General features: G+C 38.7%; 3 protein-coding genes across 6 annotated transcripts; 2 read left to right on the top strand and 1 right to left on the bottom strand.

Moving 5' to 3' along the window:
* Positions 1-5,454: 5,454 nt before the first annotated feature.
* COMTD1_4 (Catechol O-methyltransferase domain-containing protein 1) lies at positions 5,455-19,761 on the bottom strand. 2 transcript variants are annotated; one of them, XM_051215459.1, is made up of 7 exons: positions 16,478-17,541; positions 12,284-12,332; positions 10,950-11,087; positions 10,804-10,909; positions 9,637-9,813; positions 8,100-8,233; positions 5,455-5,722 (listed from the first exon to the last, which is right to left on the bottom strand). In XM_051215459.1, the coding sequence occupies exons 3-7, from the start codon at positions 11,073-11,075 to the stop codon at positions 5,570-5,572; spliced, it is 696 nt and encodes a 231-aa protein (XP_051065964.1). In that variant the 5' UTR covers positions 11,076-11,087; positions 12,284-12,332; positions 16,478-17,541; the 3' UTR covers positions 5,455-5,569. The 2 variants fall into 2 exon arrangements, with proteins under 2 accessions (XP_051065964.1, XP_051065963.1); XM_051215460.1 differs by lacking the exon at positions 16,478-17,541 and adding an exon at positions 19,698-19,761 and having other exon boundaries at positions 10,804-11,087.
* Positions 19,762-44,155: 24,394 nt separating this feature from the next.
* Positions 44,156-61,223, top strand: COMTD1_1 (Catechol O-methyltransferase domain-containing protein 1). 3 transcript variants are annotated; one of them, XM_051215457.1, is made up of 6 exons: positions 50,966-51,306; positions 55,775-55,927; positions 55,965-56,070; positions 57,286-57,462; positions 58,859-58,992; positions 60,449-61,223. In XM_051215457.1, the coding sequence occupies exons 2-6, from the start codon at positions 55,802-55,804 to the stop codon at positions 60,599-60,601; spliced, it is 696 nt and encodes a 231-aa protein (XP_051065961.1). In that variant the 5' UTR covers positions 50,966-51,306; positions 55,775-55,801; the 3' UTR covers positions 60,602-61,223. The 3 variants fall into 3 exon arrangements, with proteins under 3 accessions (XP_051065962.1, XP_051065961.1, XP_051065960.1); XM_051215456.1 differs by having other exon boundaries at positions 50,966-55,927; positions 55,965-57,253; positions 57,305-57,462; XM_051215458.1 differs by lacking the exons at positions 50,966-51,306; positions 55,775-55,927; positions 55,965-56,070; ... (1 more) ...; positions 58,859-58,992; positions 60,449-61,223 and adding exons at positions 44,156-44,196; positions 46,115-46,291; positions 47,688-47,821; positions 48,953-49,220.
* A 469-nt stretch (positions 61,224-61,692) lies between these two features.
* On the top strand, positions 61,693-71,596 carry SLC3A1_8 (Neutral and basic amino acid transport protein rBAT). Its single transcript, XM_051215455.1, has 9 exons — positions 61,693-62,185; positions 62,239-62,540; positions 62,593-62,712; positions 62,759-62,860; positions 62,946-63,067; positions 63,958-64,235; positions 65,326-65,567; positions 66,843-66,959; positions 70,984-71,596. Exons 1-9 carry the CDS (start codon positions 61,777-61,779, stop codon positions 71,230-71,232), a joined length of 1,941 nt encoding a protein of 646 aa, XP_051065959.1. The 5' UTR covers positions 61,693-61,776; the 3' UTR covers positions 71,233-71,596.
* Positions 71,597-72,089: the final 493 nt, after the last annotated feature.

Below are 72,089 nucleotides of genomic sequence, written 5' to 3'. Positions count from 1 at the left end.
CTGATAAAGATCTAACATGTAAAACCAATAAAACTCAGTGGATCCTGTTTCATTGATCTAGGAGTTAGGCGTCGGTGAATGCGAGTAAAGGTCCTGGGATCCATCCTCGTTATCTGGGTCCTGGATTCATACTGAGTACCAATTCCATACGAAATTGAAACGGCCATCCACTGCTTCCATGTTGTAAATGGTTATTTCAATAGAACTGTCAATCTGTCCGGTCAACTTTAATTGTTCGCTTGTTTCTCTTGTTTGTACTGAGTAGTAACTGTCATTTGTCGCTTGATCACTTCAAATATCAGTTTGAAAATCTGTCCTTTCAATTTCTCGGTGATGACAATTAAGTTCATGTTTATGGTCAACCAGATAAACGAAAGATATAGAGACTAAAGTGAGAGTTGTGAATCTGGCGATCGTGCAAGGACACACAATCAACGGAAGCATGTATGTTTTTAGTACAGTTAAATGAAGAAGTACTGTAAAACAACCACTGGCACAGTTGGTTATAATGCTAATTGTTTCCATTAAACCACTAGCGTTCTATCGATAAAAGTAGGTCACGACATGTTTATGGTCAACCAGATAAACGAAAGATATAGAGACTAAAGTGACAGTTGTAAATCTGACGATCGCACACATCAAACTAGTCAGTTTCCATCATCACCGGAATTTGTTCATAAGCATTGTCTGCATCAAATCAATAGGCAAACACCAGAATTCAGTTACGTCTTCAATATTCAGGTGTATGAGTTGTGCTTCTGATTCATAAATTTTGAAAGTCAAGTAATATTCGAAGAATCATTTCCTAGCTATCATCCTTCTAGATCACAGATTATCAAAAAGAGTTGATTTTGTGCACTGCATAATATTACGGATTGATAACTTCGATTTGTCTATTCTCATAAACATCGGGATTCATTAGTAGCAACAAGTGAGTAATATTCAATCTATCATGATCGCCTAATGTAGAAACCATTCTAGTCTATAACATATGCTGAGCAAAAGTTCCACAGAATTTGTACACTCATCTTTGTGATCATCTCATTTCACACAGATTGTGTACGAACATAGAACTATCCACTAACTGGAAACTGTGAAACTAACAACCATTAGTCAATAAAATCACAGAGACCATTAATTTTATCTGTAAGTACATAAACAATACTGAGATAAACATTGGGATACCTGAGGTTTATTTGAAGGAATTATTACTACGTTGTACTTGCAATGTACAGTTCACATTCAACGATGTAATTCATAGACAGAAGGAGGGTATAGAAATGGGATCCCCACTTGGTCCTTTACTAGCAGATTGCTTCATAGCCAATTTAGAAAACAACCAACTCAAAAGAATTATAGAAAACCTCCACTTGTATAAAAGATATGTGGATGATATCTTTATCATTTGTGACAACAAATGTAACTTAAGTGATCTCCTAAAGACATTTAATAATTGTCACCCATCAATAAAATTCACACTTGAAGTTGAAAGCAAACAAAATATTCACTTCCTTGATGTAGATATGAAAAGAAAACAAGATGGTACTTCAAAAGATCTATCTACAGGAAATCCATGTGGAATGGCCAACTATCAAATTTCCACAGTTGGGTTCCCATCAGCCGAAAAAGAAACTTAATAATAACTCTCGCCGCAAGAATACGAAGAATCTGTAGCCCCGAGGTCGTAGAGAAAGAATTGAGCCTTTTAAAAGAGATACTTATCAAAAACGGATATCCTTCTATATTCATTGATAAGAACATGAAGCCGAAAATGCCAAAACCACAAACAACTACAGTAGAAAAGAAAATTTTATACATGAACATCGACTTCAAAGGTGATAGAGCCGCTTATATCTTAAAGAGGAGAATTTCGGATTCTTTAAAAGAACATTCTTCGCAGCAACATTGCGAATGTTATTCTCCAGCCGATCACTGTTCACCAATAATCTGAAAGATAAATTATCGCATCTGACCAACTCAATGTGCATCTACCAATTTACCTGCTCTTGTGGAGCTAGGTATATAGGTCGTTCGATGCGTACTTTATCCAAAAGAATTCAAGAACATTGTCCGGCGTGGCTAAGAAGAGGAGGCAACGGCTCAATAAGTTCTATAATCGAACACCTTGTGAACACAGGTCACTCAATCAAGACAGACTCTGCGTTCAAAGTCATCTACAAGGTAAGTAGAAGCCTTCCTAAGACAATTAGACTGCATCTTCTTTGCATTGCGGAGGCAATAGCCATACATTTTGAAAAACTAGAATTATGTGTACAAAAGAGACTGGTACAACCTCTTCTTTTACCATGGTCTTAATGTATTAAAATTTTTTTCTCTTTCTTCATACTCTTGTTCCTTTACAGCCACCTGCTTCACCTTCTATCTTCCCTTCAAATCTTCTACCTCCAACCGGTTTGTTTTTATTTCCACGATCATTCCGATTACATTTCATCTCTGTTTCAACATTTTGTGTTATTTTATCATGCTGAGCCATCCTTACCAGATGAATACTTAATCCATTAACTATCAAACGATTATTTGCTTTACTTGTTTCAAAAGATTTTTCTAATACCTTTGTTTATTTAACCTCACTGTCACCATGTATAACAGAAGTTTATTATCAGTATTATTATCATCCTGTAAAAATAAGTATATATCTATTTGCGATTGTACAGCTTTGAAAATGAATTCGCCGAAAAGAGAACTCTTCGCTGAACTAATCTTTCTTTCTTATTTAAAATCATTATGTCACAATAAATCCATGCTCAGTGGTTCATGACCTACGGTAAGCACTATGAAGTTTTAAAGGTTTCAAATCGAACAATCATGTCAACAACATTAGATATTTCAGTGTTATCTTATATTTATAATCGAAATGAGCTACTTATTACATAAGATTAACATAGATTTTATTTACGAGATACGTGATTCAATCAAATTTCTACATTTTCATTGATAATACAACGTGATGAAGTGCGACTTATTCAGTGCGTGCTCCACACATTGACCTTGTAGTTGACCCCAATTAATCATATAAGATTCTTAAATGTTCTATTTGATTAACCCAGAATACGATGTACATCAAACGTCACTCGAACGTATAGAACCCCACGTTCTGAGTGGATGGAAACGTTTCGGCTCCTTGACGGCCTCTGGTGTTGTCGTAGTGCTTATCGAAAGCCGTCCCAACAAATATATTTATGGACATATCATATTCCACAACTGCATACATATCGAGATTATTTGTACTTCTTTCTAATTGACTTCAGTTGACATTATTCAATTAGCCTCCTTCAAACATGCACAAACAACAAACTGTGAATAGGGTTAGAGAAGAATGTATACAATTGAAGACATATGGTGATAGCCAACACCACAATCACAATCACAGATAATTACGCATTTTCGAATCTAAATGTTGTTTAACGGTTGTCAGAGGATTTCGTCGAAATTGAGATATGGTGAATTCGTAGGTCCTAATTAATTATAGCAAAACGTATTTCCATGTGTACAAAATGTGCCAATCGAGTTACATGTTGATCTTCAGTCCATTACAATACTTGACTACGTACTGATTGCATTACGGATTGAAAATGAGCAGAAACAATCGTCTTTCAAGAGAATCATCCACACATATCTTTGACATTTTGAAAATAAGTGTGTTTGGTTGTTTATGAGTTTAGGTATCCGCAAATTAATAAATCGATTGAATGTGTTTATGAGTGACAAAATGAATCTCGTTACTTTGCATTTAAAATCCTACATAATAACACGATGATACAACTTATGATCGAATTGGACGACCATTGATATGAATCAATGAAGTATCCATTTGATTGTGAAATCTTCAACCAAAGATGTTACTTTTCTAAAACAATGCCATCGGTAACCTGAAATTACCACTTCATTTGATGTATACGTGTGTACAACTATGTTGAATTTCCATACCAAATCAATTATCAGATCGTATGCGATATAGTTAATAATCAATATTTTCTATTCCTTCTGAAGGAGATCTGTCACATCACTTACTACTACTACTTATGCCTATTACTCCGAATGGAGCATAGGCCGTCAACCAGAGTTCTCCAACTCACTCAGTCATGGGCCTTATTTTCTACTACCATTCAATTCTTGTTCATTCTTCTCATATCTATCTCCGTTTCTCGGCGTAATGTGCTCTTTGGTCTTCCTCTCCTCCTCCTTTGGCCTTGAGGATTTCATATAATGGCTTGTCTTGTGACGCAGTTGGGTGCTTTCCTCAATGTGTGTGTATCCTATCCATTTCTAGCGCTTCTTCCTGATTTCTTCCTTCATTGAAATCTGGTTTGTCCTCTCCCACAGTAGGTTGTTGCTGATAGTGTCCGGCCGACGGATCGGAAGTATTTTGCGTAGGCAACTGTTAATAAACACCTGTATCTTCTGGATGATGGCTTTCGTCGTTCTCTAAGTTTCCGTCCCATACAGTAGAACTGCCATCACATTTGTATTGAAAATCCTATCATTGTGCTGGTGCCAATTGTTTTGATTTCCAGATGTTCTTCAGTTGTAAGCAACCTTGCCTGACACCGGTCTCTACTTCGAACGACTTTGTCAACTGTCCTCCCTGCACGATTTTTTATGAATACGTGTGTACGACTATGCTGGATTTCCATACCAAATCAATTATCAGATCGTATGCGATATAGTTAATAATCAATATTTTCTATTCCTTCTGAAGGAGATCTGCCACATTATTGTGCTCTTATTTCTGATAAGTTCCATGTTTCGGTTTAGTGGCAATTCCAAATAATTTGATCTGCGACAAGGAAAACATTACGATCATATGCTTTAACTGAAACAAATAATAAAACATATAGTCTACTGAAGATAAACGAAAACTCAGTATTTCTCATGTGGTTTGTGTATATCATCAACTATCGTCAGACTATCGTCAATCGGAATCTTTCTCATATTCATACTGACATCACATCTGTTCGTTGATTTTTAACTTAATACTTCAGACGAGTCTACCATGTGGTAAAATATTGTGATTGATTGATCTAGTTACCATTCTTGTGTCAAGTCTTCGTATTGAGTAATCTTGTAGTACATAAAGCTGAGAACAGCAAGCTTATTTCTTCCCATCGTAACAACCTAATCTTTCAACTTTGGTGGAAATATCATCAAATTTGAGAAAGTCAAATAAGAAATTTCGGCGATTTACTGTGGGGAAATGAGACTAAAATGCCCCAAGTTTCCACTGACCTGTAGATTTTCATTACATCCCTTCATGTTTCCTCAGACTATAAAGAGAATCCCAAAATCCTACAAATTTCCTCACATTTGAGAGATCCAGACATGTTTAGTGCCAATTACAAAATGATTGAAACGGTATGTAATATACAGAAACCCTTCAGAGAAGTGTTTTATTACAACAACATACATATGCAGTGATGATTGAAAATGACAACATAGTAATGGGAAATATTTATTTATGTGTGATAGCAATCAAAGCAATTCGGTTTATCAATCAAATGTATTTATGTCTGTATGGATGTAACCATTCTGAAAACAGTCATAACATGAATCAATTCTTCACAACAATTGTCGATCCATCTCCAGTTCTTAAGAGAGAAATTCGAACGGAGTTATCTCTAGCTATCAATGCATTCATTTCTCTTATACCGACAGTTTCAGAGCTGTTATTATCCGCATCGAGCACACGCTGCCTCCATAGAACCTGGGAAAGAGATGGTAAGAAAAAGGGTATAAAAGACAATCATTACGTGTGATTTAATGGCACTATAAGCATGTATCGTATTCATACACCAAAAAGTCTATTTTCAGTCAAATTAAGAATAACCTTCATCGAACAATAGAAGGTTCATTGATTTGGTAATCGGATTCTTCCAATATATCAAACCAATGTACGTAGCCCATGTTCTCCCAAGTCCTATCAAACCAGAGATGTAGGTTTTTGGGATAGACAACCTTAAACATGAAATCTAAAACTTGATTCTCAAGCTCTGAAGAGTTTTGAATGCAGTATGTGGTTTTAAATATGAAGTCAAAATCTCTCAGAAAGCTGATTTCCAACATATGAACTAAGAGATTTGGAAGAGCTACGGATAAGCATTGTGCATCTGAGTACAGTAGAATGGTGAAGAAACTGTGGTTAGACTACTTACTTACTTTCGCCTGTTACTCCTCGTGAAGGAGCATAGGTCGCTCACCAGCGTTCTCCATCCAACCCTGTCCTGGGCAATCCTTTCCAGCTCCTTCCAGTTCCTATTCATCGTTTTCATATCTGCTTCTATTATCCGACGTAATGTGTTCTTAAGCCTTCCTCTTTTCCGCTTCCTTTCAGGATTCCAAGTTAGGGCTTGTCTCGTGATGCAGTTTGACGATTTGCGTAATGTATGTCCTATCCATTTCCATCGTCTTTTCCTATTTTTTTTCTTCATCTGGAAGCTGATTTGTTCTCTCCCAGAGAAGGCTGTTGCTGATGGTATCCGGTCAATGGATGTTGAGTATCTTGCGAAGACAGCTATTTATAAATACTTGTACCTTCTTGATGGTGGTTGTCGTAGTTCTCCAAGTTTCAGCTCCATACAGTAGAACTGCCTTGACGTTCGTATTGAAGATTCTCACTTTGATATTGGTTGAAAGTTGTTTTGAGTTCCATATGTTCTTCAATCGTAGGAATGCGGCCCTTGCTTTGCCAATCCTCGCCTTTACGTCTGCATCTGAACCTCCATGTCTATCGACGATGCTTCCCAGATATGTGAAGGATTCTACATCTTCCAGAGTTTCGCCATCAAGGGTGATTGGATTGCTGTTCTCCGCTTTGAATTTGAGGACCTTGGTTTTCCCTTTGTGTATGCTGAGGCCTACTGATGCAGAGACTGCTGCTACATTGGCTGTCTTCATCTGCATCTGTTCATGTGTACGTGATAGGAGGGCTAGGTCATCTACGAAGTCCAAATCGTCTAATTGATTCTGAGCTGTCCATTGTCTTTCGTGTTTTCCTTCAGATGTCGAGGTCCTATAATCCAGTCGACCACCAGAGGAAAAAGGAAGGGAGAGAGTGGACAGGTTTGTCTGACTCCGGTCCTTACTTGGAATGCATCTGTCAGCTGTCCTCCATGCACTACTTTGCACTGTAGTCCGTCGTATGAGTTCCGGATAATATTGACAATCTTCTCAGAAACTCCGTAGTGTCGAAGAAGTTTCCATAACGTCCTCCTATCCACACTGTCAAATGCCTTTTCATAATCAATGAAGTTGATGTACAGTGACCAGTTCCACTCAATTGATTGTTCGACGATGATCCGTAGTGTCGCAATTTGGTCTGTGCACGATCGATCCTTACGGAATCCAGCTTGTTGATCTCGAAGTTGGGCGTCTACTGCATCTTTCATCCGGTTCAGCAACACTCTGTTGAAGACCTTCCCTGGTATTGACAGTAGTGTAATGCCTCTGTAGTTTTCACATTTGCTCAGATCTCCTTACTTTGGAATCTTGACGAGGTGCCTTTCTTTCCAGTCCATCGGCACTTGTTCCTCCTCCCAAATGTTTTTGAATAGAAGGTAAAGCATGTTTGTAGTTACTTCGCAGTCTGAATTCAGACTGTGGTTACAATCCATAAGATAATCAATATTCTACGTCAGATTATTATCAACAGTAAAACTGTTACCATTCAACTAACACAGATCATTTAAAGGCACCACTCAGTAATGTTTGCTTAGGATTATTAGAACAGACCAACTTATAATTCCCTCTACGCAATAACTTCCAATTAGTTGATCCAAGATAAATTATTCATACATATATGGGATAATCTTATTTTAAGCCGTTCAGTCGGAAATATAAGGCTATCATTCAGCAGAAGGTGTACAACTATAGTCATTTATTATTATTAACATTATACTTCATACTTCACTGAATATGTGGGATATTTCCTGGAGAATTTATGAAATGTGGAAGCATTTTTAAGGGCGAGATATTTCCAAACAGAAGGTTCATTAATAGTCATTAAAAGATCAATTCGTCATGAAAGTTGACTTCAAATGTATTGAGATACATAGAACATATGCTCGTAAATAAAACAAACTTACATTATCAATGGCGATTATTCCACGAGGTCGAACTAGTTTTAAACATAATTCGTAATATTTACTATAGTTTTCTTTTTCACCATCGATCAGGGCAAAATCGAATGTTTCACTCTCTCCATTATCAATCAAACTTTCTGTTGGCACAACAGTTCAATCAAAATATATAAAGTTCCGTTACCAAGTCAATAAATAGTTTACGACAAAACTGTTATCAAACTGATTGTACTTACATATACCCAACCGTTATCGAATACTAACCGAATAAATGTATTCGTTCAACGTCATCAGTAAAATTGTTTTCATTGACTAGAAGAACACCTATATCAGACATTGCACATGTACCACTCACCTACTCACAACATTGCAGTGTTCAAACCAACCTCCGAGCACACATCTAACTTGTCGAGATACATTTATATTTGGTGATGTAATGCTACATCTGTAGATAAAATATCACGACAACTGGATGTGAGGGTGAAGGAACACAAACTGCGCTTTAAGGACATACAGAAATCCTCAGATCATATACAAATGCTCACACAAAAATCAGTGGTAGCATTACACTCAATAGAGAGTTAATCCATATCATATAGAGACAGGCATCTACCTCAATACAATAGAAGATGTTGTTCTATTTCGTGGATTGGTTGAACTTAGACCTTAACACTGTTGAATGCCGGCTCAGTGGTCTATAAGTTAAGTGTTCGTGCACGAGATTGAAGGTACTGAGTTCGGGTCCTGCGTGCGGAAACGTGGGTGCGCACTGCTGTGGAATTTCATACACAGACGAAATGGTCGTCCAGTGATTATAGGTAGTCCAACATCCATCAACTCATGATCTCTTAAGGAAATTCTCAGTTTTCTAATGAGAGGCCTTGATCAGTGTGACTGATCCATGTCAGATAGAGACAAGTATCTACCTCAGTAAGATGGAACGTGGTAGCGCGATTTCGTTGGTAGGTTGAATTTAGACATTAACACTCTTGGATACCCGCCCAGTAGTCTAGTGATTAAGAGTTCGTGTAAGAGACAATAAGTTCTGGGTTCGATTCCCGCGTGTGGGGTCATGAATGCTCAATGCTGAGTCGTTCTATAGTACGACGAGACCGACGTCTAGTGGCTTCCATGTTCCCGGTGGTGATCTAACATCCATCGATTCATGATCTCAATCAAAATTGAATTTCTTCTCGCACTCCCGATCCACTTACACGCAACAGATACAATCTGTCTTCCTAACATACATTTCGTCACACAAGTTAAACTAATACTTCTTAGTGTCAAGCTTACTTGTAGATTCCGTCAACATCAACCAACATTTCGTTATTTTCAACTATCTTAAACAGAAATGTAGCATGAATTCCCCATATATTATCTTTTTCCTAAATCAATCAGATAGTATTGCTGACACCAGAGTACACATCAGTAACCTGATGACAAAATACTTATCTCCATGGATTTTACATGATTGAGCAGTGATTGTGTATTCACGTTTTGTTTTTCTTGACAGCATTAAAGCTTATCACATCGTTAAACTTACGTAGTATTTGAACATCTGAACCGTGTCGGAAGTCAATTTTCGATTCTACACCTGCCTTCTTCCATGCTGGCAAACAATAGTCTTTCAAATATTCATCCGTTTTATCCAAGGCAACTACACGTCCATCTGACGGCAATACTTCCGCGATAGACAATGCACTATATCCAGTATAAGTTCCTAAATTAATTTTAAAATAAATGGAAACATATCTGTTGATAATGACTGGTCGTCTAACTGATGTACAGTGGTTGGTAAAAAAACAGTAGAATTACCACAGTAACATCTTTCAGACTAGTTTAGATCACACTGTAGCTTGACAAAACAGTCGTCAGCTTAACAAATATATCTGAAACCAATTATTACTGAACAAAGCAACCCAAAAAGTAGTGAACGTCAGAAATTCCAGATATAACGTTGAACAATCTACTGACTATTTGAACTCAATACATCAGTAGATCATGTGTTGGTGCTCGAAATGAAAAGCAATAGCTTCGAATTTCCATGCGAATATTAATTACACCATGCAAATGCATCCAGCTGATGAGTCTCAAACGCAATGAAATCAGTGTTCCAGTCTTCACTTCCAGACCAATATACAAGTCAACTACGAATGTGTTGTTGATATATGGTATCAACATAGTCGTTTCAAGATAATTCGCTCAGTCATTCAACTCTATCCGAATAGACACTGATAACAAGTCAGTAATGGGTGACTCTATGTCTCTCCTCTTCAAACTTCTCTTCTTTCCATATCTGTCTCTCCATACATAATTTTTACATACACGAGTACCACAACCACTCTGAAATGTAATACTCACTGGAGAAAGACGAATGATGGAATAGAGCATCCAATCTCCCTAATCGTCTTCAAATCGTAGAGATAATGGACAATGTTCTTCAAATAACAGACGGATGATTTTAACGCTGACTCATTCAAAGTTACTGTAAACCATGAAACAAAAGTGGGCATGGTAGCCACATTCTGTCTGTTTTGTCGCCAATTACACATACCTATACAGGTTATTAAGATCATTATTTAAAGACGAGCTAGCAATACTTGTGTATTCTACTAACTTCATCAAAACTTAGAACTTGTTTGAGAAGCAATGGACTACATAGAATGGATATATATACTTGCAATCAGATCCTCATTTACCTCATACTTACCAATAGCAAGTGTCTTTCTAGCATTTATCGCATAACACAAATTCGATAGAAGTTGCATTTCTATACTGGAAATAAGCATTCTTGACAGTGGATGTTTACTGGTCTCCTACAATACACTTAAGGAGGACAATAGTCATGATGATTACTTGTAATAACCACTTTTGTGCTTCAGACAGACGCAGTGAATGATCGCATATATACTGATGAAGTTTGTCTGCGCTTTTGGTACAACCATATTCGGTTACTGACTTTAAATTGGTAAGGTCGGTCATTTTTTAAATGCTCTGCTGAAACAAATTGAACGTACATACATCAGTAATTTTCTAAGGTTAATAATGAATGTTCAGTGTATTGTTGGTTGTTTACAACCAAAACGTTTATTGTATTTCTTACTTTGAGTTAGAATAAAGGAATGTAATGCATTCAAATATAGAACGCATTTAATGAATAAATTGATTAATATTAAGTTATCGAATTATTAATAGTGACATATATTAAAATTCCTGGCAAGTATTCTGCCCTACTGCATGAATATACATTGTAATGTTGATATTCACGCTGAAATTGGAACACGGTGTTAATTACCACAAAAATCCACATCTACTGGGTTTCACTACCAGCCACCTTCCGAAAGTTGATCAAACTGTAGCTGAGAACAATATCAAGGCATCTCCTCAATGAGCCTGTACGTCGATAGTAAACAACCAATAAGAAAATACGAAAACCTTGAAAATACTGATAAATATTATGCTCATTCAATAAGCTCGTGGATCTCATGATTCAGTGGATGACAAGCTGATTATAGAGTGGTCGTTACTTGACTTTGATTTCAGTGTGAATATCGTTGACATGATACACTTATTTTCAGCTCAATTTTGATAACAAGAACGAAACCCTCCCGTGTAGCTACTAGTAATTTGTGATCTGATAATTCCTTCCGAGCTGTTGTATTATAGCCAAACACAGATAAAAGGGAAAATAATTCTAGATAATTCAGACTGATTTGTGGATTTAAGCTACCAATTAGACTATGCTGTGCTATTTGTAAACGTTGATAACTTTTGGTGGCACGGGATATGACTCTAAGTAGATCGTATGAATGTTTGTTATTGAATGATTGCTATCGAAATATATTTGTCGCCTATCCTCATATATCATCATTGACTTAAATTACGTTAGTCAGTAACGGAATTAAATAAGTCAAATAGCAGAATGAATTTCGAATACTTATATTTCATACAACCTTTGATCCAGACAAAATACCGAAGAAGTGAAGGGAACATAGCGAAGCAAATGACTCGCAGTGTAGAGGGCTCGTGAGCCAACTCATTTCGTCATGCTTTAATCGATATTTATATTCTCACAAAAATAAGTTATAGACATGTGATCAATAGGATAAGAAGTCTTCACACACATACGCTCATGTAAAAACAGTCATGGTTGATAAGCGAGTAATTAACAAGGTCAAAATGTGACTCACGTAGAATGGATCGATTGGCCTGTCCAAAAGCTAGAATAAGGTATATGTGCTAAACAAAATAACAGACACGACATATTAATAAATAAGTGACCAAGTTTCTCACAAAGTACTGTACTGGATTGATAAATTACGCATCTAATTTGTTTTCACTAACGTGAATAAGCAATGCACTCGATATGCCTATGGAGGAGGGTTTGGCAATCCGAAGTATTAAGTAAATTTACTCGATTGAATAACACGTTGACCTTAATTGAATCAGTCTATGTGTACACAACGGCAAAAACATAACATCTGTTCAGTAACTTAATTAACGGAAATAAATGTTCACACTTCATCTTAACGATCTTCCTCTCACATGATACAAACTAGTAAAGAGAGCATAATTTATATTGTTATTCGCTCGACATTTCAGATGCTTTCGTATGAACAACTAATCTACAATGTGTGAAACTGACAATCTAGTGTCAGTTGAACAAGATGACAAACTAACATGGAACAGCAATCCAAGTGCGAAGGCAATCAATACAGTCATTCAAATTTGATAAACGTTCCTTACATAATATAGAAAATTATAATCGTGGACACATTTTAGTCAGTGCATTTCAAGGCAGACTAAAAGTGAACCTTGTAAAATAAAAAATATTATGAAAGGTAATAGACGAGTAAACCAAGTAAACAGGGGGTAATCAGCATGACATATATGAACTAATTGAATTTACTTATTCCTGAGCACTAAACGTAACTCCGCCTGTAGCTCTTCTAGAGTTACTGCCGGTCCCAAGCCCGGGTAAAGGAGGAGGGTTGGGCATGGGGTTAGCGTCCCCATCCCGTAGAAAACTAACTCGCTAAAAAAACGCTTACCAGAAAAAATAATCCAAACCATTTTAACTCTGCCCTGGGAGTTAGAAGGTCTTCATTTAGAAGAATTATGACGCCTCATGGTGAAAGTCGAGTTCCTTCGGAAGCCACGAGGCCGATGCCCCTTCTAACAACCAGAGCAAAAATTTTTATAGGTACATGGAACGTTAGAACAATGTGGGAAACCGGGAAGACCAGCCAAATAGCAACGGAAATGAGGAGATACAACTTGGCAGTACTGGGAATCAGCGAAACCCACTGGACCCAAGCTGGACAGAAAAGGCTAGCTACGGGAGAGATGCTGCTATACTCCGGTCACGAAGAGGAAAATGCTCCACACACACAGGGAGTTGCTCTAATGCTGTCCAAAGTAGCACGAAATGCACTTGTAGGATGGGAATCCCACGGATCCAGAATCATCAAAGCATCATTCAAAACAAAGAAGGAGGGGATCACAATGAATATTATCCAATGTTATGCACCCACCAATGATACCAACGACGACATTTAAGATCAATTCTACGAGCGGCTGCAGTCAGTGATAGAGAAATGTCCAAGAAAGGACCTCACCATTCTAATGGGAGATCTGAATGCCAAGGTCGGAATAGACAACACTGGATATGAAGATATTATGGGACGACATGGACTGGGAGAAAGAAACGAAAATGGAGAAAGATTTGCAAATTTGTGTGCATTCAACAAATTAGTCATAGGAGGCACAATATTTCCACACAAACGTATACACAAGGCTACATGGATCTCACCGGACCACACTACAGAGAACCAGATAGACCATATTTGCATCAACAAGAAATTCCGAAGGACAATGGAAGATGTGAGAACCAGGAGAGGAGCTGACGTAGCTTCAGATCACCACCTAGTTGTAGCCAATTTGAAACTGAAGCTAAAAAAGAACTGGACAAGTGGACAAACAGCACTACAAAGGTTCAATACAGCCTTCCTTCGAGATACTGACAAACTCAATGAATTCAAGATAGCTCTCAACAACAGATTCCAAGCCTTTCAAGATCTACTGAAGGAAGAAGAAACTACCATGGAGGACAACTGGAAAGGCATCAAAGAAACATTGACTTCAACGTGTCAAGAGGTTCTGGGCCTAAAGAAACACCATCATAAGGAATGGATCTCTATAGAAACACTGGACAAGATCAAAGAAAGGAAGAACAAGAAGACAGCAATTAACAACAGCCGAACACGAGCAGAGAAAGTCCAAGCACAAGCTGAATACATAGAAGCAAACAAGCAAGTGAAGAGGAGCATTAGAGCCGACAGGAAGAAATACGTGGAAGAATTAGCAACGACGGCAGAAAAAGCTGCTAGAGAAGGAAATATGAAACAGCTCTACGATACAACGAAGAAACTATCAGGGAAATACAGTAAACCAGAGAGGCCGGTCAAAGACAAAGAAGGCAAGCCAATCACTGAAATTCAACAACAGCGAAACAGATGGGTAGAATACTTCGAGGAACTCCTGAATAGGCCGGCTCCAATGAATCCACCGAACATCGAAGCAGCACACACAGATCTTCCTATAGATGTCAACCCACCAACGACGGAAGAAATTAGAATGGCCGTCAGACAAATCAAGAACGGGAAAGCAGCAGGACCCGACAACATACCAGCTGAAGCACTGAAATCAGACATCGAAGCAACCACAAGCATGCTTTACCCTCTATTCAAGAAGATTTGGGAGGAGGAACAAGTGCCAATGGACTGGAAAGAAGGACACCTCGTCAAGATTCCAAAGAAAGGAGATCTGAGCAAATGTGAAAACTACAGAGGCATTACACTACTGTCAATACCAGGGAAAGTCTTCAACAGATTGTTGCTGAACCGGATGAAGGATGCAGTAGATGCCCAACTTCGAGATCAACAAGCTGGATTCCGAAAGGATCGGTCGTGCACAGACCAAATTGCAACACTACGGATCATCGTCGAACAATCAGTTGAGTGGAACTCGTCACTATACATCAACTTCATTGATTATGAAAAGGCATTCGACAGTGTAGATAGGAGGACATTATGGAAACTTCTTCGACACTACGGAGTTCCTGAGAAGATTGTCAATATTATCCGGAACTCATACGACGGACTACAGTGCAAAGTAGTGCATGGAGGACAGCTGACAGATGCATTCCAAGTAAGGAGCGGAGTCAGACAAGGCTGTTTACTCTCTCCCTTCCTCTTTCTTCTGGTGGTCGACTGGATTATGAAGACCTCGACATCTGAAGGAAAACACGGAATACAATGGACAGCTCAGAACCAATTAGACGATCTGGACTTCGTAGATGACCTAGCCCTCCTATCACGTACACATGAACAGATGCAGATGAAGACAGCCAATGTAGCAGCAGTCTCTGCATCAGTAGGCCTCAGCATACACAAAGGGAAAACCAAGGTCCTCAAATTCAAAGCGGAGAACAGCAATCCAATCACCCTTGATGGCGAAACTCTGGAAGATGTAGAATCCTTCACATATCTGGGAAGCATCGTCGATAGACATGGAGGTTCAGATGCAGACGTAAAGGCGAGGATTGGCAAAGCAAGGGCCGCATTCCTACGATTGAAGAACATATGGAACTCAAAACAACTTTCAACCAATATCAAAGTGAGAATCTTCAATACGAACGTCAAGGCAATTCTACTGTATGGAGCTGAAACTTGGAGAACTACAACAACCACAATCAAGAAAGTACAAGTATTTATAAATAGCTGTCTACGCAAGATACTCAACATCCATTGGCCGGATACCATCAGCAATAGCCTTCTGTGGGAGAGAACAAACCAACTTCCAGCTGAAGAGGAAATTAGGAAAAGACGATGGAAATGGATAGGACATACATTACGCAAATCGTCAAACTGCATCACGAGGCAAGCTCTAACTTGGAATCCTGAAGGGAAGCGGAAAAGAGGAAGGCCAAAGAACACATTACGTCGGATAATAGAAGCAGATATGAAAAGGATGAATTACAACTGGAAGGAGCTGGAAAGGATTGCCCAGGACAGGGTTGGATGGAGAACGCTGGCGAGCGACCTATGCTCCTTCACGAGGAGTAACAGGTGTAAGTAAGTAAGTAAGTAAGTAAGAGCACTAAACGTGGGTACATTTAGCCGTATTTTCATAAAGATGATTAATTTGGAATGAAGTATTCGGTGGTGGATTTGTCGTTCTGTAGTGCTTATTTAAATATTAGGACGCAAGTTCAGATATATCTGAGAAACGCTTTCGAAACGATCATGTTTGATACACTAGTCAGTCTAGACATATTATCTCAAAACAGGTTTTGTCTATATATGACCAGATGCATCAATCACCATAGACCGAATCCTCTGTTTCAGTTTCAGTTTGGGAAGGACAGGAGGCTCGATGGCCTATGTTAGTCCTGGCAATGGTGGTCTCTCAGTTGATCCAACTTTCTTTTGAAAGAGTCGACGGATGGAGCCTCAACCACGTGCTGAGGTAGTGAATTCCACTCGTTGATGATTCGATGGGAAAGTCGATAGTCAGCTGACAAGTAATTTGTTCTCGGCTTGTGAACTTTTTTGGAGTGTCCTCGTAAATTCTCTGTTTTGGAAGACAAGAAAAATGAGGGCATGTTAGGTGCAAATTTATCACTAAGCAATTTGTAGACTGTAATCAAGTCGCCTCTAGTTCTGCGATATGACAACGGGAAAAGGTTAAGCTTGGCCAGTCGAGATTCATACGGAAGCTTCGCTATTCCGGGAACCAGCTTAGTCGCCGTTCTCTGAACCTTTCCCAGAAGCTCACTGTCTTTTTTAAGCAGGGGCTAGCCGCTTGTATGCAGTACTCAAGTTTAGGACGTACGAACACTGTATATAAGGTCAAAAACGTCTTAGCGTCGACATGACTAAAAGCTCTACGTATTGACCATAACGTTCTAAAACTTTTGGCGGCTATTGCACGGCAGTGTGCAGTAGTCTTTAAGTCTTGACTAACGATAACTCCTAAGTCATTATATGTCTGGACGACAGGTAGCTCAGTGTTATTCATCGTGTATGCATCTGTACCTTGATGACCGATATGCATCACAACACACTTGGAAGTATTTATCGGCAACTGCCAGGCTTCAGACCATTCAGATAATCTCTTCAGGTCATTTTGAAGTTCTAAGCTATCACTCTTACATCGTATCGTTTTCCATATCTTGACATCGTCAGCATATAGCAAGACCGATGATGATAGGAGACAAGGAAGGTCATTTACATACAAGAGGAATAGCACTGGCCCCAAAACTGTACCCTGGGGCACTCCACTAAGCACAGTTTCCCAGCTAGATAACTTTGAGTTCACCCTTACTCTTTGTTGCCGCCCAACTAAGAAGTCTTTTATCCACATCAATAAATTGCCTCCAATCCCGACTTTTCTTAACTTATATAACAGCCGGTGGTGCGGAACTTTATCAAAAGCTTTACTGAAATCAATGAAGGCGACGTCTACAGGTAGCTTTTGGTCCTTAAGAGCGCACCAGCTTTCACGAGCCACTAATAAGTTAGTGAGACAAGAATAACCTATTCTGAAACCGTGCTGCTTCTCCGAGAGGATCCGGTTTTTATCGAGATACTTAAACAGCTCCTTCCGAATAATCTTTTCTAAGATTTTAACAACCACACTAGTTAGGCTAACGGGGCGGTAGTTCTCAGGTTTGTGTTTCGTGCCTGTTTTGAAGACAGGACTTACTATGGCGTTTTTCCAATCTTTCGGTAAGCGACCCTGCGTAACGGATAGGTTAAAGCATGTACTTAAAGGGCTTGCAACGAAGTTAGATAATTCTTTCAGTAGCCTAGGATGTAATTCATCGGGCCCCGTGGATTTACCTATGTCAAGCTTATTTAGCAGACCAAAGACATCGAGTTCTTTAATGGTCACGCTATCCAGTGTATGTATGGGGGGATCTGTATACGCTGACGAGAAGGGCGCTTCTATGGTATACACGTTGTTAAAGTAGTTTGAGAACGCTTGAGCCTTACCAAAGTCGTCCTCCACTAATGATGAAGCAGTACTGTCTCCCCATAGAGCAGGAATATTTCCTTTTCTCCTTGTCCTTTGGTTTATATAGGAATACAAGCGTTTGGGACATTCTACGGATTCCTTAACAAGTTTTTCTTCGTACAATTTTCTAGACTTACGGAGGGTCGAGGCACAAGTGTTCCGAGCCTTTCGATACTGAGATTTTGACTCATCAGTCCCCAGTAACCTAAATCTATCCCACATTTTCCTTTTCTTACGGAGAAGGATACGGACCTCCCTACTGAACCATGGTGGCGAGTTTTTCGGCCCTTTTTGGTATAGTCCAAGGGATGTGAGGTGTGGTAACTTTTAAGTATGAATTTCGAAATGCATCCCAGGCCGTTTCAATGGAGGACTCTGGGTCTATTGTCCAATCTATTAACGATGCTGAGTGCATGATGTCTGGTATGTTTGCTTTCCAGACGTTGGGTCTGGACTGGACTGACGCGTCCTCATGACTGGCAGTTATATGGAAGTCGAAAGTTAAAACTGCGTGGTCACTTTTACCTAAGGGTGGCATATGATGGAGGTTCACAACATCATCCTCATAGTGACTCAGTATAAGATCTAATAAGGATGATTCAGTGTCCGGATCGTACCTTGTCGCTTCTTTCACATGTTGCACTAGAGCACATGTGATAACCGCATCAACTAGTTCCTGCTCGAAAGAATTCTCCGACGATTTAGTTCGCAGATTTTCCCAGTCTACCGTAGGTGCATTAAAGTCCCCTAGGATTAGACATCGACCACTTTGGGACCAAGTATTGAGACTGCTTAACAGGATCTCATTTGCCTCACAGCTTGGACTGCGATAAACCAAACCAATCAGCAGCTCTTGTCCCTTGCATTTTAAGCGAAGACTAACTAATCCCCACGTCCCACTCTCATGGGATACACTATCGATAATGGCAAATGGGATAGCATTCCTAATGAATAGAGCTACTCCCCCTCCTTTGCGTTTTTGTGTTCTGTCGGCCCTTACTAACGTAAAGCCCTCGAAATCAAGTTCTATACTATCTATAGCCTGTGTCAGCCAGGTTTCTGTTACTGCAATTATATCTGGCTTTGTAGATTCAATCTGTACACCTAGTTCCGATCGCTTATTAAGTAAGCTTCGTGCATTGGTGTAACAGATCCGAAGCCTCTTTAAGTGCCTTCGTGCTTCACCCAGAGTGGCTTCGGCATCATTCTCTGTCGAAGTCTTACAACCCGAAAATTTACAATTTTCAGCTTGATGTTCCTTACAGAAGTGATGCAAATGTTACCAACACTTAAATCGAGACTCAGTTTCACAGAGACACAACTGTAAGCACATTTTGTGTTGCGTAATATTTCAGAATATTGTAGCTATTCAGCCAACGTTCCATATTTATCAAAGCAAGAGTTATTCCATACTCTGCGATAAAATGTCGACGTGTGTCGAGAATCTAGTCGTTGGACTTCTGTGAATGTCTCACATAGATAAACGCCATTTTCTACAATACAGTTTACGGATAGAACACTCACCAATCGTCAGCGGTATCAAGTGAACCAAACTGGTTCCTACAAAAATGTTCTTCCAAGGTCACTGAGAGGTTGACTTACACACTTCGATGCTGTAAAACAATACATTTTAGGATTTTTTTATAGCATAATAATCAGACTTGAAATTGACTGCCGATGGGCATAAAATCTTATGTTAACTACCCAAAATGTGATGTGATATTTTTCGTTGGCTATTTTTGTTTGTATAAGAGGTGTTGCAGACCACCGCTACTTTGGCCGTGCAAATCAACCCGCTCCACAAAGCCTTTGCTATTTCTTGAGCCATTTGAACTGCCAAACGTAGCTGTGATTTTTCTCTTATATAATCAGCCAACAACAAAAGAACAGCTGTCAGACTTCAAGGATGCATGGAGCGTTATCATGAGTCCAGCTTTAGATGTGAATGGAACCATAAGTGTGGACATGCATAACGTAATGTGTAATAGATCCACAGACGTAAGCACGGTTGTGAGAAAAATGAAAAAACGCGCTAAGATGGAACAAATTACGGGAATCTCTGAAATATATGGGTGAACGGTTTCAAATCTGGATTCTCATATCAACGCATGACGGACTGGGAAAGAGTAATGCCTCAGTTGTGCAGATGAATTCATCAAAATAAAGAAATTGGGGTAATGGTTGGCATACAATAAAATTTTATGGAGTTAAGGAAACAGAGTGAGACCTGTATGTCTGACGGCGACTCGGACTTCAGGGATGAGAGGAATTGAGAAAAACAAACTTCATAATTTGTCATGACAGATTTCACTAAGAGGTCAGTAAATTTTCACATTTGCAAATTTATCTAAACACATGAACATTGGTTAAAGGAGGCACAACTAGATATGCGCCACATAAATCATTCGATTTCTGTGGCGGCTGTGATATTGCACGGGTGTTCAAACCGAAGTTGGTGGATTTATTAGAGTACCACACCTGAAACCTTTGACCTAAATGTCTTATCCACGATGCAATGGAGCAACGTAAGGAGATGAAGTACCATGGTAGCCGATGACCATAAGTTTTTTCATGCCCCATTTGTGCCTCCAGGATAGTAAAGATGATGTGCACCATTGATTTGGAATCAGAGTTTTCTAACTCCCCTAGATGGACACTCTGTTTCCACCAACTCGGTTAAAGCGCCATATATTCGCTTTTTGTTCTCTCAGTTTCTTAAACGAATCTTCTGCAGCGCGAATACAGTTAGAAGGGCTTCCCTGGCAGTGGTTGTATTTTTCGTAACTTCAGAGTGTTTTCCGAGAACAAACCAAAGTCTAGATTTGAATATGCAAGCTACTCCGAGAAACGTTACCAGGAGTTACTGTTTATAAGCTTTACAGTATAAAACAAAACAGGGACTCTGAAAGAAATAAGGAAAACCGCCTTCTCAATTTCACTATCGCTACTGCCGAAGAAACATAAGATTGGAAGATTGATGCTTAATGACTAGGTATGAAAGATGTCCATGTGGAACTCAGGCTGTTTAGTAGTCTTCGAGCATTCTTATAGCGTACCATTAATACGGTGAGATGCTTTCTCGTACCACTCAGGAAGGATTTCGAGTACTTATGCTGCAAATGTTCGTTATAGAAAAACCTTTGATACTAGGTTATTTTCATCGTTCCGGAGGAGTTGATTTATTTCTGCCTGTGTCGACCATCTTTTAAAGCGATTTTAAAGCCTGAGATCCACACAAAACTTCTTCAGATTCAGTTAGTGAACAGGAATCTTCCAGAATTAGGTTCATTTCATCAGCAGAAACAAAAGCGAAATTTCGAAGACGTTTGAATGAATTATTTATGAATTCGTATTTTTTCCTATACAATAAAGGTATTGAATGTGACCTCACTTTCCAGTGGTAGAAACAGAGGTGCTTCCTCGCTTTTCCAAGTATAAATGACAAGTGACTCCGTCATAACAATCAATAGCGACCGGATACAACAAGTAGCGTGCAATTAGAAGACTTATCTTTGGAGACGGGGAAAACCACAATGTATTTCTCATTAAACCAACTAGAAGCTCATTTGGAACGTCAAGAAAAGCGGGTCGAACGGTCAAACACCACAATCATGAAAGCACTTATGCAGAAAATGTGCCTGACCCAGCAAAACCCCATTTCTGATGCATTTCAAATATCGCACACAGGTCCAGCTGTCAATGCAATCCACGAATTCAATTTTCATGGTTTTGCGGGTGTTAATTTCATCTCTTGGCTCAAGAAAGTTGAAGATCTGTTCCATACTGAACTCTGCGGAGTGGAAGACGCCTCAAAACTTGGAATATTTTAGAGAAGTGATTCTGATAATATTCAGCACATAAATCATTTTCCAACAACAGTTGTCAGTGCATCTAAAAAATTCAAGGAAGAAATTCGTGCAATTAGTGACAGTTGTGAATCTGGCGATCGCACCCATTCAACAAAACAGTCGTCATCATCACTGGGACTTGTTTATTAGCATTGTCAGCATCAAATCAATAGTAGACCATCGGAATTCAGTTACGTCTTTAATAGTTAGGTGTATGAATTGTGCTTTTTCTTCAAAAATTTTGAAAGCCGAGTAATATTCGCAGAATTCATCATTGTAATCACAAATGATTAAAATACAGTTGATTTTATATACTGCATAATATTAGGTATTGATAACATGAATTTGTCTGTCCTCGTAAACTATGAAAGTCAACTGACATTCGAAGATCCACTTCCGAACTCTGTGTTACGTTACTCAAAACGTCCAGGCTACCCAAATGAGATGCGTGCAAAACCGAAGATTGCAAAATAACGGCTCCTCTAAAATAACCGAACTCTATTGAACTTGGCAAAAAATTAGTTACAAACCTGTGGAGATAGGCTTGGCAAGCTTATTTTGTGAATAGTTTTTAATATTATTTGTATTTATTTTGTCATTCTTTCACTGTATGAATATTTATCATTAAATGATTGTACCTGTTGTTTTAGTAAATGACCTTGAACACTTTTTCCGTTGTGTACCCCACTTGACGTGACATACTTGTGATAGTTCGCAAATACACTGCTACACATACATCGAATATTATCCACATTTATAGACTTTCAGTTGGCACATATCACATCTAACAGTGGTTTACATTATTGGAGAGCTCAACAACCTGTACGGAATTATCGAACATTTATAATTGTGGATTTACAGCACCAAACCCAATCTGAACACGCAGCAACTTGGTGAGTTTAAGTAAAGTTCATATTTTTATGTTGTATTAATAACTATTAACATTATTATTTACTCTTTAAAATTTGAATAACATTTTTTCGCGTTCATATTTGTCTGGTCCACCACAATTATTTGGTGAGCCTAGAATTCATTATAGACGTTTACTGTTTATATATATATATTATTCGGCACGCTACTCCATTGTTGTTTTTCCCACCATGAACCCTCCCACTAAATTCATTGATATTGATAGTCCACCTATCAAGCCCCAAAACCCTTCACAACCCGAAGAAAACGCTCTGAGCTCCATCAACGCCATTTCAGAGCTACGACTGCCAATGTATGGTGTTACTAACTCTAGAATCTGGTTTGCCCAGGTAGAAGCATTATTTTTGGCACCAAGCACACGCTCTCAAGCGACCGAATACGCACACGTTGTCGGAGCACTACCAATAGATGTGGCTACAGAGTTCGGCGATCTAACTGATAATGTACCTGAGACGAACCTGTACGACGAAATTAAAGCCGCAGTTATTTACCGTACTTCGCAGTCCGATGAAAAACGATTACAACAACTACTTACACCATGCAAATTAAGGGATCCTCGCGGACCCTCGCACTTACTCAGACATATGAGGCAGTTAGCAGGGCCATACAAGGTAGATGACGCATTACTCAGACAAATGTGGTTTCGACGGTTACCACACAATGTCACACAAATCCTCAGTGTATCGGGAACTTCTGTTAATCTTGATGACCTAGCTGACATGGCAGATAAAATGATGGAGATTTACCCTGACAGTCGGCATTTGAACGCCATACAAACCTCTAGTACGGATGTTATGAACGTCCCTCTTGACATTCAGCAGCAAATAGCACACTTAACTCAGGAAGTAGCATTGTTGCAGGCGACTATAGGCACAATCCATTCTCGACCTGCTAGATCGACCACGAGAAAGTGATCAATGTCCAGACATCGCCCTAGATCACCCAAACAGGCAGCGAACACTTGCTGTTATCATGCGACTTTCGTTGACAAGGCACGCCGTTGCATTAAACCGTGCAACTTTAAAACAAACAACCCAAACTATCAGGGAAACGAAGCGGCCAGACAGTAATGGCGGCGGCTGTTACTGGCCAACATCTTGGCCGTCTCTTTCATGTCAGGGATCACATTTCTGGCCCAGACATTTTGGCCGACACTGAAGCAGAAATCAGCATCATCCCACAGACGACAAGCACTAAACTGTTCTTAGTAGCGGCTAACGACTCAATTATCAAAACATACGGAAAGCAATCACTGATATTGGACCTCGGACTCCGCAGACGATTTTCATGAGTTTTCAACGCTTCATGGACAACGTTACAAGAGGTTTGGATTTCGTGTTTGTCTACATAGACGATGTTTTGATTGCAAATGCATCATTAGAAGAACACGTTCAACATGTACATATCCTCTTTGGTCGTTTTAAAAACATGGTGTTGTCAATAATCCTTCGAAATGTATATTCGCAGTCCCAGCCTTGGAGTTTCTAGGACATTACATCGACTCTCAAGGTATCAAACCACTTCCAGAAAAAGTTGAAGTCGATAAAGGCCTCACGTCGTTTCCTGGGGATGTGCAACTTCTACCGAAGTTTCAAAAAGGGCAGTGATTTTTGTACTTGTTGTGATTATACTTGATTTGGGTACTTATTGCACCAAAAAGCATTCTTGGTCTACTTTAACTAAAAGTTCTTTGGTTAAAGTTTGAAATTTGTTTGCTAAATTTTGTCCTAGGTACCTTTTTTTACTCCTAGACTAACACTTGTGTTCACATTGTGATCATTTTGTGTTTTTAAACCTTTTAAATCTAATTACAATGGTTGGTAAGACTCACAAATGTGGGCAACCAAATTGTTTGTTCCCCGTTGAGGAGGGAATGCAGTGTGATGACTGTAAAAAGTGGTACCACAAAATGTGTACACGCCTAAGTCCAATGGCATACAAAAGATGCTCGAAGCCTAACTCGCATTGGCTTTGTATGTTCTGCTGTACGGATAAAAAGGTACTAATTCAGGAGGCTATGGGCCTATTGGCTTTGGCCTGCAAGAAAAACGATGACACATGCGCTGGCAACACCGGCACTGACAGTGACGATTGTGTCAGTGTGGTGCCTGCTGTTACGCGACGCCTCAAACAAACGACTCTGACCGACGCAAAAGTGAGATCGCCGTTAACATTAACAAGGGGAGTAATACCACCTGGTACTGACATTGATAACAATGCACCTTTAGTGGGAACCGACGAACTGGATAAAATTATCACCGTTCCAAATAGTCCCAATGTTCTGAGGGATGAAAAATGGACTACGGTACGTAGGAAACGAAACGAAAGGAAAAAAGCTGTAGGCAATACACAGGTAGTTAGTAACTCACTGATGGACTCTCATTGTGAGTCACATACTGCACTACCAAAATCTGATGGTAAGAGTGAAACCCATCCTGGCGTGACTGAAAAGAAAAATCAAATAACAGCTAAAACTAATGACTGTTTACTAGATAAGTCCTTGGTGGACTCTCAGACCAGTCGGCCAAAGCTCCAGAGTAAAGCTTCGTCTAACCCTGTTGTGAGTCACTCACAGGATTCTGTTACAATAAAAGCTAATCGTAAGATACCAGTAGTTAATATACAGGATCTATCGTCACGGTCGAAAGCTGTTAACACAATTTCAAAGGAAGCTAAACCCCTTCCTCGTTTAATTATTTGGAATCTAGAGGAGTCGAGAGATAACGACCCTGCTAGAAGACATACACATGACCTGCAGTTAGTGGAGTCTGTGGTAAGAAATGTACTACCTGGAGAGGTTTTAGGGGTACATATTACAAAAGTAATACGACTTGGTAAATGGGTTGAAGGCGAGACCCAACCAAGAAGAATCCTGAAGCTGGTTCTCGGGAGTTTCGAGGAACTTACTTACTTACTTACGCCTGTTACTCCTCGTGAAGGAGCATAGGCCGCTCATCAGCATTCTCCATCCAACCCTGTCCTGGGCAATCCTTTCTAGTTCCTTCCAGTTGTAATTCATCCTTTTCATATCTGCTTCCATTATCCGACGTAATGTGTTCTTAGGCCTTCCTCTTTTTCGCTTCCTTTCAGGATTCCAAGTTAGGGCTTGTCTCGTGATGCAGTTTGACGATTTGCGTAATGTATGTCCTATCCATTTCCATCGTCTTTTCCCAATTTCTTCTTCAGCTGGAAGTTGGTTTGTTCTCTCCCAGAGAAGGCTGTTGCTGATGGTATCCGGTCAATGGATGTTGAGTATCTTGCGTAGACAGCTATTTATAAATACTTGTACCTTCTTGATGGTGGTTGTCGTAGTTCTCCAAGTTTCAGCTCCATACAGTAGAACTGCCTTGACGTTCGTATTGAAGATTCTCACTTTGATATTGGTTGAAAGTTGTTTTGAGTCCCATATGTTCTTCAATTGTAGGAATGCGACCCTTGCTTTGCCGATCCCCGCCTTTACGTCTGCATCTGAGCCACCTTGTTCATCGATGATGCTCCCTAGGTATGTGAAGGACTCTACATCTTCCAGAGTTTCGCCATCAAGGGTGATTGGATTGCTGTTTTCCGTTTTGAATTTGAGGACCTTGGTTTTCCCTTTGTGTATGCTGAGGCCTACTGATGCGGAGACTGCTGCTACATTGGCTGTCTTCATCTGCATGTGTACATGTGTACGTGATAGGAGGGCTAGGTCATCTACGAAGTCCAGATCGTCTAATTGGTTCTGAGCTGTCCATTGTATTCCGTGTTTTCCTTCAGATGTCGAGGTCCTATAATCCAGTCGACCACCAGAAGAAAGAGGAAGGGAGAGAACAAACGGCCTTGTCTGACTCCAGTCCTTACTTGGAGTGCATCTGTCAGCTGTCCTCCATGCACGACCTTGCACTGTAGTCCGTCGTATGAGTTCCGGATAATATTGACAATCTTCTCAGGAACTCCGTAGTGTCGAAGAAGTTTCCATAATGTCCTCCTATCTACGCTGTCGAACGCCTTTTCATAATCAATGAAGTTGATGTACAGTGACCAGTTCCACTCAACTGATTGTTCGACGATGATCCGTAGTGTTGCAATTTGGTCTGTGCACGACCGATCCTTTCGGAATCCAGCTTGTTGATCTCGAAGTTGGGCGTCTACTGCATCCTTCATTCGGTTCAGCAACAATCTGTTGAAGACTTTCCCTGGTATTGACAGTAGTGTAATGCCTCTGTAGTTTTCACATTTGCTCAGATCTCCTTTCTTTGGAATCTTGATGAGGTGCCTTTCTTTCCAGTCCATCGGCACTTGTTCCTCCTCCCAAATGTTTTTGAATAGAAGATAAAGCATGCTTGTGGTTGCTTCGATGTCTGATTTCAGTGCTTCAGCTGGTATGTTGTCGGGTCCTGCTGCTTTCCCGTTCTTGATTTGTCTGACGGCCATTCTAATTTCTTCCGTCGTTGGTGGGTTGACATCTATAGGAAGATCTATGTGTGCTGCTTCGATGTCCGGCGGATTCATTGGAGCCGGCCTATTCAGGAGTTCCTCGAAGTATTCCACCCACCTGTTACGCTGTTGTTGAATTTCGGTGATTCTCCTGCCTTCTTTGTCTTTGACCGGCCTCTCTGGTTTACTGTATTTCCCTGATAGTTTCTTCGTTGTATCGTAAAGCTGTTTCATATTTCCTTCTCTAGCAGCTTTTTCTGCCGTCGTTGCTAATTCTTCCACGTATTTCTTCCTGTCGGCTCTAATGCTCCTCTTCACTTGCTTGTTTGCTTCTATGTATTCAGCTTGTGCTTGGACTTTCTCTGTTCGTGTTCGGCTGTTGTTAATTGCTGCCTTCTTGTTCTTCCTTTCTTTGATCTTGTCCAGTGTTTCTATAGAGATCCATTCCTTATGATGGTATTTCTTTAGACCGAGAACCTCTTGACACGTTGAAGTTAATACTTCCTTGATGTCTTTCCAGTTGTCCTCCATAGTAGTTTCTTCTTCTTTCAGTAGATCTTGTAAGGCTTGGAACCTGTTGTTGAGAGCTATCTTGAATTCATTGAGTTTGCCAGTATCTCGAAGGAAGGCTGTATTGAACCTTTGTAGTGCTGTTTGTCCACTTGTCCAGTTCTTTTTAGCTTCAGTTTTAAATTGGCTACAACTAGGTGGTGATCTGAAGCTACGTCAGCTCCTCTCCTGGTTCTCACATCTTCCATTGTCCTTCGGAATTTCTTGTTGATGCAAATATGGTCTATCTGGTTCTCTGTAGTGTGGTCCGGTGAGATCCATGTAGCCTTGTGTATACGTTTGTGTGGAAATATTGTGCCTCCTATGACTAATTTGTTGAATGCACACAAATTTGCAAATCTTTCTCCATTTTCGTTTCTTTCTCCCAGTCCATGTCGTCCCATAATATCTTCATATCCAGTGTTGTCTATTCCGACCTTGGCATTCAGATCTCCCATTAGAATGGTGAGGTCCTTTCTTGGACATTTCTCTATCACTGACTGCAGCCGCTCGTAGAATTGATCTTAAATGTCGTCGTTGGTATCATTGGTGGGTGCATAACATTGGATAATATTCATTGTGATCCCCTCCTTCTTTGTTTTGAATGATGCTTTGATGATTCTGGATCCGTGAGATTCCCATCCTACAAGTGCATTTCGTGCTACTTTTGACAGCATTAGAGCGACTCCCTGAGTGTATGGAGCATTGTCCTCTTCGTGACCGGAGTATAGCAGCATCTCTCCCGTAGCTAGCCTTTTCTGTCCAGCTTGGGTCCAGTGGGTTTCGCTGATTCCCAGTACTGCTAAGTTGTATCTCCTCATTTCCATTGCTATTAGACGGGTCTTCCCGGTCTCCCACATTGTTCTAACGTTCCATGTACCTATAAAAATTTTTGCTCTGGTTGTTAGAAGGGGCATCGGCCTCGTGGCTTCCGAAGGAACTCGACTTTCACCATGAGGCGTCATAATTCTTCTAAATGAAGACCTTCTAACTCCCAGGGCAGAGTTAAAATGGTTTGGATTATTTTTTCTGGTAAGCGTTTTTTTAGCGAGTTAGTTTTCTACGGGATGGGGACGCTAACCCCATGCCCAACCCTCCTCCTTTACCCGGGCTTGGGACCGGCAGCAACCCTATAAGGGCTACAGGCAGAGTTTCAAGTCGCAAAGGGTGAGGTATAATATTATACGTTAGGGATCGCTTTCGTATACAATCAGCCATATCGGAGGCTCATGTCATTGGCACATGTGAGGTTGCTTGTTGTAAGATTAAATCTAGAAATGGGTTAGTGACTATAGGGGGAATATACCGTAGTCCATCTTGTCTTGCTGACGACTTTATCCTAAGACACATCTGTTCTTGGAGTATGGCAGAATGTTATCTCATCATTGGGGACTTCAACGCACCGCATATCAACTGGATAGAGCTTACAGCTCCAGGTAGTGGTTTCGACAGCGACCTTTTATCTACCGTTATTCAGTGTGCGCTAGTACAATGAATCACAAAACCGACACATATTGATTTCAATCATGATCCGTCACTGCTGGACCTCGCCCTCACCCACCACTGTGAGGATGTCTTTGATATCCAGCACCTTCTCCCACTAGTGAACAGTGATCACGTTATAATTCACTTTAAGTTTAGGACACATGTTATACAATTCGTATCTGCTCCACCCCGTCCCAATATCTGGCGAGCCAATATTCCGGCGATCAGAAACTGTGCTATCTCGACTGATTGGTCGGCTGACGCGGATGGATTGACCAAAGATGACTATAATAAGTTTAAGGCTACATTCGAGTCCGTAACGTCGTCGTTCATCCCATGGTCAGCACGTAAGCTATCACACTGCCCTCCATGGATTAATAAGGAAACCCGAAAGCTGTTAAAGCGTAGGAAACATTTCTGGGACTTATTCTTGTTGACAGGTCATGCACCATTTAAGCGTGAGTACCAAAAATTCCGTAATATCTGTAAGAAAACCATGGCGAAATCCCGTACCACTTACGAACGACAGCTAGTATATGGTAGCCGTATGTGTCTGAAGCGATTGTTTCCTTATGTTAAACGGCGAATGAAACGTAGTGATAGCATTCCCCCGTTACTGTTACACGAAAATTCAGAATTGCTAGCTGAATCAGATCGTGCAAAAGCTGAGACTTTTTCAAACTATTTTAGCGAAGTCTTCTCTACGTTTATTGTAACAAATACTTGTCCCACTCACACCGAGATACCAACCATTGAATCTGTACAGGTGACTGAGGAAACTGTCCTTCCATTGATAACTAACCTCAAACCTGGTAAGACACCGGGCTCTGACGAGTTACATCCACGGCCGATGTCATCTCTGGCGGACATTATTTCAAAACCGCTCAGGACACTCTTCAACATGTCCCTTTCACTCGCTCAACTCCTTAGAGATTGTAAAGACGTTACAGTCAGTCCTATATTTAAGGACGGTCAGCGACAGATAGTATCTAACTACCAGCCTGTTAGTCTAACTAGCATTGTCGTTAAGTTACTTGAAAAGTTAATTCGGGTTAGGTTGCTAAGCCACGTAGATTCACACAATCTGTTAGCTCCTGAGCAACACGGATTTCGTAACAAGCGTTCACGCTTAACCAACTTACTTATTGTGAGGGAGGATTGAACAGCAGCCTTAGATAAATATCTCTCTGTCGATGTGACATTCATAGATTTTAGCAAAGCATTCGACAAGTTTTCACACTTAGGTCTTATGCAAAAGCTCACGAACTTCGGAATAATAGGCACTGTACAGGAGTGGATAGGAAACTTCTTATGTGACCGCAGACAGAGAGTGAGGGTCAACGGAACGCTATCTGATTGAAAGTCGGTCAAAAGTGCTGTACCCCAAGGCACCATCTTAGACCCTCTGCTCTTCCTTCTCTACGTTAATGAGTTACCGCTGTTACTTAGGTTTTCGACATTGTTGTTTGCGGTTGACGTTAAAATCTGGAGAACAACAAAAAGTGCGGCTGATCATCTGGATCTTCAAGCTGACTCAGACGATTTGGTAAGATGGGCTCGTGAGTGGGGCTTACAAATCAATGCTAAGAAGAGTGTGCTAATGCATATCGGCCACGGTAATAGTTACCATTATACTATTGACGGTAAACCTCTTCCATGCGTTCAAGAACATGAAGACTTAGGAGTAGTATTAAGTCATGATTTAAAAACAACTACGCATTGCAAAGCAGCCGCTGTCAAAGGTTTTCGTGCGTTATGGTCACTTCGCCGAGCGTTCAAATCTTTTGACGAGGAAACGTTTCGAATTTTATATCCCATATATGTGAGACCACAATTAGAGTGCTGTATCCAAGCAGCTAGCCCGTGTCTGGTAAAGGATACTAACTCACTCGAGTGTGCCTAGTGTGTGGGAACGAAATTAGTGAAGGGTCTTTCTAAACTCCCCTACAATGAGCGTTTAAAACACCTTAACTTTTCCCCTTGTCGTATCGTAGGACGCGAGGTGACCTTATACTGGCATTTCGTATCTTGAATTATGATTTGGGTGTTAATATGTCTAATTTTTTCGCTCCCCTCAGCACTAATAATCTCCGAGGTCATAGCAAGAAGGTTCATAAACCACGATCTCATAGACTTAAAGTGGTGTTCCGTTATTCTCATCGAGTGGTCAATGACTGCAACACCTTACCCGAACAAGTGGTATCAGCCTCATCAGTGAATGCTTTCAAGGAGGAGCTGGACCTTCACTGGAAAGCAATGTGTCAGTATTATTACAGGTTCACCAACCTACTATCTTTATTACTGAAGACTGAAACGGCATTAGATATTGGTGGCCAAGTTGCTACAGCAGCGACCGGTGATCCAGAAAATACAATCACTGTCTCAAGTAGTTCTAATGTAGATGCTACGACTGATGGAAATTGGATGATCTTCCTCCCACAAGATACAAACTAATAAAGAGAGCATAATTTATATTGTTATTCGTTTGATATTTCAGATGCTTTCGTATGAACAACTAATCCACAATGTGTGAAACTAACAATTAAGTGTCAGTTGAACGAGATGACAAACCAACATGGAACAGCAATCCAACTGCGAATGCAATCAATACGGTCATTTAAATTTGATAAACGTTGCTTACATAATATAGAGCATCATAATCGTGGACACGTTTTAGTCTATATGTTCAAAGCTGACTTATGATAATACCATTGAGAATATTATATATTTTTATTATTATTGTTATTATCAGCTTTATTCAATATTATATTTTTGGTATATATATTTCAACAAGTTTCCGTTTCTTTCTTCTTGGTCGGTCCTGGCGATAAATATTGAGTGATCGTCAGTTAGATGTTAGCACTTCAGCGAATGAACATCTGAATAATGTGCATTCTTTTCGTTGTATATTGCCAGCAGCCACATTGTTTCTTATTGAGTTTTTTGTAGCTTTGACAACGAAAGGTTGTACACTTTTCAGAAACGCAGCAGAATAGGTTATGCGACTGATAAACATATTGATATATTAAAACAAACAAAAATCAATCACTTGTTGAAATATCTAGATGGCAGGAGCAGGTAGCCCAGATAACGGACTCAACTTAAATGAAGAAAGTAAAGTACTTAACTAAATCTAGTTAAGTACAATTATTCCTCTTGTGTGTAAATGACCTTCCTCGTCTCCTATCATAATCGGTCTTGCTATATGCTGACGATGTCAAGATATGGAGAACAATACGATATAAGAATGATAGCTTAGAACTCCAAAGTGACCTGAAGAATTCATCTGAATGGTCTCAAGTGCGGCAGTCGCCGATAAATACTTCCAAGTGTGTTGTGATGCATATCGGTCATCAAGGTACAGATACATGCACGATGAATAACGCTGAGCTACATGTCGTCCAGACATATAATGACTTAGGAGTCATCGTTAGCCAAGACTTAAAGACTACTGCACACTGCCGCGCAACAGCCGCCAAAAGTTTTAGAACGTTATGGTCAATACGTAGTGCTTTTAGTCATGTCGACGCTAAAACGTTTTTCACTTTGTATACAGTGTTCGTACGTCCTAAACTTGAGTACGGCATACAAGCGGCCAGCCCTGCTTAAAAAAGACAGTAAGCTTCTGGGAAAGGTTCAGAGAACGGCAACTAAGCTGATCTCCGGAATAGAGAAGCTTCCGTATGAAGCTCGACTGGCCAAGCTGAACCTTTTACCGTTGTCATATCGCAGGACTAGAGGCGACTTGATTACAGTTTTCAAATTGCTTAGTGCCAAATTCGCACCTGATATGCCCTCATTTTTAGTGTCTTACAAAACAGGGAATCTACGAGGACACTCCAAAAAGGTTCACAAGCTCAGAACAAATTACTTGTCAGCTGACTATCGACTTTCCCACCGAATCATCAACGGGTGGAATTCATTACCTCAGCACGTGGTTGAGGCTCCATCCGTCGACTCTTTCAAAAGAAAGTTGGATCAACTGACAGACCACCAATGCCAGGACTAACACAGGCCATCAAGCCTCCTGTCCTTTCCAAACTGAAACTGAATAGTCAATCATTTCTCTGCGATAAAATGTTAACATGTGTCGAGACTCTATTTATCAGGCTTGTGTGAATTTCTCACATAGATAGACGCTATTTTCGACCATACAGCTTATGGATAAAACACTCACCAACCGTTAGCGGTATCAAACGAACAAAACTGATTCCTACAAAAATGTTGTTTCAAGGTCACTGAGGTTAGCTTACACACTTCGATGTTGTAAAACAACTCTTTTTAGCATTTTTGATAGCAAATTTATCGGACTTGAAATTGAGTGCTGATAAGAAAGATTCTTCTTATAGGTATCTAAGAGGTGAAGTGGTGTTTTTTGGTTGTCTGGTTAGTAGTTTATATATGATTGTATCCTTTGTTGTACAAGATTCTTTCATAATTACTTAGATTTGATTTACCAGTTACAGTAAGATCGATGTCTCAGCCTTTTGTGTTCAACGTCTATTACTTATGGAGTTTTAGAATCATTTAATCTACAGATAAATTACGTGTTTGTTTTTTCTCACTTTAAGATATATTTTGTATTGTTCTCTCTATGAGAGCATCTAACAATTTTAATGGTGTAAACAAAATATCCTTGCAGTAGACACAAATTCTTCTCTCCGGTCAATGGTGGAATGCAATGTGGCACCTGCAACAAGTCGTATCACAAGGTGTGCACCGGACTGACATCAACTATGTATAAGAGGTGTTGCTCGCTACCACCGCTTTGGCTGAGCAAAGCAAGCCGCTCCGCAAAGCCGCTTATGCTTATTGACGCCACTGAAATGCCAAACGTAGCCAAGGTGTTGCCCATAACTAATCAACCAGCAGCAAGTGAACAGCTGTCAGATTTCAAGGATGCATGGAGCGATATCCTGAGTGCAGCTTTACACGTGAATGAAACCATCAATGTGGCCCCGCCCTAACATAGTGAATAATGAATTCACAGATGTAGGCAAAGTTTTAACAAAAATGAAGAAACACGCTAAGGTGAAACAAGTTATGGGAAGCACTAAATTGCATGATTGAACGGTTTCAACTCTGGATTCTCATATCAACGCATAACGGAGTAGGGAGGAGAAAAGCCTGAGTTATGCAGATGATTCGATCAAAAAACAAAATGAAGTCAAGATTTGGCTTACGGTACCATCTTATGAAATTAGGGAAGGAGAGTGAGACCCACACGTTTGATGGCAATTCGAGCTTCAGTGATGGGAGTAATTAAGTAAACAAAACTTCACAGTTTGTCATGACGGATTTCACTGAGAGGTCAGTCATTTTTCATATGTTAGAGAGCGTTTGGAGAAGAAACAAACGACTAAATTTGAATGGACAATCTACTCCAACATACATTATCAGGAGTTACCATTCATATGCTTAACAGAATAAGACAAGATGAAGACTCTGGGAGAACGCAAACAACCCGCCATCGGAATTTCACTTCTACTTCTGCTGAAGAGAGGAACATAATACTGGAAGATTCATCCTTACTGACCGGATCTGAAAAACGTCTGTGTAGATCTCACACCGGCTAATCGCACTAAGAGATGATCGAAATAGCCAGAAACAAATGAGACCCTCCGGAACGGTAAAAACAACCATAGACTAAAGTGTTTTACATGGTAAACGTTTGCAGCAAATTGGTTGCAAAACCACTCTGAGTGGTATGGGATGCATTTCACGGTATTAAAGGTATGTTATGCGAATGGTTGCAGACTACTAGATAAAGTAGCAGCGCGGATAAGCGTGTTCAACTCAGGAAATCCCGACGTCATTGTCATCCCAGATATATGGTTAACGCCAGGAGTGTATGATGACAGAATTCGAGTGCTTGGTTAATAACTTCGTGTGCCTGACAGACTGAACACAGATGGTGTTGAAGTTATCCTGTATACAGAAGGCACCTTAATCGATTGAGCTGTCACGACAGTAGCACACGACTCAGAAATATGTGAGCTAGTGCGCTGCCGACTGAATTTAATTATTTATAGTATGACCAGTCCAGAATGTGAAGTGGACAAATCACTCTTATGTGAAATTGAATCCTGGACAAACGGCTCAAGTCTCCCATACTAGGTGAATTCAGTGCATACTCTATAAACTGCAGAAATTTGGAAGTAGGGTTATCTAGAACATCGTTTGATTACAAATTGTTTGGAACCAAAATTACCTCAGCTTTATTCTAGCACATTAGATTCAACCAGATATGAACTACGAAAATGCTCATTTGTATTCACTTTGGTTTTCACACACGGTGATGATGTCTGTGGAATAATGCCCCTCCTACACTTATGGAAAAGTGATTATGAGGTCATTTTATTCAAATTCATTGATGGTGTAGTCTGTCAAGTCGACGCATCAACCTCGTCCTAATTTAGTGAACACAAAATCGAAGGCATTCTATTCTTCATCCTCCAATGAAAACTGTAAAATTGACTCTGGTGTATCAGTAGAGGATGCATGAACACGTTACCGCGAGTTGTACGAAGAAGTAACACAACCATTTGTACTCAAAACATATGAAGCACGACCGTCTGTGGACAGATCAGGATGTTCGACGTTTACAAAGACTAATGGAGAAACGTTGGAAAGTCCATGTCTGTCTTGGCACAGCAGGTCGACACTGGTCGATACGAAACGAGTGTGCAAGTACAATTCGGACGGCTTTGAGAGAACACAAGAGCAGTTGGCCTATTCTCTTATCAAGTAGTTGAAGAGACTCCTCTTGTACACAAATCACAGAACAAGGACATGGTATTAGATTCTTGATCTAAATGTTGAAGTGAGTGTATCCCATATAATGGAAGGAGATCAGGACAAACCACAGGCAATTGCTAACTATTTTGAGACAGAAAAGCAGTTAGAAGTTCCATAATTGAACATCCAATCGACTGTAACCATTCTGTGGATCCACAGTTCGATTTTAGGATTGTATATACAATTCGTCCAAATCTACCTACATTTCTTCGCATCCTACGCCTACAAATAGCCGGAGGTTTTGCCATCTGTGAGCTCAAGCCAGAACTATGCGTACGAAAGAAGTACATTAATCGTTGTCGTCACCTTAGCCTTGATTATTGTTATTATTACTGCATTTTCATCTCTACCTATGTCTCCTATTCTCATTATTTTATTCATAAATACTCATCATATCAAGTTATTTATTTATTACACTTCTGTGAACTTTAATGATATTATTCGTTGTAACAAAAACATTTCAATCATCTTACTACATTCACGTCATAATTCGTTACTAACTTAATAAGTCTATTGTTATTATTCGCATCACCCAATCCAGTATCATAATCCTTCTGTTATATCATCTTGGTTATATCTTGTTCACATTTCCGCACGGAACTAGTACTTTGAGAAAAACATTTTCATATATATACGATTGTACAGCTTGATAATAAATTGGTTGAAAATAGATCCGTTCGCTGAACTTCGTGTTTTTAATGTTTTAATGCGAATTATCTGTCAATTGAAAGAAAGTAAAGACCATATGACAATGAAATAACTCAATAGTTTCTTACGTTACACTGTCAAACATGCGTTAGTGAAATGTGAGTTCTATTTCTCGAAAGCTGCATCGAAATTATTGATTATCCCAAACGTCTCTGGAAGACACTATGGTGAAACCATATTCATCCCAATGCAAAAACACTCAAACTTCATGCGCTCAACTGTATCGATTCTATTAAATCTCGACTAGTTGAACTAGAACGTAACATATCTCTGAGGAGCCACGTATTGTTTGAACTGTAGTTGGACGAATGTGAACAATTTGTGGATTATGTTACTGATATTACTGAAAATGTCACAAATAGCTAAAGCAAACACTTGGAAACATTGCAACACAGATGTAATTAGGCAGTTTCCAAAGTATCCTGCAAAGCATGTATTTAATTATTCTTCAAATAAACTCTCGTCAGTTGAAATTCAGGACTTATCATTCGGTCCCAAGTTCTGTAACAGCATCTCCAAAAGCAGTAGACTTGGTATGCAAATGCGATTCGAAAATCTATCAAATCAAACTCATGATCTTTTACTTAACCAGTTGTTTATTAGTAAATCTTTTCACACACATTAGATTCTGAGTACCGTGGCAGGGCTTTATAGACTGACTGATTCGTTCAATTCTTGCTTGCTTACCTGCGCCTGTTACGCCCAGTGAAGCATGGGCCGCCGACCAGCATTCTGCAACCCACTTATTCCTGGTCCATCCTTTCTAGTTCTATCTAGTTGTTGCTCATTCTTCACACGTCTGTCTCCATTTCTCGAAGTAACGTCTTCTCTGCTCTGCCCCTTCTTCTCCTTTGGCCTTGAGGACTTGCCTTGTGACGCCGCTGAGTACTTTTCTCAATGTGTGTCCTGTCCACTTCCAGCGCTTCTTCCTGATTTCTTCCTCCGCTGAAATCTGGTTTTTTTCTCTCACACAGTAAGTTGTTGCTGGTAGTGTTTGACCAACGGATCGGAAGTATTTTGTGTAAACCACTGACAACAAACACCTGTATCTTGTGGATGATGGTTTTCGCAGTTCTCCAAGTTTCCGTCCTGTATAGTAAAACTGTCTTGACATTGGTATTGTCATAACTGTCTCAACAACGATCTTTAGTTCTTTAGTCTTTTGATATAATCCATTGTGCTATCTCCCTGGTTCAATGATGTTCATTTTCTACCTTTCAGAAGTATAACAAATTTACGCAGTTTAGGAATGGAGTCATAATAATGTAGTATGGTGTCAAGTCGCGGTTGACAATGATCACCACCACGGGAAGACTACGTGCCAGTCACTAGGTTAGATCCCCCGTAGTCCTGTAGCGGTAAATAAATCCCCAAAATAAATAGCACTGTAAGTTTTCGACATTGGATGCTGACCATATGTTTTAGTGGACTCATCTAGCTGAAGGCGCTCGGTCAGGCATCCGCACCAGATCACGTGTGGTAACGCCGTGCTCAACATCAACCGCAATCGCTAGCCAGATTAGGTCAGAGAATTCCGATATATTGGTCATCGCCAAATATACTCTTCCGATCTCCTCGACTCTGTCTTTTGATTTCTCTGGGTGAGGACGAAATATATTAGAAGGTGTTACTGGTAGAAGCGTTGTCAAACACTGAATACCTGTGACATCATCATTGGTGAGCCCGACGTGATCTGGTACACCTAATTGCAACTGTGAGTCTGTTCCTTTTTGGGATTTTTATATATCATTGCCTTATTTTTTTATTTTTTTTTAAACATTGTGATATTTTTTTCGTGTTTTTTCTTGGATATATATATATTTTCCCCTCGTTCATTATCGTACTTCATACTTCATCATGACTGAACAGGCGCCTAAAGTACTCAAGCTTAAGACTTTGTCCCCGCCTTCGTTTCAACTCATGCCTTTCTGGCCCGACAACATCGAAGCCTGGTTTTGCTACGCAGAAGCCGATTTCTCCGAGCACGGCGTGATCGACACACGTGCACAATTCCTCGCAGTAGCCAAGGCACTACTGCGTGAATTCAACAGGTACGTAACACCTAGTATGTTTACTAGTGATGTTTCCGATCCTTACGAAATCTTAAAACGCTCGATTCTTAAACGAGGAGACCTAACCGATCGACAAAGGTTAGATCAACTCTTCAATAACATCGACCTGCAACACGGTTCTGCGACGGACATGTTGCAACGGATGAGAGAGGTAATAGGCCCAAGAACTTTCGACGAAGGTCTATTCAAACAACTCTTCTTGTCAAAACTTCCCCAACAGGTACAAGCAGTTCTGGTCTCGTTCCAGAACAACGCCTTAGACGAGCTAGCTGCATCTGCCGACCGCATTTTAGAAATTACGAAACCTTCTACTACCGAGGTATTTTCAGTCAAAGAAAAACCTCAAACGACTCAGAATGATATAACCGAGTTATGTCACACACTCACGCGTTATCTTAGTCTTCGTACCGACCGTAAGAGATCGCGCACACCACGTAGAAGCATTTCTCGTAAGCGATCTGTCTCTAGACCACGAGAGACAGATAACCCCGACTGGTGCTGGTATCATAACCAGTATGGAAAGTTTTCCAGAAATTGCAGAAAACCCTGCAATTTTCCCAACACGAAACCGACTGACCCGAAAAACAACTCGGGAAACTTCCAAGCCGGCACGCGTTAACGGCAACCGTAGCCGGCGAACAAAGCCGTCTCTTATACGTCACAGATGTGACAACGAGAGTTCGCTACCTCGTCGACACTGGGGCAGAAGTTAGCGTTCTCCCAGCAAATCCTAACGACCGACTACACGAATCGACCCTAAACTTACAGGCGGCAAACGGAAAACCGATCGCTACGTATGGCAAAAGGTACGTTTACCTTAACGTGGGTTTACGCAAACCCATTCACTGGATCTTCGTTGTTGCAGATGTTTCTATGCCAATCATTGGTATGGACTTTCTACAACATCACAATCTGATCATCGATACGCGCAAACGGAGGCTAGTAGACGGAAACACTAATTTATCCGTTTGCGTAACTTCTTTTACTGGTTGCAAATTATCCCCAGTCACAATTAAACATATGATAGACCCACTCTATCAGCCACTTCTCGATAAGTATCCTGGGATACAACAAACTCAACCGAGATTACCGTGTGTAACCAGCAACGTTACACATCACATCACGACTACAGGACCACCTGTATTCTCTAAAGCACGACGACTAGCTCCCGAAAAGCTAAGGTTAGCGAAAAACGAATTCGACCATATGATAGATTTAGGAATCATACGACCGTCAAGTAGCCCATATGCATCTCCGTTGCACATGGTCCCTAAAAAGGACAACAACGATTGGCGTCCAACTGGTGACTATCGGCAATTGAACGCGAAAACCATTCCCGATCGTTACCCGTTGCCTCACATTCACGATTTGACAGCTACCTTGAAAGGTACAACTGTCTTTTCGAAAATCGACTTGGTTAAAGCGTATAACCAAATCCCTATGGCTACTGACGACATACCGAAAACAGCTATCATAACTCCCTTCGGACTCTATGAATTTTTGCGAATGCCTTTCGGTCTAAGAAATGCTGCTCAAACATTCCAAAGATTCATAGACGACGTTTTTCGAGGTCTCAACTTCGTACATGCATATGTTGATGACTGCCTAATCGCAAGTCCGGACAGAGAAACACATCTCAAGCATCTGGATCTTGTTTTCGAACGACAACAAAAACATGGCATTACTGTAAACGTTCAGAAATGCCAATTCGGAACCGACTCATTAGACTTTCTGGGACACACTATCGATGCTCAAGGTATCCGACCCCTTAGAACCAAAGTGGCGGCCATTCTGGATTACCCAGAACCGACCACCGTCAAGCAATTACGCACGTTCAACGGCCTCGTAAGTTTCTATAGACGTTTCATACCCAAATGCACATTACTTATGAAACCTCTGACCGACCAACTTCGTGGAAATGCGAAATCCATTAATTTGGACAACACCGCACGAAAAGCATTCTCCACAGTTAAGGAACTGATCGCTAAAGCAACAATGCTCGCACATCAGGACACCGAAGCACCCATTAGTATCGCAGTAGACGCATCCAACTCAGCAATCGGAGGAGTTTTACAACAATTGGTTAACAACTCCTGGCAACCCTTGGCATTTTTCTCTAGAAGGTTGCTAGACACCGAATCGAGGTACAGCACATTCGGTAGGGAACTCCTAGCTATGTATTGTGCTGTACGGCATTTCCAACACTATATCGAAGGCCGTGAATTCACTCTTTTCACGGACCATAAACCGCTCACTTTCTCGTTAAGCTCTCCTTCTGACAAGTACTCTCCCCGTGAGTCTCGACAACTGGACTACATTTCGCAGTTTACTTCAGATATTCAACACATCTCTGGAGCAAACAATGTAGTTGCAGACGCTTTATCTCGTATAACTTCCTTGAACAGTTTCCAAGGAATCGACCTTCTTAAACTCGCCGAGCTTCAACAAGAAGACACTGATCTTCAGCACGAGTTATCGTCCACAACACTTAAACTACGCATCAAACAGATGGGAACAGGTAAGGAAACCTTACTTTGTGACACATCTACAGGTAGGGATGGCCCAATCGTGCCGAAACATTATCAACTCAATGTCTTCAACACATTGCACAAACTTTCGCATCCAGGTGTTCGTGCAACCATCAAGCTTATAGCAGAACGGTTTTGCTGGCCTGGAATGAATAAAGACGTGAGGGAGTGGGCACGCTCCTGTGTAAGCTGCCAAAAATCTAAGGTTATCAGACACAATACATGTGCTTTAGGCTCGTTTAAAACTCCCGATGCTCGTTTCGACCATGTCCATCTGGATTTGGTAGGACCTTTACCAGATTCAAATGGATACTCTTATCTCTTAACCTGCGCAGACCGTTTCACTCGATGGCCAGAAGCAGTACCTATCAAGGACATCACTGCTGAAACAGTGGCCCGCACATTCGTCGAACGATGGGTAGCAAACTTCGGTTGCCCTTCAACCATCACCACAGACCGCGGACGTCAGTTTGAATCTGATCTTTTCCGTCGTCTGACCACACTTTTAGGAATCACTCACTTCCGAACGACCGCCTACCATCCACAAGCAAACGGGTTGGTAGAACGTTTCCACTGACAACTGAAAGCTTCACTATCAGCTGCAAACGTTTTACAGTGGACAGACGCTCTTCCACTTGTCTTACTAGGTATTCGCAATGCAGTGAAAGCTGACATTGGATACACTGAGGCTCAACTGGTTTATGGAACGACACTTCGACTTCCAGGAGAATTCGTGGATCCTTCGTCCTCTTCAATGGACATGGATCTAACCTCCTACACGAACAGGCTTACAAACGCAATGCGTTCAGTTAAACCTGCTTACACTCGACCACAATCAACTGATGTATTCGTTCAACCTGACTTAAGATATAGTACACACGTTTCCGTTCGTCGAGACTCGCATCGACGACAATTCGAACCAGCATACGAAGGACCCTTCAAAGTTCTTCAACGTGAATCTAAGTACTATATAGTCGATAAGAACGGAACCAACGATAGCATCAGCATCGATCGCCTCAAAGCAGCGTATTTAGAAGGAAATCCTATCCACGTCGATTTTCCTTCGGTACAATCGAACGACACGACTCCGACACTTACAATACCTCATCCGACAACCAACACACACGATGATACTTCGACAGTATCCGAAAATAAACTTAAAACGACGCGTTCTGGAAGAAGAGTAAGTTTTCTAGAACATTTAAACGACTATTGCACGTAAGGCACTTCTCGACATTTTATTTTATTTAAAAAAAAAAAACAATTTTAATATGCTTATATATTTTTATTTCTATTTAAAAAAAACAAAACAAAAAAACAATTTTTTTAGTGCTATTACGTGTTCATGAGTTTATTTTCCATTTTTTTTCCGCCGACATTGTGTTTTTACGCACATACGAGTGTATTTCGACATGCACTTACATTTTCTTTTTTCGTTTCCAGGACGGCTGGAAAAGAACAATGCAGTTTACGAGGAATCGAAATTTTTCGTTGTAACTTTTTCTTTTTTTACTATGTTGTACCTCGGTCCCATATAGTAAGGAAAGACGACCAGACGCTGCTACACTTAGTAAGCTATGAGAAGAGTGTTTACCAACGACAAACTCGTTGGGTTTAAACTTCTGGCTGGCCACGTCTTAGGGTCGTCACTGCCCCACTAGGGAGGGAGTGATCTGTAGTGGTAAATAAATCCCCAAAATAAATAGCACTGTAAGTTTTCGACATTGGATGCTGACCATATGTTTTAGTGGACTCATCTAGCTGAAGGCGCTCGGTCAGGCATCCGCACCAGATCACGTGTGGTAACGCCGTGCTCAACATCAACCGCAATCGCTAGCCAGATTAGGTCAGAGAATTCCGATATATTGGTCATCGCCAAATATACTCTTCCGATCTCCTCGACTCTGTCTTTTGATTTCTCTGGGTGAGAACGAAATATATTAGGTGTTACTGGTAGAAGCGTTGTCAAACACTGAATACCTGTGACATCATCAGTCCAAATATCAGAAGGCAGTTAATGGCTATAGTCGAGATGTATTTGTTGGCGATCTTGTGGTATCGAAATAATACTGAGATAATGCCAAAGTATACAAGCGGGATGACTGAGAGTAACCAAATTCGTACAGGGTCACAGACAACGAAAGAATCTGTGTTTTTAGTAAACTTAAACAAACAAGTACAGTAAAACAATCACTGGTACAATTGGTTATAATAATGATTGTTTCCATTATACCACTCGCATCCTCTTCATAAAAGTAGGTCACTACAATAATTTGCTTGTTCCGCAATTTTCTATGACATAACACCATACATGGATAGATTAATCATTTGAACTTTCCCATTAACCTCATTGATAATCTATTGAGTAAATGACACAGAATATAAATTGCACTCATTCTCATAACCGCTTTTTTCATAGAAAAGCAGTAAAGTAATTGATATCATATGTTATATAATTGATCAAGTTTATGTATATATGTTTGTAATTATTTCAATCTAGGTTACGTAAATGACCTATCAAAGTACTTATAATATGAAATATATACATATTAATCATTTAACAAGCATTACGTAGTAATGGAAGTCATTGTATTGTAAACATTTCGATCACATTGATACTAATCTGGAATATTTAAATAAAACATTATGTAAACAAATTAATTATTACGACTAAATTAACTAGTTTATAGTAAGCAGAATTATTTTCACAAGTTGGTTTTCGTATGATTTCAATGATAAGAATCGTTTTCTGTGAAATAATAAGTAAATTGTACGGTGTACGGTGGCGCAACTTCGTGGATTGGTTGAAGTTAGACATTAACACCGTTGGATGCCGGCTCAATGGTCTAGTGGTTAAGTGCTCGCGCGCGAAGCCAGTAGGTCCTGGGTTCGAGCCCCGTGTGGTGCGGGATCGTGGATGAGCACTGCTGAGGAGTCCCATACTAGGACGAAACGGCCGTCCAGTGCTTCCAGGTATTCAATGGTGGTCTAGCTTCAACTGACTTATGATTTCAATCTGTGAAATTTCTAAAATCTCTACAAAACCCATTCTGATAAATTGTAATAGCTGAATTCATGAGTTATTTATAGCTAAACCATCAAGAAAAACCTGGAAGCATTGGACGACCGTTTCATTTTAGGATAAGACTCTTCAGTAGTGAATATCCATGATTCCGCTTCTCGAGATCCTCAAAACCCATCTCTGATTAGAATTAGTAAATTATTATATAATCTGACCTAACTAAATCCCTCTTATAGTTACCAGGTTGAAATATAAGCATTATATGTCATTTGTAAATGTCATCCTTCCATATACTTAGTCCTGGAGAGAAGATTTGTAACCTCTTTTAAAAGAAATGCAACTTTTATCAAATTTGTGTTATGCGATAAATGCTAGAAAGACACTTGATGTTGGTAAGTACGAAGTTTGTGTGGATTTGTTTACAAACATAAATATATATCCATTCTATGTTCCTCATTCCTTGTCGAACAAGTTCTCAGCTCTCAAGGAGTAAGTGAAATGTACTAGATCGTATTTAACTAATCATTTAAATTGACTGCATAGGTAGATATGAGTAGAAATTTTATGAACAGAATGTGGCTATTATGTCTAACTTCGTTTCATAGTTTATGGCAACATTAAATGAGTCAGCATTAAAACCATCCGTCTGTTATTTGAAGAACATTGTTCATTATCTCTACCATTTGAAGACGATTAAGGAGATTGGATGCTCTATTCCATCATTCGTCTTTCTCCAGTGAATATTACATTTCAGAGTGGTTGTGGAATTCGTGAATGCACAAATCATGTATGGAGAGTTCAAAAAGTGGAAGGACACAGTCATCCATTACTGACTGATCACAAGTGTCTATTCGGATAGAGTTGAATGACTGAGCGAATTATTTTGAAACGACTATGTTGATACCATATATCAACAACACATTCGTAGTTGACTTGTATATTGGTCTGGGAGTGGAAACTGGAACACTGATCTCATTGCATTTTAGACCCATCAGCCAGATGCATCTGCATGGTGTAATTAATATTCGCATGGAAATTCGAAGCAAGTACTTTTCGTTTCGAGCACCAACACATGATCTACTGATGTATTGAGTTCAAATAGTCAGTAGATTGTTCAACGGTTGTGAATTTTATTTTGAAATAGTTTTCATTTAGCCGTTGTTGATGTTGAGTGTTGTAATTGATCAGTCTGGTTTGCAACCGTATCGTCATTCAGTCACCGATTCTAAGTAGAGTTGGATGATGACTGGTAGTGGATTCCGAGATGTGTGCATCGTCCTACATAAGCGTAGTCAATCTCTTGAGAGAAAAGATTGTTATGTCAAAGTGTGGAAAATCGAACGTTGTATTATTTACATAAATAAGTAATGAGTATTGTGAAACGTGTAACGCAGTGGTGAGTAGTGCATGAACCTGTCTCCACATAAACCCATTCTATTGTATACTGAAGGCGAATGTGGAAGTATTAAGATGAACTGAATATGCAAACAATGACTGCCTGTCCTGAAACTGTGAACTTTCCTTCCATCACAGGCTTGTTGACTATGAATACGGTATGTTTCCATTTATTTTAAAATGAATTTAGGAACTTATACTGGATATAGTGCATTGTCTATCGCGGAAGTATTGCCATCAGATGGGCGTGTATTAACCATGGAAATAACAGATGAATATTTGAAAGACTATTGTTTGCCAGCATGGAAGAAAGCAGGTATAGAATCGAAAGTTGATTTCCAACTCGGTCCAGCTGTTGATACTCTACGTAAGTCTGATCATATGGTGTGGTATATTATTTTCAAGAAAAACAAAATACAGATGTACAGTCAATGTTTTAGCATAGAATATCCATGGTGATAAGCAGTTTGTCATCAGGTTACTGATGTGTTCACTAGTGTCAGCAATACTATCTGATTGGTTTTGGAAAAAGATAATATATGTAGAATTCATGCTACAGTTCTGTTTAAGGTAGTTGAAAATAATGGAATGTTGGTTAATGTGGACGGAATCTACAAGCAATCTTCTGATTAAGAAGTATTAGTGGAGTGGTCAGAAATACATAAATATCAAACGAATGAACTGCAAACAACTTTCATTGATATCGGTTTCGATATCCTTTGGTTTAAATATTGTCTGAGTTAACCACTTGTACAGACTATTGAAAAATGCTGACCAGTTTATTGTATCTGTATGTCCATTAGTTCTAAGTGCATTATTGATATGTTTGATGAAGTTCCCTCCTATAATGTACATGATGTATGCGAGAAGCTATAATGTTTGCACTAGACAACATTATCAGGTCTTGTTTAGATTGCATGACACTTTTTGAAATCATTTCAAATTATATGAGAATTTCCGTCTAAATTTGAAGTAATAGGTTCACAGTGTTTGTGCACCGAGATAATGCGTGACATTGAAGAGAAGGAATATATTGGTAAGATCTCTGTGATTGAGTCCAGTGTTTTGCTCGAAAAACTGTATGCCAAATAGATCATTCAATCATATTAATGACATTTGAAGGAAGTATCTTCTGTAGTGTGTATGAGATACATGTAACGTGTGTGACGAAATGTGTGTTAAGAAAGCAGACTGTAAGTATTGTGTGTAAGTGGATCGGAGGTATGAAAAAAGTATTTCATTTTGATTGAAATCACGAATCGATGGATGTTAGACCATCACTGAAAAACTGGAAGCGGTATGAGATTCCTCAAAAGTGCGTATTCACGATCATCCATGAAGGACTCGAACCCAGCACTCTCAGTCTCGTGCACGAATTATTAAACTCTAGACTACTGTGCCGGCACATATATTTATTCCGTTAGTATTCGATAACAGCTGGATGTATGTAAGTACGTTCAGTTTGATAACAGGTTTGTCGTAAACTATTTATTGATTTGGTAACTGAACATTTTATATTTTATTTATTGGTTAAGCGCCTGGCGCGAGACCGATAGGTCCTGGGTTCGAATCTCGCGGGGAGCGGGATCGTGGATGCGCACTGCTGAGGAGTCCCATGCTAGGACGAAACGGCCGTCCAGTGCTTCCAGGTTTCCAACGGTGGTCTAACATCATTTGATTCATGATCTCAATCAAAAACTTAACAATCTCCACAACCTCTATACTGATAATTTTATATTTTAATTCAACTGTTGTGCCAACAGAAAGTTTGATTGATAATGGAGAGAGTGAAACATTCGATTTTGCCCTGATCGATGCTGATAAAGAAAACTATAGTAAATATTACGAATTATGTTTAAAACTAGTTCGACCTCGTGGAATAATCGCCATTGATAATGTAAGTTTGTTTTATTTACGAGCATATGTTCTATGTATCTCAATACATTTGAAGTCAACTTTCATGACGAATTGATCTTTTAATGACTATTAATGAACCTTCTGTTTGGAATTATCTCGCCCTTAAAAATGCTTCCACATTTCATAAATTCTCCAGGAAATATCCCACATATTCAGTGAAGTATGAAGTATAATGTTAATAATAATAAATGACTATAGTTGTACACCTTCTGCTGAATGATAGCCTTATATTTCCGACTGAATGGCTTAAAATAAGATTATCCCATATATGTATGAATAATTTATCTAAGATCCACTGATTGGAAGTTATTGCGTAGAGGGAATTATAAGTTGGTCTGTTCTAATAATCCTAAGCAAACATTACTGACTGGTGCCTTCAAATGATTCTTGTTATTTGAATGATAACAGTTTAACTGTTGATAATAATCTGTCATAGAATATTGATTATCTTATAGATTCTAACCACAGTGTCTGAACCATTCTACATGACGCTTATCAACAATTTACTTCTTGATAAACTGATGAGTTGTCATCTTTTGGTCGCACCCAGATTTCACTCATCCTTATTCATCATCTCTCTGTTTCAGTCCCCAACATTTATAAAGTGAGAAGTGAAAATTTCGTTGAATCAATCTTCTCCTTCTTCTGAGTTTAGTTGCATTTATTGTAAATTTTTATTTTGACAGCTGAATTACATAATACAGAAGATCCACTATGCTTATCAGCAGCTATTTTCAATCCCTTGGTTCATATTTTAGATATCAGCTTTCAGGGTGATTTTGACTTCCGGTTTAAAACTCCATACTGCAATCGAAACTCTTCTGAGCTTGAGACACAAATTCCAGATTTTATGTTTTCGGTTGTCTATCCGTAAAATCTGTATGTCTGGTTTGATAAAGCTTGGAAGAACAAGGGTTATGAACGTTGGCCCGATAAATTGGATGAAACCAATCACCAAATCAAAGGAACCTTCTATGGTCCGATGATGGTTATTTGAAATGTGACAGAATATAAAATTTCTCGTATATGAATGAGATACATGATTACGATGCTATCAAAGCGCATTTATTAATTGTTTTCCATACCTTTTTGATCATTATTTTTTCTCCAGGTTCTACGGAGGGAGCGTGTGCTCGAGGAGAATGATAACTGCCCTGAAACTGTTGGTATAAGAGAAATGAATGCATTTATAGCTAGAGATAACTCTGTTCGGATTTCTCTCTTAAGAACTGGAGATGGATTGACGATTGTTGTGAAGAATTGATTCGTGTTATGACTGTTTTCAGAATGGGTACATCCATACAGACATAAATACATTTGATTGATAAACCGAATTGCTTTGATTGCTATCACACATAAATAAATATTTCCCATTACTATGTTGTCATTTCCAATCATCACTGCATATGTATGTTGTTGTAATAAAACACTTCTCTGAAGGGTTTCTGTATATTACATACCGTTTCAATCATTTTGTAATTGGCACTAAACATGTCTGAATCTCTCAAATGTGAGGAAATTCGGAGTATTCTGTGATTCTCTTTATAGTCTGAGGAAACATGAGGGGATGTAATGACTAACTAGAGGTCAGTGGAAACTTGGGGCATTTTAATCGCACTTTTCCCACAGTAAATCCCCGAAATTTCTGATTTGACTTTCTCAAATTTGCTGAAATTTCCCCAGAGTTGAGAGATTAGGATTTAACCATGGGAAGAAATAAGCTTGCTGTTCTCATCTTTATGCAGTGCAAGATTACTGAGTACGAAGACTTGACACAAGAATGGTAACTAGATCAATGAATCACAATATTTGACCACGTGGTACACTCGTCTGACTATCCCGTTAAAAATCAAGAAACATATGAGATGGGCAGTACGACAACTCCAGTGGCCGTCAAGGACCCGAAGCGTTTCCATTCTACTCAGAACATGGGGTTCTATACGTTTGAGTGCCGTTAGATGTATAACGTATTCTGGGTTAATCGAAAAGAAGATTTAAAAATATTATATGACTAATGAGAGTGAAGTACAAGGTCAATGTGTGGAGCACGCACTGAATAAGTTGTACTTCGTCACGTTGTATTATCAGTGAAAATGTAGAAATTTGATTGAATCACGTATCTCGTAAATAAAATCCATGTTATTCCTATACAATAAGTACCTCATTTCGATTATAAATATAAGATAACACTGAAATATCTAGTGTTGTTGACATGATTGTTCGATTTGAAACCTTTTAAACTTCATAGTGCTTACCGTAGGTCATGAACCACTGAGCATGGATTTAATGTGACAATGATTTATTGACTAATGGTTGTTGGTTTCACAGTCTCCTGTTAGTGGATAGTTCTATGTTCGTACACAATCTGTGTGAAATGAGATGATCACAAAGATGAGTGTACAATTTTTGTGGCATTTTTTCATTGGGCGATCATGATAGATTGAATATTACTCACTTGTTGCTACTGATGAATCCTGATGTTTATGAGAATAGACAAATCGAAGTAGTCGATCCGGATTATATCAGAAGTCTAACGAAATAAATATCGTTGTTAAAACATTTATGACAATGCAAATGTCAAGACAGTTTTACTATACAGGACGGAAACTTGGAGAACTGCGAAAACCATCATCCACAAGATACAGGTGTTTGTTGTCAGTGGTTTACACAAAATACTTCCGATCCGTTGGTCAAACACTACCAGCAACAACTTACTGTGTGAGAGAAAAAAAACCAGATTTCAGCGGAGGAAGAAATCAGGAAGAAGCGCTGGAAGTGGACAGGACACACATTGAGAAAAGTACTCAGCGGCGTCACAAGGCAAGTCCTCAAGGCCAAAGGAGAAGAAGGGGCAGAGCAGAGAAGACGTTACTTCGAGAAATGGAGACAGACGTGTGAAGAATGAGCAACAACTAGATAGAACTAGAAAGGATGGACCAGGATTTGTGTACGAGAGGAGTCTTTCAACCACTTGATTAGAGAATAGGCCGACTGGTCTTCAGTTTTCTCCCAGCTGTTCGACCTGTGTCGACCTGCAGTGCCAAGACATGGACGTTCCAACGCTTCTCCATTAGTCTTTATAAAGAGCCTGGTCTGTCCACAGACGGTGATACTTCATATGTTTTGATTACAAACGGTTGCGTTACTTCGTATAACTCGCGGTAACGTGTTCATGCATCCTCAACTAGTAAATCGAATCTAAGTAATTATGAAAGAATCTTGTACAACAAAGGATACAGTCAAATATAAAACTAACCAGACAACCAAAAAACACCACTTCTCCTCTTAGATACCTATAAGAAGAATCTTTCTTATCAGCACTCAATTTCAAGTCCGATAAATTTGCTATCAAAAATGCTAAAAAGAGTTGTTTTACAACATCGAAGTGTGTAAGCTAACCTCAGTGACCTTGAAACAACATTTTTGTAGGAATCAGTTTTGTTCGTTTGATACCGCTAACGGTTGGTGAGTGTTTTATCCATAAGCTGTATGGTCGAAAATAGCGTCTATCTATGTGAGAAATTCACACAAGCCTGATAAATAGAGTCTCGACACATGTTAACATTTTATCGCAGAGAAATGATTGACTATCGCCTATCAAATAATTGTACTCAACTAAATTTAGTCAAGAACTTTACTTTCTCTATTTAAGTAAAGATTTGTAAACGTCATCCAACAGTACGTCATGTTAAAATATATAATATCGTCAATGGTTTTACCATAAGTCAGCTTTGAACATATAGACTAAAACGTGGGCGAGACTCTAATTTAAAGACGAGCCAATCAGAAGCGTTTGAACAATTTCAATTATTAGTCAATCAGAAGACAGCATAAAGTAAAAATATATTGAAAGAAAGTAATAAATTACAGTGGATATTCTTCTTTAACATGATTTAAAAACTCGTATGTTAGCATCCTAACCCTAACCCTCACCTAACCCTAACCCTAACCCTCACCTAACTCTAACCCTAAACCCTAACCCCAAACCTTAACCCTCAACTAACCCTAAACCCTCACCTAACCCCAACCCTAACTAACCCTAACCTTAACCCTAAACCCTCAACTAACCCTAAACTCTAACCTTTACCCTAAACCCTCACCTAACCATAAGCCTCAACCCTCAACTAACCCTAACCTTACACGTAAACGTGTCCACGATTATAATGCTCTATATTATGTAAGCAACGTTTATCAAATTTAAATGACTGTATTGATTGCATTCGCAGTTGGATTGCTGTTCCATGTTGGTTTGTCATCTCGTTCAACTGAAACTTAATTGTTAGTTTCACACATTGTGGATTAGTTGTTCATACGAAAGCATCTGAAATATCAAACGAATAACAATATAAATTATGCTCTCTTTACTAGTTTGTATCTTGTGGGAGGAAGATCATTGAGCGGATGCCTTGATATTGTTCTCAGCTACATGTTGATCAATTTTCGAAAGGTTGATGGTAGTGTAAGCCAGTAGATGTGTACTTTTGTGGTAATTAACGCCGTGTCAAACGAACAACAATATAAATTATGCTTTCTTCACTGGTTTGTATCATGTGAAAGAAAAAAACGTTAACATAAGCAGTTAACATTTATTTCCGTTAATTAAATCACTGGACAGATATGTTGTAGGGCCAGCGAAATGTCACTAAGCCATAGCCAAATCATCCGGCAGTTGGGTCACTGGATATCGAGCAAATCGTCGATCCTCGTCAAGGTCAGTGACAACCAACGCTCATCAGTTAATCGTGTACCATGGACTAGCCCATGCGGCAGTGGTCTCACTTTCGCTTATATCTACTTTAACTAATATATTTCTGTAACAACGTCCTCTGTGTTGTACAGTCTTCAAATCATCTATGGTACCTTGGTATGTTAATGGGGTAGTCCACGTAAGGTGCTGACCATGAGGTGTGACTTCGATGTTAGCTAGTTTGTCACACCATTCACGTCTAACTCGAGTAGGCCTGCAATCATTTTCGACATAGATCGTCTACGTTGGTGATCTACAATGTTTCACGCGTTGGATACACGTATACTGATTCAATTGAAGTCTTCAGTAATAAGGATAGTAGGTTGGTGAACCTGTGTTAATCCTGACACATTGCCTTCCAGTGAAGGTGTAGCTTCTCCTTGAAAATATTCACTGATGAGGCTGATACCACTTGTTCGGGTAAGGTGTTGCAGTCATTGACCACTCGATGAGAATAACGGAACACCACTTTAAGTCTATGAGATCGTGGTTTATGAACCTTCTTGCTATGACCTCGGAGATTATTAGTGCTGAGGGGAGCGAAAAAATTAGACATATTAACACCCAAATCATAATTCAAGATACGAAATGCCAGTATAAGGTCACCTCGCGTCCTACGATACGACAAGGGGAAAAGTTAAGGTGTTTTAAACGCTCATTGTAGGGGAGTTTAGAAAGACCCTTCACTAATTTCGTTCCCACACACTAGGCACACTCGAGTGAGTTAGTATCCTTTACCAGACACGGGCTAGCTGCTTGGATACAGCACTCTAAATGTGGTCTCACATATATGGGATATAAAATTCGAAACGTTTCCTCGTCAAAAGATTTGAACGCTCGGCGAAGTGACCATAACGCACGAAAACCTTTGACAGCGGCTGCTTTGCAATGCGTAGTTGTTTTTAAATCATGACTTAATACTACTCCTAAGTCTTCATGTTCTTGAACGCATGGAAGAGGTTTACCGTCAATAGTATAATGGTAACTATTACCGTGGCCGATATGCATTAGCACACTCTTCTTAGCATTGATTTGTAAGCCCCACTCACGAGCCCATCTTACCAAATCGTCTGAGTCAGCTTGAAGATCCAGATGATCAGCCGCACTTTTTGTTGTTCTCCAGATTTTAACGTCAACCGCAAACAACAATGTCGAAAACCTAAGTAACAGCGGTAACTCATTAACGTAGAGAAGGAAGAGCAGAGGGTCTAAGATGGTGCCTTGGGGTACAGCACTTTTGACCGACTTTCAATCAGATAGCGTTCCGTTGACCCTCACTCTCTGTCTGCGGTCACATAAGAAGTTTCCTATCCACTCCTGTACAGTGCCTTTATTCCGAAGTTCGTGAGCTTTTGCATAAGACCTAAGTGTGAAAACTTGTCGAATGCTTTGCTAAAATCTATGAATGTCACATCGACAGAGAGATATTTATCTAAGGCTGCTGTTCAATCCTCCCTCACAATAAGTAAGTTGGTTAAGCGTGAACGCTTGTTACGAAATCCGTGTTGCTCAGGAGCTAACAGATTGTGTGAATCTACGTGGCTTAGCAACCTAACCCGAATTAACTTTTCAAGTAACTTAACGACAATGCTAGTTAGACTAACAGGCTGGTAGTTAGATACTATCTGTCGCTGACCGTCCTTAAATATAGGACTGACTGTAACGTCTTTACAATCTCTAAGGAGTTGAGCGAGTGAAAGGGACATGTTGAAGAGTGTCCTGAGCGGTTTTGAAATAATGTCCGCCAGAGATGACATCGGCCGTGGATGTAACTCGTCAGAGCCCGGTGTCTTACCAGGTTTGAGGTTAGTTATCAATGGAAGGACAGTTTCCTCAGTCACCTGTTAGATCCTGCATATTAACTACTGGCGTCTTAAGATTAGTTTTTATTGTAACAGAGTAATGGGAGTCGAGCGAGTGACTCACAACAATGTTTGACGAGGCTTTACTTTGGGACTTTCGTGGAGTAGTCTGTGAGTCCACCAAGGACTTATCAAGTAAATGGGCATTCGTTGTGGCTATCTTCCCTACTCTTCTGCGTTTCCGATCAAAACAGTTAATTTAACTTGACGAGAAACAATACCTCTGTCCTTTTGAATAGCGCAAGCTGTCAACGTGCTACTTAATCAAATCAATTTATTTATTTATCCGAATCGCCAAACGCTTCCTCACCGCCATTTCGGGTGCCTAACGTGTTCACGTAAGTGCAAAAATGAATCAGGAGCGTAATTTATCAGTCTAGCTCAGTTGTTCGTGAGAGACTTGATCACTCATTCATTAGTTATAATCGTTTATAAATAGCACAGCATAGTCTAATTAATAGCTCAAATGCATAAATCAGTCTGTTTATCTAGAATTACTTTCCATTTTATCTGTGTTTGTCTATAACACAACGGCTTGGAAGGGATTATTAGATCATAGATTACTAGTAGCTACGCGGGAGGATTTCGTTCTTGTTATGAAAATTGAGCTGAAAATAAGTGTATCATGTCAACGATATTCACACTGAAATCAAAGTCAAGTAACGACCACTCTATGAACAGCTTGTCATTTACAGAATCATGGGCAAAACGCTTGCCAGGAATTTCAATACAAGTCACTATTAAAAATTCGACAACTTAATATTATTCAATTTAATCATTAAGTGCGTTTTCTATTTGAACATCCGGAAGATACAAGTGTTTATTCACAGTTGTCTACGCAAAATACTTTGGATCCGTTGGCCAGACACTATTAACAACAACCTACAATGGGAGAGAACAAACCAGATCCCAGCGGAGGAATAATTCAGGAAGAAGCGCTGAAAGTGGATCGGAAACACATTGTGAAAAGCACCCAACTGCGTCACAAGACAAGCCCTCACGTGGACTTCTCAAGGTCAAAGGAAAAGAGGAAGACCAAAGAACACAGTACGCCGGGAAATGGAAATAAACATGAGTAAAATGAACAAGAATTGGATGGAACTGGAAGAGAAGGCCCAGGACAGAGTGGGTTGGAGAATGCTTGTCGGCGGCCTATGCTCCATTAGGAGTAACGGGCGTAAGTAAGTAAGTAATTTGAACATCTTACATTCTTTCAATTCAGTTCAAAGGGAAACATAACATAAATGTCTTAGTGGTAAATAATCATCACATCACTGAATATTTGTTATTAACCTTAGAAAATCACTGTTGTACGTACGTTCAGTTTGTTTCAGCACAGCTAATTACAAAAATGACTGACCTTACCAGTCCAAAGTCAGTAACCAAATATGGTTGTACCAAAAGAGCAGACAAACTTCATCAGTATATATGTGACCATTCACTACGTCTGTCTGAAGCACAAAAGTGGTTATTACAAGTAATCACCACAATTATCATCTTTAAATGTATTGTAGAAGACCAGTAAACATCCACTGTCAATTATGCTTATCTCCAGCATAGAAATTCAACTTCTATCAAATTTGTGTTATGCGATAAATGCTAGAAAGACACTTGATGTTGGTAAGTACGAGGTTTATGTGGGTTTGTTTACAAGCATAAATATACATACATTCTATGTTCCTCATTGCTTCTCGAACAAGTTCACAGCTGTCATGGAGAAAGTGAAATGTACTAGATCGTATTTAACTAATCATTTAAATTGACTGCATAGGTAGATATGAGTAGAAATTTTATGAACAGAATGTGGCTATTATGTCTAACTTCGTTTCATAGTTTATGGCAACATTAAATGAGTCAGCGTTAAAACCATCCGTCTGTTATTTGAAGAACATTGTTCATTATCTCTACCATTTGAAGACGATTAAGGAGATTGGATGCTCTATTCCATCATTCGTCTTTCTCCAGTGAATATTACATTTCAGAGTGGTTGTGGTACTCGTGTATGTAAAAATTATGTATGGAGAGACAGATATGGAAAGAAGAGAAGTTTGAAGAGGAGAGACATAGAGTCACTCATTACTGACTTGTTATCAGTGTCTATTTGGATAGAGTTGAATGACTGAGCGAATTATCTTGAAACGACTATGTTGATACCATATATCAACAACATATTCGTAGTTGACTTGTATATTGGTCTGGGAGTGGAAACTGGAACACTGATCTCATTGCATTTTAGACCCATCAGCTGGATGCATCTGCATGGTGTAATTAATATTCGCATGGAAATTCGAAGCAAGTACTTTTCGTTTCGAGCACCAACACATGATCTACTGATGTATTGAGTTCAAATAGTCAGTAGATTGTTCAACGGTTGTGAATTTTATTTTGAAATAGTTTTCATTTAGCCGTTGTTGATGTTGAGTGTTGTAATTGATCAGTCTGGTTTGCAACCGTATCGTCATTCAGTCACCGATTCTAAGTAGAGTTGGATGATGACTGGTAGTGGATTCCGAGATGTGTGCATCGTCCTACATAAGCGTAGTCAATCTCTTGAGAGAAAAGATTGTTATGTCAAAGTGTGGAAAATCGAACGTTGTATTATTTACATAAATAAGTAATGAGTATTGTGAAACGTGTAACGCAGTGGTGAGTAGTGCATGAACCTGTCTCCACATAAACCCATTCTATTGTATACTGAAGGCGAATGTGGAAGTATTAAGATGAACTGAATATGCAAACAATGACTGCCTGTCCTGAAACTGTGAACTTTCCTTCCATCACAGGCTTGTTGACTATGAATACGGTATGTTTCCATTTATTTTAAAATGAATTTAGGAACTTATACTGGATATAGTGCATTGTCTATCGCGGAAGTATTGCCATCAGATGGGCGTGTATTAACCATGGAAATAACAGATGAATATTTGAAAGACTATTGTTTGCCAGCATGGAAGAAAGCAGGTATAGAATCGAAAGTTGATTTCCAACTCGGTCCAGCTGTTGATACTCTACGTAAGTCTGATCATATGGTGTGGTATATTATTTTCAAGAAAAACAAAATACAGATGTACAGTCAATGTTTTAGCATAGAATATCCATGGTGATAAGCAGTTTGTCATCAGGTTACTGATGTGTTCACTAGTGTCAGCAATACTATCTGATTGGTTTTGGAAAAAGATAATATATGTAGAATTCATGCTACAGTTCTGTTTAAGGTAGTTGAAAATAATGGAATGTTGGTTAATGTGGACGGAATCTACAAGCAATCTTCTGATTAAGAAGTATTAGTGGAGTGGTCAGAAATACATAAATATCAAACGAATGAACTGCAAACAACTTTCATTGATATCGGTTTCGATATCCTTTGGTTTAAATATTGTCTGAGTTAACCACTTGTACAGACTATTGAAAAATGCTGACCAGTTTATTGTATCTGTATGTCCATTAGTTCTAAGTGCATTATTGATATGTTTGATGAAGTTCCCTCCTATAATGTACATGATGTATGCGAGAAGCTATAATGTTTGCACTAGACAACATTATCAGGTCTTGTTTAGATTGCATGACACTTTTTGAAATCATTTCAAATTATATGAGAATTTCCGTCTAAATTTGAAGTAATAGGTTCACAGTGTTTGTGCACCGAGATAATGCGTGACATTGAAGAGAAGGAATATATTGGTAAGATCTCTGTGATTGAGTCCAGTGTTTTGCTCGAAAAACTGTATGCCAAATAGATCATTCAATCATATTAATGACATTTGAAGGAAGTATCTTCTGTAGTGTGTATGAGATACATGTAACGTGTGTGACGAAATGTGTGTTAAGAAAACAGACTGTAAGTATTGTGTGTAAGTGGATCGGAGGTATGAAAAAAGTATTTCATTTTGATTGAAATCACGAATCGATGGATGTTAGACCATCACTGAAAAACTGGAAGCGGTATGAGATTCCTCAAAAGTGCGTATTCACGATCATCCATGAAGGACTCGAACCCAGCACTCTCAGTCTCGTGCACGAATTATTAAACTCTAGACTACTGTGCCGGCACATATATTTATTCCGTTAGTATTCGATAACAGCTGGATGTATGTAAGTACGTTCAGTTTGATAACAGGTTTGTCGTAAACTATTTATTGATTTGGTAACTGAACATTTTATATTTTATTTATTGGTTAAGCGCCTGGCGCGAGACCGATAGGTCCTGGGTTCGAATCTCGCGGGGAGCGGGATCGTGGATGCGCACTGCTGAGGAGTCCCATGCTAGGACGAAACGGCCGTCCAGTGCTTCCAGGTTTCCAACGGTGGTCTAACATCATTTGATTCATGATCTCAATCAAAAACTTAACAATCTCCACAACCTCTATACTGATAATTTTATATTTTAATTCAACTGTTGTGCCAACAGAAAATTTGATTGATAATGGAGAGAGTGAAACATTCGATTTTGCCCTGATCGATGCTGATAAAGAAAACTATAGTAATTATTATGAACTATGTTTAAAACTAGTTCGACCTCGTGGAATAATCGCCATTGATAATGTAAGTTTGTTTTATTTACGAGCATATGTTCTATGTATCTCAATACATTTGAAGTCAACTTTCATGACGAATTGATCTTTTAATGACTATTAATGAACCTTCTGTTTGGAATTATCTCGCCCTTAAAAATGCTTCCACATTTCATAAATTCTCCAGGAAATATCCCACATATTCAGTGAAGTATGAAGTATAATGTTAATAATAATAAATGACTATAGTTGTACACCTTCTGCTGAATGATAGCCTTATATTTCCGACTGAATGGCTTAAAATAAGATTATCCCATATATGTATGAATAATTTATCTAAGATCCACTGATTGGAAGTTATTGCGTAGAGGGAATTATAAGTTGGTCTGTTCTAATAATCCTAAGCAAACATTACTGACTGGTGCCTTCAAATGATTCTTGTTATTTGAATGATAACAGTTTAACTGTTGATAATAATCTGTCATAGAATATTGATTATCTTATAGATTCTAACCACAGTGTCTGAACCATTCTACATGACGCTTATCAACAATTTACTTCTTGATAAACTGATGAGTTGTCATCTTTTGGTCGCACCCAGATTTCACTCATCCTTATTCATCATCTCTCTGTTTCAGTCCCCAACATTTATAAAGTGAGAAGTGAAAATTTCGTTGAATCAATCTTCTCCTTCTTCTGAGTTTAGTTGCATTTATTGTAAATTTTTATTTTGACAGCTGAATTACATAATACAGAAGATCCACTATGCTTATCAGCAGCTATTTTCAATCCCTTGGTTCATATTTTAGATATCAGCTTTCAGGGTGATTTTGACTTCCGGTTTAAAACTCCATACTGCAATCGAAACTCTTCTGAGCTTGAGACACAAATTCCAGATTTTATGTTTTCGGTTGTCTATCCGTAAAATCTGTATGTCTGGTTTGATAAAGCTTGGAAGAACAAGGGTTATGAACGTTGGCCCGATAAATTGGATGAAACCAATCACCAAATCAAAGGAACCTTCTATGGTCCGATGAAGGCTATTCGAAATGTGTGTAGTGTGGTGTCGGATCGCGTTTGACTATGATCACCACTACAGGAAGACTACGTGCCAGTTAACCGATAAAGTCCCCCGTAGTCTAAATATCAGAAGGCAGTCGATGGCTGTTGTCGAAATACCGAGATTGTACCAGGTTACAAGTGTGGTTACTGAGCGTAGCCGAGTTCGTACAAGGTCACAATCAATGGAAGGAAGAATGTCTTTAGTAAACTTAAACAAACGAGTACAGTAAAACAATCACTCGTACAATTGGTTATAATAATGATTGTTTCCATTAAACCAATCGCGTCCTCTTGATAAAAGTAGGTCACTATATGTGACAGAAAATAAAATGTCTCGTATATGAATGAGATACATGATTACGGTGCTATCAAAGCGCATTTAATAATTGTTTTCCATACCTTTTTGATCACTATGTTTTCTCTAGGTTCTATGGAATCAGCGTGTGCTCGACGAGAATGATAACAGTCCTGGAACTATCGGTATAAGAGAAATGAATGCATTTATAGCTAGAGATAACTCTGTTCGGATTTCTCTCTTAAGAACTGGAGATGGATTGACGATTGTTGTGAAGAAATAATTCATGTTATGACTGTTTTCAGAATGGTTACATCCATACAGACACACATATATTTGATTGATAAACCGAATTGCTTTGATTGCTATCTCACATAAATAAATATTCCCCATTACTATGTTGTCATTTTCAATCATCACTGCATATGTATGTTGTTGTAATAAAACATTTCTCTGAAGGGTTTCTGTATATTACATACCGTTTCAATCATTTTGTAATTGGCACCAAACATGTCCGAATCTCTCAAGTATGAGGACATGTGTGGGATTGTGGGGTTCTCCTTGTAGTCTGTGGAAACATGAAGGGATGTAGTGACTAACTACAGGTCAGTGGATACTTGGGGCATTTTAGTCGGATTTTTCCCGAGTAAATCTCTAAAATTTCTAATATGACTTTCCTGAATTTGACGAAAGTTTCCTCAAATTTGGATAATTGGGATGATGTGATGGAAACAAATTAAGCTTGCTGTTTTCAAAATGGTCGATATTCAGCATAATCCATAAACTTTGTATACAATTCGTCCTGGTAATCGTCATTAGATAATTCCCCCAACGGTGTATTAATCAGAAGGTGAATACGAAGCAAGCATGAAAGAGTAATGTCGAAAATCTAGAGAGCAAGCGAGTGAGCGAGTTAATAAACAGGATCAAAATGTACATATATATACATAGTTAAATGAATGAATCATTGAATAATTTAAGCGACTAATAGTAAGGCTAGCAGTATGAACATATGCGTAGTCAGTAAGCAATGCTTAAGTATACATATTCATATAAGTGCAACAATAATAAAGGTACAATCATATAAGATTAAGTTGTTATTGTACAAATGATTCTATCCGTTAAATAAGCTAACAAAAGGGCTTAACCAAATGAAATGTAAACAAAGTGAATTGCATGTGAACAAACTACTATACATTATAGCTTGATCTTTTTTTTTTAATTTTCAAAATATGTATATCAGTCCCACCCCTTTTTTTTACACATCAAATTACAATCCACTTATCAACCATAAATCAATAATCCAATCAATAATAACCCGGGATATCAGTTCATTCATTTTAGTTTTTAAAACAAAAAAAAATATTTGTATCAGTTTATTTAAACACAATTTAATAATATTGCGGTAATATAAAAATGAGAATTTAGTAGTTGAGATGATAGAAATTGATTAAGAAAATGAATCAACAAGAAACAACTACAAAAATCAGTGTTGATAAAGAATATAGAAAGTATGATTATTCAAAGAACTTTGACAAGACATTGACAGAAGAAGAAGAAGATCCAACGAATTGTTCGTCAAAATTACTTAAGCATCAATCTCAGTTAGAGAGTCGTCTACTCACTCGTAAAGATCTGATTAATTTAGACGAAACTGAACCTCGTTGGAGATATATTCGAATAGGATTATTAATTGGGTTCGGGATTATATTTTTTGGTCTTTTAGCAGCATGTATTGTTTACATCATTTTTGGACAAAAATGCCCATCTGTGCCTAAATTACCATTTTGGAAATCAACAGTTGGTTACTGGTTAGATGTGTTTGCATTTAAAGACTCTTCTGGCGATCTAGTCGGTGATTTGAATGGTAATGAGTATTAGTGTAAAACCTCTATCACTCAAATGATTTTATCCTTATAGGACTCACATCTGAAGTAGATTACATCAAAACTGTAGTCGGTGCAGGATATGTGATATTAGGTCCCATTACTAAAGGATTTTACACTAATTCATACAATATGCTCGGATTAGTGGAAGATTACAAGCAGGTAGATGAGGCAGTCGGCACAATGGATGATTTTCGTGTTCTTTTAAAACAATTTCATAAAAAGGATATAAAAGTTATCTTGACATTCGATTTTAATGCCATATCCATCAGTCATAAATGGATCATACAGAACAAAGTCAAACTGATGATGTTTGATGATGACTTTAAGAACAAGGTAAAACTACTTTCACTGTTCTATAGTCTCTTTACACTTTATCTACATAAAGAAGTCACGATATGGAAATCGATTGGACGTGAATATTAGTCATCAAAAATACTATTCAGTTTTTGAATATCCAAGCATAGATCTAGATTTAACTTCTTCCGAAACTCAGAAAGCAATATTTGTATGTTTCAATGAATCCACTTATTAAACTGTATTATTACCGATAGGATGTGATCCACTTTTGGATGAAAGAAGGAATAGATGGAATTCTCCTGGATAATGCTGCATTTTTTGTTGAAGAAGAAGAAGAAGAAGGAACACAAAGCAACGTAAGTCTACAAATGATAATTCAATCATAATTTCTTATCCCTTTATAAACGGTTCTCATTTCTTTTACTCTATCTGTATATTTAGCTCAGTTCAACATGGTTGGAAAACTGTCCTAATTCTCAATTATATAGAAATGGAAGTGTGAAATTTGTTGAAGGTGTAAGAGAAGAAATGAACAAGTGGATTAAGGACAGTGGAAAAGAAAAGTAGGTTCGTTATTGATTATTAATGTTGATGAGTGTTTTGTCGTTTAAATCAAAGTGGTAATCACAATTGTATCAGAGACGAATGTACACCTTTTATCTGCTTTAATGTAAATCAGTGATACTTTCCATTATCTATAATGCTGTGTCATCTCGGTAGTGTTAAAGTACCAGGTTGTATATCACCAAGGTAGATTATGAATGTCGAATGATTAGAGACCTACTAGAGTTAGATGAGAATGATGTGACGAACTAGCTAAATTCTAAGTCACATCTTGCGGTTAACATCTAACGTGGATTACTTCTTCGACGTATAAAAGTATTATGGCTGCTTTGAAGACCGTATAACACAAATGATGTTATTAAGGAAATATATTAGTATGAATGAATACAGAAAAAATAGCGAGACCATCACCACATGCGCCGGTCCATGGCATATGATCAGCTGACGAGCGTTGGTTGTCCTTGACTTTGACAGGGATCGACGATCTGTTCAATATTCAGTCACCCAACTGCCGGATGATTTGGCTATGAATCAGCGACGTTTCACTGACCCTACAAAGTGATAAATAGAAACTCATCTAATTGGAAGTGAATGAAACTACACTTCTTAAACATGCAACAAATAGTTAAATACTTTAAGGGGTTCATTGGATGCATAGCTTACTAAATAAGATTACTGAATAACAGAATTATTAAACTACTAGTGATAATCTGTGTTTTCTTGTATTCACATTGTATATTGAGTCATTCAATCGTTTATTATAAAATCTGTTACAGAATTAGTTATTGCTCAAACCATTAACATCATATTTAAATTTACTGAATTTCATACAGTTTATATAAATGATCTCAGAAACACTTGTTTGTTCTATGTACAATATCTTCTACAGATTATTGGCTGTGAACTCTGGTGATACAGGTTGTGGTGTGGGAGATAATCCAGATCCAATGTTAATGTTCAGAGATGTGGCTGATTTAATAATCAGTCGCGAATTTGTATGGGGGAGAGGTGAAAAAGAACGTGAATTAACATTTAACCAAACAGCTCTACAAAAATATCTCACATATACAGATTCCGACAAAGAGATACTTGGTTTGACCACTAGTACTGTTCATATCCCACCATATGGAGATACGCTTCAGCTTGCGACAACATTGTTATTGCCAGGTATAGGAACATAAATAATAATAAAAAACTTTTTAATATTATCCATACAACTTTACACGTTGCCACAACCTTGTGACTTTAAAATCTGAATTTAGTAAATAACTTCTCGGAATCCATAATCATCAATGATATTCTAAGTGGAAATACCAGCTGACAGCACCTAAGTTTGACAAGAGATTATGTCTAGTGTTATCATGGCTAATCCATAGTGAATTGAGGTATAGAACTGCTAATTGTAAACTCAACAATCAATTAACTAATAATAGTTTACCGATTAAGTTTACTAACATGATCTATCTTATATCACAGTGAATAATTGTGAAAATATACTTTACAACTATCTGCAATTCTAAATATAAAATAACAGATCAGCTTCTTTTGCGGATCTCTTGATACAGACATGACTTAAGTCATCCTAGTAGGTTCTTTCTGTAGAACAACTCAGGGAATGTATGTGATTTGTCTTCGTTTTTCCCACTTCTAGTATCTTAGGGAGCATGATGAAATTTTGCATAAGGTATCTTGTCACTGAGCACTTGTTAGTTATGGACGATATTCGACTTATATGAGGGCTGAGATACTGCCCGGGTGCCCAGACCAAAGCAAGTGGTTTTATTAGGGGACCACACCCCGAGCCTTTGACCTGACGGTTTAAGCCACAAGGCAGTGGAGCAACGTCACAGTATGCACTCCAATGGTAGCCGATGACAAACAATTGGTTCATATGCCATTTGTTTCCTTAGGATATTGGAGCCAATGGGCACCGTTGGTTTGAAATCAGGGTTTTCCAACTCCCCTAGGTGGATCCTCCGTATCCAACAACCCGGTTAAATCGTTGGACATTCGCTTTTCGTCCTCTTGGTTTCGTAAACAACACCCCCGACGCGAGAAAGCAGTGATTAGTACTTCCCTGGAAGTGGTTGTATACACGTGGCCGTTTGAGAGCATTTCGAGAGGGAGAGCTGACTGTCCTCACTCTCAGCCGTATCAGGGCATTTGGAGGTATGGAGGATATTAAATTGCGAAATGTGTTCACTCAAATGAATTATTATATTATATATTTCTCACCACTATTTTATCTTATCTATAGGACTACCAGTAATTTATTATGGAACTGAGATTGATGTAAACAGAGTCACTTCACAATATCTTCCTGAAAGTATTTATCCGAAAGGAAAGAGTTATAATGATGAACCATTTGATAAATATTCGTCTGTGTTATCGCATATGCCAATGCCATGGGATTTTAATGGGATGAGGTTTTCGGCGACAATAAATGATTCGAGATTTCGTGACTATCTCAATTATTATAATAACAAAAAAGTTGTTGAAGTAAGTAATATAGTAACTTCCATGTATTCACTCATCAAATGCTTGTTTTCTTTGTGTAGCCGAAATGTTATTTTATTAAAATTATGTATTTTCAACTAGAATAACTGACCGCTTTTGCTGAATATCTACTGTGTAACCAAAACATGCTTACTTACTTGCTTACTTACGCCTGTTACTCTTCGTGGAGGAGCATTAGCCTCCAACCAGCATTCTCCATCCAACCCTGTCCTGGGCAGTCTTTTCCAGTTCTTCCCAGTTGTTATTCATCATTTTCATATCTGCTTCTATTTCCCGACGTAATATGTTCTTTGGCCTTCCTCTTTTCCGTTTCTATTCAGTATTAGATGTTAGTACTTGCCTCGTGATGCAGTTTGGGGATTTTGGTAATGTATGTCCTATCCACTTCCAAAGTCTTTTCCTAATTTCCTCTTCAGCTGGAAGCTGGTTTGTTCTCTCCCATAGTAGGCTGTTGCTCATTGTATCCGGTAATTTGATGTTGCGTAGACAACTATTTATGAATACTTGTACCTTCTTGATGATGGTTGTACTAGTTCTCCAAATTTCAGCTCCATGAGTGCAATTTAATGACAAATAATTCAAAACCAAAGAAAATTAGAAAAAATAATTGTTTTTAACAAATTCATCATCAGGCTCTGCAGTTATACGCGCGTATCGTCCGATTTGGGGCTCGTCGGCTGGATGTGTCTGCATCCCATCCCAACATCAACTCTGAGATGCAGGTACATCCATCTGACGAGTCCCAAATTGGACGAAACTCACGTCCTGCATTCCACTGCTAGCCACCATCCATCTCTGCTTAAAAAGCTCATGATTTAAGGCCATATCGAGGCGATTCGCACACGATGCACATACGTCAACAAGAGACTGGTCAGTTGCAGTCTTAAATAACAACGCGAAGATACGAGTAAAACAACACCAATTGAATTTGGGTTTTTAAGTTACTTCTAATATTTACAAAGTATGCAGTTGAGCCTAGCCTGAATTTATTCATGAAGATGTGTAGTTAGCAGTCATATAAACTTAAGTCATGAATGAATTCATTACCCGGTTGGCTCAGTTTTCAGTTGATTGGAATCTTTATTGACATAAACGCCTTTTATGATATTGAAAAAGTTATCGGAATGAAAAGAAATGGCTCAATATCGCGTGAAAAGTCATATTTGTTGATTGATATGAGTTAGTTGTTTAGTTATTTTACTGTACAATAAGTATTGTCAATCAATGTGAATATAACTATCTTCTTTATCCTTAAAGAGTGAACTTGCTGAAGGAAATGACAAATCCGTTCTTCGTCTTGTACAAAAATTAGTAGCTTTACGTCAAAATCCTAGTATAAAATGGGGAACAATGGAGCAAATAAATATTGATCAAGTAAGTGATTTCCCAGCTTATACACTCGATAAATTGTTTTTCTAAAGTAATTTCTTAACTCAACTATTAACTATGAAGGCTTCTTCAACACTACGGCATGCCTAAGAAAATAGTCAAAATCATACGGAATTCCTATGATGGATTAAACTGCAAAATTTTGTATGAAGAACAGTTGACAGACTCATTCGAGGTAAAGACCGGTGTCAGATGAGGTTGCTTACTCTCACCCTTTCTCTTCCTTCTGGTAATCGACTGGATTATGAAGACGGGATACAGTATACATCTTGGATGCAGATGGACGACCTAGACCTCGCAGAGGATCTGGCTCTTATATCGCAAACTCAGCAACAAATTCAGGAGAAGCCGACCAGTGTAGCAGCAGCCTCAACAGCAGTAGGTCTCAATATACACAAAGGGAAAAGCAAGATTCTCTGACATAACACACCATGCACCAATGGGGTCGCACTTGACGGAGAAGATTTGGAAGATGTAAAAACCTTTACATATCTGGGCAGCATCATTGATGAACAGGGTGGATCTGATGCAGATGTGAAGGCGCGGATCGGAAAAGCAAGAGAAGCATATTTACAACTGAAGAACATCTGGAACTCATAACAGTTGTCAACCAACACCAAGGTCAGGATTTTCAATACAAATGTCAAGAGAGTTCCACTGTATGGGGCGGAAACTTGGAGTACTACGAAAGCCATCATCTAGAAGGTAGAAGTGTTTATTAACAGTTGTCTATGCGAAATACTTTGGATCTGTTTGTAAGACACTATCAGCAACAACCTACTGTGGGAGAGAACAAACCAGATCCCAGCTGAGTCATAAGGCAAGCCCTCACTTGAAATCCTCAAGTGCAAAGGAGATGAGGAAGAAGAATGAACAACAATTGGATAGAACTAGAAAAGAAGGCCCAGGAAAGAGTGGGTTGGAGAATACTGGTCGGTTGCCTATGTTCCATTGGGAGACAATCCGCACAGGATGTATACATGCCAATAAGAGACTGGTCAATTTCAGTCCTAAATAACAATGGTAAGATACAAGTAAAACAACATCAAGTGATATTTACTGGTAAGTTTACTTTTATCAATAAAATACAAATTACATACACATAGTTCCCTTTATCATTTTGAAAAGAGCAAGAACAAACATTCTAGCAGAATAGCATGAATTCATTTTTATTTCGTTGGTTCTCGTCAGCTGCTTACAACCTGTGATATTGAAGAATCATAATTACATAATCGGTTTAAATGACTTACATAAAAGAGTTTGATTGGAAGTTATATTAAAGACATATTCGTATAGTAAAGCAAGAGTGTAAGTAAATTTAATAGACTGAATATTATAAATATATACCTTATGTGATGAAAGAACATTGTGACAACAGTTCAAACGGTTAGAAACAAATAAACCTTGATAAAATGAGTACAGTTCAGTTGATAAAATAAGATAGTTGGAATAAAACTCAATGGTGTAATAAATGCAAGAAAGAGTTTAAAGAAAAAGAAAAAAAAATTATTAAGATATAACGAAGGAATATTAATCACCAAGGCAAGGAAAGATTAATAACCATCTCCTTTTGAACACATAAATCAAGTTTTTGGCGCCTGATAGCAACTGCTTCAGAAAACTTCAGAAGACTGGAGTTTGGCTGCTTACTAATCATCTTGAATGATTGTAAGGTATCTACCTGATGTCCTGTATCAAGAAGATGTTTGGTGATTGCACTATTTAGAGTCTTTCTTTCTCTTGTTCTGAGGCTTTTTGGAACATGTTCAAAAAATCTGAGATCTGCCCTCCTTTCTGTTCGGCCAATGTAGCTGCTTTGGCAGGTACACGTAAATTTATAAATACAATTGGCGGTAACATGAAAAGGATGCTTATCACAGGTTGTAAGCATTTGATGAGAATCAAATGGAATAAAAATGAATTCATGCTATTCTGCTACAATGTCAAGTGATGTTTACTGGTAAGTTTACTTTTATCAATAAAATACAAATTAAATAAATATTATTAATGTACTTTGAAGTATTTCTTTCTTAACCCCTTTTTCACTGAATATGAAACATCATCCTTTTTCATGACATTAACCATTCTCTTTAAACACATATCCCAACATATAATTACTTATTCATGTATTATTTACATATGAATGCATAAATTGAAATGACCTAGATTCAACTGATAACTTTTAATATATTTGGGCAGTAAACATGTAATGATCTCCAATCACGGATGTAGTGAACAGATCTACTGAAATGAATTTCATAATTATTCTAGATAAAGCTTCTCGATATTACGTGCGCTATACAAGTTTCATTTTCACTTAAAGTAGTAATTACTGTTTTCCAGATTGATGAATAGCGGTCGGCCCAACATCGTCTTATTCAAAGTAATTAGTTGGATGCCGGCTCAGTGGTCTAGTTGGTTAAACGCTTGGTGCAAGACTGATAGGTCCTGGGTTCGAATCTCGCGGGGTGCGGGATCGTGGATGCACACGACTGAGGAGTCCCATACTAGGGCGAAACGGCCATCCAGTGCTTCCAGGTTTTCCATGGTGGTCTAGCTTCAATTGACTCATGATTTCAATCTGTGTAATTAGTGCCTTTGATAAATTTCGATAGTGTAATTAAGAAGACGAAGATGAACAGAACTATGTGATAATATATATATCAGTACAATACATTTCGAACAATCTGATCACACATAATATACATGTTAGGAACATTTAGGTCAACTAGACTCGAAATGAAGTGTAAGAGATAGTAAAGAAAATAATATGAAAACAATTTGAAACCTCAGAACTCTTGATAATGAACTAATATTACCAGGGTAGGTTTAGGATGAGAACAGATAGTTTTTGACTGCACAAAGGAGGTTTGAATTTTCGTATGGCTAAGGCTTCAATAAACCTTAGTATACACTCTTTTACACATTTTCACAACATCACAAAAGCCTAATTAAAATCGATCTTATAACCTGTTTCAATTATGTGTTTGGCAATAGACGACGATGGATGTTTATCCTCTACCCTTATTGGATCATTTAATTTTATTTGTTTCTGCAACCATTTAGGTACATGTTCACACACCCTAATATTGAGATCACGATTACTTTCTTCTTCTAACACTATCAGAACCTTCCTAATCTTTCAACTGGTCCATTGATCAACATCTCAATTAATTGACCATCGATTATTATATTCGTCTTCCAAACATTCGTTTATAGATTTTACCTTAAATTTCATTACTTATTTCAGTGTTGTTGTCTGTATTTCTACCGAACAGAAATCATCTCATCAATATATTTAATATGCATTCATTTCATGTAACTCTAAGTCTACCAAATGCATTGATATTAACTATCTATCCTTTTCCATTAATCTTCACTCGCCTGAGGCTTGCAGTTGGATGGTGAACATACGAATTATTTAAAATTAACTGACCACTGAATAGTAATCGTTGTCATGTGTGCCTTGTCCTGATTAGTACTAGTTGGATTTTATTGATCAATTTGGGATGTGATTCATAATCTAAGCGACTTGACATCGTTTGCACTATGCTGTGATATCAACTGATAGCTTTCGGGGGTTGATACACCTTACTTGCAAGTGTAAAATTGAACGAGACCTAAGTTCAGGGTTTATCTATGGACTACATTTAAAAACGACCACTTGGCACAGGGATTTTCGCTAACTGTTGTTTGAACTGAACGATTCTTATTATTGTGTATTTTACTGTGTAGTTTTTAAAATCATGATGAATAACCAGTAAAGCTCATTTGTGAGTAAATGATTTTAAAAGTTGTTTTCATTTTAGTTATATGTTTCTTAGCATTTCCGTTGGTCAATTGCTATTGCTGTGAAGTGTTTCACATGTTTTCTAGTTCTTGAAATGGGAGAGTTTTATGTAGTTATGTCATTGTTATCAAAGTTAACAGATTACTTTAAAGAGGTATTTTCGAATAAATTTTGCATAATATGTCTTCATCTTGTTGACATGTGTTAATTTCTTTACAGGAATCTGTAAGTTATGCTGAAGCATTTGCACGAAAGGCGAAAGGTTTTCCAACATTCATTGTGGTATTAATAAAGTATTTCAAGGAGGATTATTTTTTAGATTTAACTTCTGTTTGTTCATCAATTACACCAAGGGTAATTTATCCTTCACATCCACAATTATCAGTTGACAATGCATTATCAACTTCAAAAATATTCATCCCCAAACTGATATATTTTAGTTACATTTTAGTATTTGAATGTAATTAATCATATTTCCATATAATAGATTCCTCTCACATCTGATCTGAACTTATTGTTTGCACTTTCATTCATTTGCTTCATGTTTGGTTTTCTGCACTTAGCACGTAAACAGAATTTATCAGTATGAGGATTTGTGGAGGTTATAGTATTTTCGCTGTTGAAATCACAAGTCAATTTAAGTTAAATCACCATTGAAAACCTGGAAGTACTGGTGTTTAGCTTCAAGATGTAACTCCTGGTGTTTTAGTGAGGAACTTTGACCAGTGAAATGGAATCGGTGTATAGTGTGACAATTATTCACCTCAGGCAGTGGATACATATACGGGGAGACGAACTAGACTATTCATCCATACTTTTTGAAATCACTATCGGGTGGTTGGAAAACGTAAAGCGTAATTTTGCTTCAGTTAATGTATTTCTCAAGGCTTTTGCATACGCTAAATTACTACTTCACTGGCTACATCACCTTTAAACTTCAGGAATACAGGCTTTTTCAATACCGTCGGTGATTTGACTTCGGGTTTTGTTCCACGCATATGTTTCGTTAGGAACTTTGATCGTTACCCATGTTCACATATTAAAATCACGAATTAGAAATGATCTGTTACATTGTGCTATGAGATTTTTGTTTGTGTAGCAGCTTCGGAAATTCAAGTAGTCATTTTGCAGTTGCCTGATCAGGTCAGTTGACTATATCGAACATTGAACAAAGTAGTATGCATTCTGTGTAGTACTCAGTAACAAAAGATTTTACAAGACCGTATATATTGATTAATGTTAATTATATACCAAACACTGTTTAAGCTTTTGAGATCTGGATATTCCTAGACTCTTGAAAATATGAAACATTTAACTGGGTGATT

Source organism: Schistosoma haematobium, chromosome 4 (genome assembly GCF_000699445.3).
Source record: "Schistosoma haematobium chromosome 4, whole genome shotgun sequence".
Taxonomy (NCBI): domain Eukaryota; kingdom Metazoa; phylum Platyhelminthes; class Trematoda; order Strigeidida; family Schistosomatidae; genus Schistosoma; species Schistosoma haematobium.
The sequence above is the reverse complement of the archived record's forward strand: the minus strand, read 5'-3'. Positions and strand labels throughout refer to the sequence as shown.

Bases quoted from the DNA above. Each gene is read 5' to 3' on its own strand.
- SLC3A1_8 (XM_051215455.1), top strand. From the start codon at position 61,777: ATGAATCAACAAGAAACAACTACAAAAATCAGTGTTGATAAAGAATAT. The intron at 62,713-62,758 runs GTATGTTTCAAT...TATTACCGATAG, and splicing joins AAACTCAGAAAGCAATATTT to GATGTGATCCACTTTTGGAT. The intron at 66,960-70,983 runs GTAAGTGATTTC...ATTTCTTTACAG, and splicing joins AGCAAATAAATATTGATCAA to GAATCTGTAAGTTATGCTGA.
- COMTD1_1 (XM_051215457.1), top strand. From the start codon at position 55,802: ATGACTGACCTTACCAGTCCAAAGTCAGTAACCAAATATGGTTGTACC. The intron at 56,071-57,285 runs GTAAGTACGAGG...AAATGAATTTAG, and splicing joins TAGAAAGACACTTGATGTTG to GAACTTATACTGGATATAGT. The intron at 57,463-58,858 runs GTAAGTCTGATC...TTGTGCCAACAG, and splicing joins TCCAGCTGTTGATACTCTAC to AAAATTTGATTGATAATGGA.
- COMTD1_4 (XM_051215459.1), bottom strand. From the start codon at position 11,075: ATGACCGACCTTACCAATTTAAAGTCAGTAACCGAATATGGTTGTACC. The intron at 8,234-9,636 runs GTAAGTTTAACG...TTGTGCCAACAG, and splicing joins TTCAGATGTTCAAATACTAC to AAAGTTTGATTGATAATGGA. The intron at 5,723-8,099 runs GTAAGTTTGTTT...TCTCTTTCCCAG, and splicing joins GAATAATCGCCATTGATAAT to GTTCTATGGAGGCAGCGTGT.